Source organism: Pistacia vera, unplaced genomic scaffold, assembly GCF_008641045.1.
Source record: "Pistacia vera cultivar Batoury unplaced genomic scaffold, PisVer_v2 Contig394, whole genome shotgun sequence".
Lineage (NCBI taxonomy): Eukaryota > Viridiplantae > Streptophyta > Magnoliopsida > Sapindales > Anacardiaceae > Pistacia > Pistacia vera.
Genome location: NW_022196217.1, coordinates 310,303 through 371,250, shown reverse-complemented (window position 1 = coordinate 371,250; position 60,948 = coordinate 310,303). Strand labels below are relative to the sequence as shown.

Sequence of the window (60,948 nt, the reverse complement as noted above, 5' to 3'; positions counted from 1 at the left end):
GACGAAACCACGTATTCCAGCAGAAATTTTAGTCTTAATGAACATCACGCTAAGGCGATTAGGTCGCTCCCATCGTTTATAAAGCGTGATGTCTACTAGAGTGCTGATATCAGTGATAGCTAGTGGTTTGTCTTTCCTAATAGCATAGTCAATATCCATCCATCTTAAATGGAGGAGAATTCTCTCCTTCCATACCTTATAGTTATCACCTTTCAATTCAGGAATATCGCAACGAATATTAGAGAAATTAGCAGATTGTGAAGCTGCATTAATCAAAATTGCTTATGTCAAAACCTTGAGGTCTAATTAAATAAATTTCATATTTTACCAATGCAAAACATGTAAGAACTGAATCTAATGACATAAAATTTGCCTGTGGGCTAAAATTTTAATTCAAGTAGATTAATGTATAACTTATGATAGAATTATCAAATTATGTTCTTAATTCATAATTAATGGGTATATTATGAGAATAATTTGATATTCTATCCTAATCTTTATGATAAAACTATCAAATTATATAACCACAAAATGCAACCAATCACTTGGTCCGTTTGCACAGTACATTCAAGAGAAAGGTATTCAAGCACAATATACCATGCCGGATTGCCTAATCAAAATGATGTTGCTGAAAGAAGGAACCGTACTCTCATGGACATAGTCAGAAGTATGATATGTAACTTTGATTTGCCTTTAAACCTATGCATGAAGCTTTTAAAACAATTGTATACATTTTGAATAGTGTACCATCTAAAGCAGCTCCTAAAACTCCATTTGAGTTATGGAAAAGATGGAAACCTAGTTTGAGACACACTCGAGGGTGGGGTTGTCCGGTTGAATTAAGAATATATAATCCACATTTTCAAAAATTAGACTCAAGAACAATCAATGGATACTTCATTGGTTATTCTAAAAAATCGAAAGGTTACAAGTTCTATTGTCCCTCAAATTCCCTTACAATTATGGAATCAAAGGTTGCTAAGTTTCTAGAAAATGACAATAATAATGGGAGTGCTATACATCGAAATATTGATCTTAATGGTTCAGAGGCAACTAAAATTCTTCCTATAACTGAAGGTGAAGGATTAATCCTTCTACCTGTGGCCAGTGGAAAACAAATTCATGATATAATACCGCATCAAGAGCAAGTTGTTCTCGAACTGGTTGTTCAAATTCATAAAAATGAAAATATGGAACAAGGTCTAAGGAGATCTTCAAGAACTACAAAGTTAGCAACATCGTCAGATTATCATGTATATCTGTAAGAATCTAAAATAGATGTGAGTATTAATGAAGATCCAACATCTTTTTCGAAAGCAATGAAATGTAGAGATTTTTATTTCATGGTATAATGCCATGAAAGATTGAATAGAATCTATAATAGAGAACCAAGTTTGGGATTTTGTTGATCTACCTAAAAAAACTTTCACTTTGGGGTGTAAGTGAGTCTACAAAACAAAATAGGACTCACAAGGTAGAATCGATATATACAAAGCCTGACTTGTAGCGAAAGGTTATAACCAGAGAGTTGGAATTGATCACCACAAAACCTTCTTTTCAAATCTAGAAAAGACTTTTTGTGAATAATTTTGGCATTAGTATCTCATTATGTGTAGGGATTTCTATTGCAACAAGCGCGGAATTACAAAAAAAAAAAAAAAAAAACTGCTGCGATAAAGTCCCCTAACCCAAGATCACGATTCGATAACTATAACCACAATATAATTAAACCATACAAGGTTAGATTTTATACCTTCGTTGGCAGCTTCTTCTCTGTTTGTCTCCAAGGTATCGCTATCAACCCAAAGTAGGATCGAGCACAATGGTATCCACACAAAAGTAGGTCGGGATCACTCTTGGATTGATTGCTAGATCAAGCCAAGAGCTTAACAGGAGTGGCGGATTTTGAGAGAAAATTCTCTCTAAGGTTGTGGCTAGGGTTTTGTGTTTGGGAGGTTTAGTTTAAAACTTAAACTAAAACTTTGCTCTCAAAGTTGTAAAATCAACTTCTCAAAAATTAAAACCCAAGTCCCCTTTTTATAGTGCAATCCATAATAGGAATTTAATTAGGATTGTGAATCTCCAAATTCCTTTTTAATTTGGACTGCAACTCTAAAAGGAATTGGAATATCTCTAAAAGATATTCTCCCATTAAATATGTTTCCCAATTAAATAAATATTCCAATTTATTTAATTCCTATATAAATACATATTCCTAAATAAATAAATACTACTATTTATTTAATCCATATATATTTTTATATATACATATTTAATTAATGGGTTTTAATATATTTAATTAAATTAAATATATTCCTCCATATTAGTTAATCTTAATATAAATCCAATTTTGCTAAAGTTCCTTCAATATAAATATCGAATATTGGAGTCAACCCTAGCAAAATTACCCAAATAACCTTTTCGTCCAAAATGACGAAAATACCATTTTCCTCCCAAATTATAGAAATGCCCTTTTTGCCCAAAGGACAAAAATGCCCTTCCAATCCGTTTTCTCTCTTAACTACTTTCTATGTGTGTGACCTGAAGGCTCTTTATTTTGTTGGCAGTGTCCCAATACCTAATTAAGCATTGACCAATTAGTGTTTTGTACACAATCAGGATTGGCCTCTAAGCAAGGCAACATGATTACCTAGCAAATAAAGAATCAACGATTAGGCTTACCTTTTCTATAGTATGGTTACCGGGCAATTCAATCCATTCATCATCTTATATCTCATCAACGTTTGAAGTACATAAATAGTGTTTACTTCAAAGTATTGACCTTGACATGTTTATATTTGGTTGTCGAATCTATGACTATATAAAATCAGATTCGAGCACCAACTCGAATCCATTATGGCCACAGATTTGCAGTCGTAGTCCTTAACCAAATATATCGTCGAGATAAGATCTTCTGTAACCAAGAGTGATGAATCCTTTGTTGATCCATTATAGCTATAGTGTACTTCTCAATGTACTCAATCACCACCATTCTGGTAATCGCTAAGAGAGATGATGTTGGGCTACTTTCAAATCACATCGATATTTACACATGGCGCTTTGGTGATCTCAAGCCGAAGGATCACATGCACCACCATTTGTAAGAGGACATGTTCCATAGACATTAGGTTTACCATCTTGTATGGAATACTCTGATGGGTCGAGTGGACTTGCACAAGCAAACACCTATGTGTTGCACCAGGTTGATGCCCACAACCTTGACATGTGAGATCTTGCACTATCTTTTGGTAGGGTTGTTCAACGCAATGATAGTTTTTTCGTATAATTTGTGTCCTAGGTCAGAGTTATACTATGACTATGGACAGTTTTAGACTAGCCACCATATGTGCTCCTAGGGTTCTCACAATTTAGATTTATAACACTTAATTCCCTTGTCACAGGTTTTAGCATTTCTAAAGACATATACTATTTTCTTTATATGCAATAGATAAAGGCTATAGTATAGATGCTTGTAAACAAGCAATGCCTTTATTCATTATAAATAATGTTTACAAGAGATAAATTATTGGCTTTAGTGCACCTGCTCTAACACTATGATCTTGAGTTACATCAAATGGATGTCAAAACTGCATTTCTAAATGGTGATCTAGAAGAGGAGGTATACATGGATCAACCTGAAGGATTCACTTCGGACAAAGGAGATCATTTAGTTTGTAAGCTCAAGAGATCTATATATGGCTTGAAGCAAGCTTCAAGACAACGGTATCTAAAGTTTGATAAAACTATTTTGGCATTTGGCTTCATAGAAAATCGAGCTGATTAATGCATTTACATCAAGATAAAAGGAGGTAGTTTTTTTATACTTTTATTGTGCGTGCATGACATTCTCTTAGCTAGCAATGATCTTGGAATGCTACATGAAACAAAACAAATTCTAGCTCATAACTTTGATATGAAGGGTATAGGTGAAGCTTTTTATGTCTTAGGCATAAAGATTCACCGAGACATGTCATTAAAGACCTTAGGATTGTCTCAAATGGGCTATATTGCAAAGGTTTTGGAGCGTTTCAATATGAAACATTATTTATCAAGTGTAGCTTATTGTTAAAGGAGACAAGCTTTGTCTTGAACAATGTCCAAAGACTAATTTAAAGCATCAATCCATGAAGAATATTCCCTATGCTTTTGCAACAGAAAGTCTAAACAATGCACAAGTCTGCACAAGACCTGACATTTCATATGTAGTGGGAGTTTTGGGTAGGTTTCAACAAAATTCTGGCCTGACCCATTGGATAGTAGTAAAAAAGGTGTTGAGATATCTTCAAGGACAAAGATCACATGCTTATCTATAAGCATGTTAATGACTTGGAGTTAATCAGATATTTAGATTCAGATTATGCTGGATGTAAAGACACAAGAAAGTCTACCTCAGGCTTCATTCTTCTCCTTGTTGGAGGAGGAGTCTCTTGGCGTTGTGTAAAACAATCAAAGACACCTTCTTCCACAATGGAAGCTAAAGTAGTAGGGTGTTATGAAGCAGTTTCTCAGGCATCATGGGTAAGACCGTTTATCACAAATTTAAAGGTGGTCTCATAAGTAGAAAGACCAATAAAAATATTTTGTGATAATACAATAGCTATACGGTTCCCTAACAACACATGTTCAGTAAGTTGAAGTTGTCACATCGAAATAAAGTATTTTGTTGTTAAATAGGATGTTTGAGATTGTCATGTATTGATCGAACATATTAGCATAAATGATATCATTGCTAATCCCTTCACCAAAGGTTTTCCACCCAAGTGTATCTGGCTCATGTAAGCCATATGGGTTTATGTAAATCATTATATTAATAATTCCCTGTAAGACTTTGCAAATTTAAATTTGACGATTTTGATTAAAGTCTTCTATCATTAATTTTGTGTATACATATAGTTTTTATAATGACAGATGCCTATTCTATTTAAGGTAATAAAGTTGACCCAAGAATAAATTATTGAATTTGATTCTATAAAGTCTGGTTGTCATTCATTATAAAATGGACAATTCATGTAATACATGGAAGAGTGTGTTCTTGTAATAAAGCATATACCACCATGATTCATGACTTGTACTTTTATCCCTAGTTAGTAAATTTGCGCTTTATACGTGAATTTTCATATTTTATAAGGGCTGCTGAATTATTCACGTATAATATGACCATCTGTAATTCATGAATTATTCATGAATTTTTGCAAACAAAAAATTATTAATTGATGACCCCAAAACGACGTCGTTTTAGTGGGGTTTAACTTAAAATCAAATTAAACAAAATCTCTTTTCTCATCTTCCTTAGTTCTCTTTCTCTAACTCTCTTCGATGTCTTTGGCCTTTCTTCAAATCTTCAACAGTTCAATGGATTGCTCTCTTTAAAGTTGTTTTCTAGTTTTCTTCATCTCTTGAGTCTTGATCTCTTCTTCTCTTCTCTTTTTAACTCTCTTTTCCAAGCTTCAAGTACAAGACTTCAAGGTACACACTCTTCTATTCTCTTTGAATCTTGTATGTTGGTTGATTGCTTGTGTTTATGCTGGTGTGTGAGAAGTAGTAGTATGGGGGGCTGGTTGATTGATGGATTTGTTACGTTGGTGGATTGATGGATTTGTTTGAAACATGTTTGATGAAATGCTTGTGAAAGTTATATTTGTATTTGAGTGTGATTTTACACATGCAAACAAGGCCAGTAAGTAAAAGGGATCAAGCAAACCGAAAAAGGAAACTCAATCTGTTGCTTTGTAGTCCCTCAAAGAGGGTGTTGTCCCTGCCAGTGAGCCAAATCAGTTTGAGAAGACCGACAAAGTTCCTCTTGCCATCTCTTAGACCGAGATCTAGTCCACTCCTGCGATCCTGCGATCCTGCCATAGCTCCTCCATTGAGCACACCGTTGCTGGTGCTTCCTATCAGTAAGGTTCTTGTACTTTACTTCAATTCTTGTTAGACTTTTGTTTGTGTTGTTGAGCAGTAGAGGTGCCAGAAGCTACTACTTAGCTAGTTTTGCTTTTAAATGAATTTAAGGAAAAATGATGATTTAAAAGAAGAAATTAAACATGAAACAAAAGTTACTACTTAGCTAGTTGCCTAGTTTTGCTTTTTAATAAATTTAAGGAAAAGTAATGATTAAAAAGAAGAAATTAAAGAGTAGGTAATTCATTGGTTTAATGTCCTTATTTGGCTATTTAATTAGGAGTTGAAATGGGGTGTATTAATTGGGATGATGTGTTCTTTAGTTAACTTATACGTTTGAACACCGAAAGTGTTTTGAAAGACATTTTGATTACACACAATTTATATAAATTTAGTGTTCTCATGAAAATAATTTACAAAATTATATTTTATTCTTACGACACTAAGTAAGATGCAGAGATTGATAATAAGCAAATCGGAGAAATAATAGTATTAATTGTTAGCAATATTCCTTGTAAACTAAATGATCCCTTCGTATTATAGTAGCTAAATAATACATTTCATTAGAATCTGAAGCAAGGAAGGAAACACATGCATTAAATAGAGGTGTAGCTTTAATAGGAATATAAAACAACAAAATCTTCTATCAATTTTAATCTCATTAATTGATTGATTGATAATGATGAAATTCACATGTTCTTTTTTTTTTAATCAATCTTTTTTCCTTTGGTATTTGATGATGTTCTCTTTTATGTTCTTGTAAATGCAAGCTCAACCAATATGGTACGAAAAAAGATAAAATTTGAGAGCATGTTGAGGAGCTCCAGGGGAATGAATGGAAATGTAAATTCTGTCAAAAAGTATTTAGTGGTGGGGCTTATAGAATTAAAGCACACTTGTCGAGAATTACTGGCCATGATGTTCAGATTTGTAATAAAGTCAATCATGAGACACAAGCATGTGCGTTCTTAGCTATGTCTGGAAGTGGAAGTTACAAAAAATTAAAAAGTTCAACCGATTCTTCTATTGCTTTAAACTCTAATTATCATGAGGAGGAAACAGATTCACCATTTTAACCACTTTCTAAAGGTAGCCAAAGACGTCAAAGTGAAGCATCTTTACTAGAAATGAACAGGAAAAAAGACAAGGAGTTTGTTGATAAAATGCTTGCTAAGTGTTTTGTGGTCAACAATATCGCTTTTAATGTTGTTCAAACTAGTGCTTTTGGAGAATTTGTTAAGGCAGTGGTTGAATATGGTGTAGCATAAGAGCTTCCATGTTACTCAACTCTTCTAGCTAAGTTAATTCCAGAATCTAGAAAAGGTGTTGATGAGTATATTGCTATGGTGAAGCGTTCTTGGGATACATCTGGATCTGGTTGCACTATAATGTTTGATATATGGACTAATATACACGGATCTTTCATTAATCTTGTGGCATATTCACCTAGCAGTGTAGTGTTTATAAAATCATTGGATGTTTCCTAAGAAAGAAAAACTGGGATTTATTTGAAAGAAATTGTTGTTTTTGTGATTGAATCAATTGACAAGAACATGTTATGTAATTCATAACTGATAATGGTAGCAATTTCACATTTGCTGGTGACATGCTCATTGGATTTTATCCTTGAATGTATAAGATGAGGTGTGCTGCTCATGGAATTCAGCTTCTTTTGAAAGACATATATGAAGAAGTTAATTGGGTAAAAATTGCCATAGATGAAGCAAGAATAATAGTTATGTTCATGACATGGTACACAATTTTTCATGCAACAATGACAGAGTACACCAAAGATAGACATTTGAGACAACCTTGTGCCACAAGATTCGCTTTAAATTTTTTAATGCTTCAATCTGTGTTGGATTTGGAGAATGTGATCCAAATCCAACCAATTCAACAACACAACATGCCATAAATCCAAGTTAAAATTCGGCCAAACACAAAACAAGAAAATCTCACACTTACTTGCAATTTCGGACCAAGACAAGTAGAAACACTTCAAGCATAAAGGATTGTTCCACCAACTTGAATTGATTCACCACCAAATCCCCTTGCCAAGACTTGAATGAAGAATGCACAATCAAAGAACACAAAAGTTCTCTCAAATGGATAAACCAATTTTCATATATTTTAAGATTAATTGATACAATGGAACAATTACCCTTATATAGACAAATACAAGGATAAACAAGTAAATTATAAATACAAGAAAATGAAATAAAATTAGCTAAATATTACAAGCCATTCATTCTAAAAATAAGGCCATGCCTATTTAATGCAAAAGAGACACAATTCCCTAATTCTAGGATCTATGTCTTTAACCACCCCATTAGTTGTCTAAGTGTGCTTCCATTGGATCAAAAGCTAATCAATGGTCCTAATTAAGTATACTAATAAGGGTGTAAGAATTTGGGCCTTTAGAATCATGCAAATGGATCCAATAAGGGGTCATGTGGACTTTCCCCTTTGTAATGCAAATTGGGACGAATTTGACACTTTGAACATTTGGGCTTCTTTCTTGGTGGACTTGAGCTTCCCTTGTTATGCTTGGACTTGGAGTGACTTGGGTTGAAATGTTTAGAATCTTCTCTTTCTTTGAACTTGCTTGGGCCGATTGGTCTTCATAGCTCCCCACATTCCACAAACCAAGTGTTTTAGGACTTGGAGTGAATTTCTTCAATTCAACCGAATTAGCAAGTGTGTTAGGACTTGCAATTCCTTGTCCGCTCATGTTTACAAGTGTTTAAGACTTGTAAACGTATCATAATGAACTTTGACTTTTTATTGCTTTATCTGAATGGAGGGGTTTTGATTATTGTAAGACCGAGTCAGGTAAAAGGGTCATTGAAATTGTTCAGAGTGATTTTTGGGCTAGAAGAAGGGAGGTTATAAAAACTATTGAGCCATTGGTTCAAGTTCTTTGTTTGGTTGATGGTGATGGATCTACTGATGGTTACTTATATGAAGCAATGATGAGAGCAAAAGTTACAATCAAGGAAATATGTAATAGTGAGGCAAGCAAGTATGGGAGAGTTTGGGAATTGTTTGAGAATCGCCAGGTCAACAACATCATTCATCCGATACATGCTACAGCTGTCTTTCTCAATCCATCTTCTCACAAAATTTTAGAGAGGATAGGGAGATGAAAGATGGCATCAATTTCATTCATAAAAACCTGTTTCTAATAGAAGAAAATCATCCATTTATGAGGGAGGTTCAGTTGTATCGTAGTAGGCCAACTACCTTATTTACTGCAATGGCAAAAACAATGTTACAAACAAGTCATCCTCGTAAGTTTTTTAAAAATTTGTATATCTTTTTTGTACATTGCTTCTCTCTTTGTATTCAAGAAATTTGTTTATGTCATTTGCAGGAATATGGTGGGATTACAATGAGGATGATCTTCCTATGCTCAAGATGTATGCCATTCAAATTTTGAGTCAACCTTGTAGCGCTTCATCATGTGAGAGAAATTGGAGTGCCTTTGAAGCTAGTCAAAAAAAAAAAAAAAAAAAAAAAAAAAGGAATAGGTTGTCACATGAAATGCTAGACACACTTGTGTATGTGAGAATGAACACGATGATAATGGATAAGTTCACTTTCACGATGAGTCACGACTTGGAACCTATAGATCTTGAGAAATTGGGAGAGCTTCCAGACTATGAATATGAAGAAATTCATATGGATGAAGATGCTAATTCTGCACCTACGATTAAGGGTTACAAGGATGACTTGATGGATAATGATGACATTTCTTGGCTAGATGGTACCCTTTTTTGAGTTGTTATTGTTGTTTATGTACTTTGTGAGTTTTTTTAATAAACTATAATTTGAATTTTGGCTGTATTATTTGTGTATTTTATTTGTTTGGAGCTCTAATTCGACTTTGAATTTTGGTTTTGTTATGACTCATGTGTTTGGTTTGACACTATAATTGAATCTTGGCTATATATTATGTTGGAGTATGGAGACTATAATTTGAATCTCGGTTATATATTGTGTATTTGTGTTATATTGTTAGGTCTAATTGTTATTGGTTAATTGAATACTTTACATTTGAAATGCTATATTGATTTTAAGCCAGGTGGTCCATGAAAAATGTTAAAACCAAGATTGATATTGCCGTATTTTTTAAAATATATTATTGACAATGCGTCATACTAAACCCGTATATACCGGTACCGTATTTTTCCTGTATCCGAATTTTATGGCCAAACTTTTACAAACATATTTTTCATCATTTGCCGTATCATACCCGTAAAATTCTCGAACCCTTTTTTTGCCATAACCGTATTTACTAACTAGGCTTTTATCATGAATGTGGGCAGCCCATTAGGAGTGAATTAAAGTTCTATATAGGGACATACATCAAAGTCAATTCACTCTTTACATGACAAAAATGGCCAAGCAGGAGAATGTAAGTGGCCCATTAATTGCCACTTAATTATGGGCATTAACATCCACTTCCTTTAAATGAAGGAAGTGGATGTAACTTGAGGTAACCACCTTAGTAACCACTTGGGGTCCTGGGTGTGATTATAAATAGGGGTTGGTTTCTCTAGTTTGATAAGGATAGTCTAAGAAAAACACCCAGAAATCCTAGAAATGAATTAAGTCTCCTAAGTGAATAAGTCAATATCAAACCACATAAGTCGAACACCAATGACATGAATTAAACCAGGTCCAAATGGAGTATGTAAATGATTATTCCACATTTTACAGAATAATAGATGATACTCTATAAAATTAACATAATGCTCACACATTAATGCTTTGAGTTATAACTTAAATACATAATACAGATTGACATATCAATCACATAAACATTAAATGTACATTGAAGTTCTCCTTTGGGTGATACAACAGTATACAACAATAAAACATGATTGATGCTTAATTTTAATTTTACATAATTGGCAATTGTATATACTTCAATTAGGCATGCTTGTTATCTTTGGATATACAAAACATATTGAACCAAGTACATTAATGAACCATGATTATGTTCATGATTATAAAATTGATCGATCAACCTTTGGGCGATCCGTATATATTCTATAATCAATGAGCTTCAAATTACTCATGCCAAGTAAAAACATAGATCATCATGTCATCTCATTAGTGGCAACACATACTCATAATGTTTAAAAACCTAGCTCGGCCCGGCTGGTTGAACCGAGACCCGACCAGTGAGCTGGGCCGGGTGAGGCTAAAAACCGACGTTATGAGTCTGCCCAGTTACACTCGCGGTTCGACTGATGCATTTTAGCACCCGCTGGTCCAATCGTTATTTAAAAAAAAAAACTGGGTCAACTTTAAAAAATTAAAAATTAAATCCATATTCTATAAAAATTAAACAGTTAAACCCGCAGTCCCAAAGCAAATATCAAAGATATCCCTCCCATTTTCACGCCATTTCCCTCACTTTTGGTTTGAACCTAAAAATCTTCCGCCGGAGTCTCCCTTGCACCGTCGAATTTCGTCTCTTCAGCCTTTACCGTGAACTACTGTGTTCGTCGTTAGCAGGGGTACCGAGAATCTCCTCCCATTTTGTGATCTACCATATGCAGCGGAAAACAAAAATTCAATCGGTAAATCAATTACCTTTCTTTGCCTAGATCCGAGTATAGATTATATTGTTTACATGTTTATAAACAAAATCTGTATAAAGTAAATCCATTCAAGGATTAGAATACTTACGTACATTTAGAGGCTCCTTCGAATATCTCTATTTTCAGATAGGAACTCTATTCATGGTACTGTTCATGGTTACTGTTCACCGCCTACTGCTCACTGTTACTGTTCACCTCTACTGTTCATATGATTTTTCGTCAATCGATCCAAAGTAGGATCGCACTCAAGGAAGTCCACACGAAGATAATCCGCAGAACCCTTGATTATTTTGCTAGAACAATCAAGGGCTTCAAGAATCAAGAAAGAAGAACAAAAAATTTTTTCTTGAGAGAGAGAGATAGGGTGGCTAGGGTTTTAATTGAATGAATAATTCTCATGTTTTAATTTTAAGTTACACTTATATAGTGCAACAATTAAAACCCTATTCCACTTAGGAATAGCCATGGGCTCCAACCCTAGTTTACCCTTGCAACCAAACACACTCTTTATGGTGTTTTAATTAATTAATTATTATTATAATTAAAATCAATTAATATATAATAATATATTAATAGTTAATTAATAATAATAAATCATTTAAATATATACAGAGATATATTTAAATTTAATCTCACAAATTTAATTTTAATATTAAAATTTAATACAGGCAATAAACTCGGCGAATTTAATTGCAAAGTGAAATTACCAAAATACCCTTTCGTCCTAAAAGACGAAAATACCCTTCTCACAAATTGATTCTTAAATTATCTTCTAAGTGTGTGACCCGTAGGCTCCTCATCATATCAGTAGTGTTCAGTATCGCGATTAACACTAATTAATCGTCTCACTACACACAGACCAAGATTGGCCCCTAGCAAGGCATCATGGCCATCCAATAGATTTGGATTCAGCGAAACCGTAGCCTGTCAACGAAATGGTTACCGTGCAATCAAATCCTTTCATCAACTGTTATCTCATCGAGACTAAGGTACAGAAATAGTGTCAATCTCAGATATCCTCGACGTGTTTGTATTCAGTTACTAGACTAATGACAAGAATATTAAATTGGATTGAGCATCAACTCAATCCCACTGTGGCCACAAATTTAGTGTCATTGCCATTTACTAAATTACCCAATGAGCTGACTTCTCCCGTACCCAGGAGTGATGAATCTTTTGTTGATCCACCATAGTCTCGATACACTTCTCAATGTAGCCAATCACTACCGTATTAATAACTTTGAATAGAACTACATTGGGCTAGTGTCAAACTACACCAATTGGTGCACAAGGCGCTCTAGTGATCTCAAGTCTAAGGATCACATGCACCACCATCTGTTAGAGGATTTATTCCATAGACATTGAGGTTACCATCCATATGGAATCCTCTAGTGGGTCTGTCTAGTTAACTTACCTCTAGCAAGCACCCATGCGTTGCACCAGGTTATCAGCAAACAACCTTGACAAGTGAGATTAGTCACTGCCTTTTGACAGAGTCGTTCAACACTATGATAGCCTTATCGTATTATCGGTGTCCTTGGTCAGAATAATACTAGGGCTACGGACGTTTCTAGAATGGCCATCATATGTGATCATAAGGTTCTCACTATCAAGATTTGAAACATTTGATACCCTCATCATGGTTCTACCATCCTAAGGACATATATCATTATATACACGATATAGAAGAATATGCCTTTTATTGATAAATAAACATTTATTAAATAGTCAATTTTACAATAATTGATTGGTTGTAGGGCACCTACTCTAACATATTTTAGTGCGACATATTCCATTAGACATAGTTGGTTGATTGAGGTTAATTGCCACAATGATGTTGTGGCTTTATGTGGACATCTTGAAGTATTTGAATTTCTTATGTTTACACTTTACACAATACACACATATGCCATGCAAGAATTAATCAAACATATTGAATCTTTAATTTAATTTATGAAGATATTTTTTATTATGATCGATACTAACTTATTTGTTATTTGTGTCGCCAGGTTAGAGATCAAGATTAAAGACAAAGAATATGTCATCATCTGGGTCTTGTCAAAAATCTGCTTCCATGGATGTTTCACAATCTTTTTGAGGAAGGAATGACATAGCATGGGGACATGTTAATGAGGGCTTGGATGAAAATGGAAAGAAGATATTAACATATCTTTACTGTGGCAAGATAATCAGAGGTGGAGGAATTTATCAAGTGAAACTGCATCTAGCGGGTATAAAGGGAGAAGTTGGAAAGTGCTCTAAAGTTCCTTTCAATGTTAAGTTCAAGATTAAAGAAGCACTAAATGAAATTGGGGCTAAGAATAAACAAAAAGTTGAACTTTGTAAGAATGTCAATCCTTATGGAGCTAGTGTACAACAATTTGAGGGTGATATGTTAGATGAAGATCAAGAGTGTGAAGAGGTTTCTCCATGTTCAACTCCAACTTCAACTTCAAGCACTAAGAGAAAAAGATCTATTAGGATAGGTGACTATTTTGCTCCGAGGACTAAGCATGGGTCTTAGCCCTCAATTAAGAGTGTTTTAGCCGAAAAAGAAGCTAAGTGGGGAGCGGACATGGCTATTGCAAGGTTATTTTATGATTCTTGCATCCCAATTAATGTTATTAATTCAATTTATTTTCAACCTATGGTGGATGCTATAACTGCAATTGGTCATGGGTATAAAATCCCAACTTATCATAATTTGCGTGTAAATTTATTAAGAGATGCTAGGAAAGAAGTGCAATTACTTGTTGATGGTTACAAGAACATTTTGGAGGATGTTGGATGTACTTTAATGGTTGATGATTGGATAGATAATTCACATAGGTCGCTGATTAATTTTCTAGTGTACTGTCCTAAAGGAGTGTGTTTTGTGAAATCAGTGGATGCTTCACATGTTGTAAAGGATGCTACAACATTGTTCAGCTTGTTTGAGGAAATAACTTTATGGGTTGGACCAAACAATATTGTCCATCTTGTCACTTACAATGGAGCAAATTATAAAGCTGCTGGAAAAATGTTGTTTGAAAAATATAGCAGTATTACTTGGTCTCCTTGTGCAGCACATTGCATTGATTTGATGCTGAAAGACATAGCTGAGATGAGTCACATAGTTAACCTTTCGAGATGTGCATCTGAGGTTACAAAGTTTGTGTATAATCATTCATTTGTGCTAGCTTTGTTGAGGAAAAAATAGGTTATATACCTTTACCTCATATGTTTATAATTTACATTGTCAAGTCATATTATATATATACATTTTTTAATAATTTACTAAGTACTAACATCTATTGTCTATCACTTGAATAGGGTTGGACAGAAATTATACGCCTAGGTGCAACACTTTTTGCCACAACTTTCATTGCATTGAGTAGCCTACATCAGCACAAACATGACTTGAAATCTACGATGACATATATAACTTTTGTGGAGTCTCGATATGCAAAAACTAATAAAGGCTTTGCCTTTATTTCCATAGTTCTAGATAACCGATTCTGGGATGACATTGGTATAATTTCCAAAGTTGTGAGTCCATTGATGCTTATGCTCCGAATTGTAGACTCAGATGAGAGGCCTTCAATAGGATATGTGTATGAAGGCATGTACAGAACGAGGATGGGGATCAAGAAGCTGTTTAAGAATAAGAAAAATTTGTACAAGCCTTATACAATAATTATTAAGATGCTCTGGGATAGGATGTTGCACCATGATATTCATGCAGCAACATATTATTTGAATCCTGCTTTTAAATATGACGAAGATACTTTTCCCAAAAAACTTGAGGTCATGTATGGTTTCCTTGACACTATTGACAATAAATCAGGTACATTCAAAATGAGCAAGACAATGTTACTGGAGGAGAGTAGATTATATCGAGACCGTCTAGAAAACTTTTCTCGTGAGCTTGCTCTTCAAACTTGCAAAACTACACGGTTGGGTATGTAATAGTTATTAAATTTTTAAGTTATGAAATTGTGTTTATTTCTTATGTAATTTATACTTTTATTCTCAATTAGATGAATGGTGGAGGACATTTGGGTTTAGTGCTCCAAATTTGTAAAAGTTTGCAATCAAAATTCTAAGTCAAACTTCGGCCTCTTCCGGATGTGAGCAAAATTGGAGTGTTTTTGAACACATACATACTAAAAAAAGGAACAGATTGGAGCATCCATGGTTGAATGATTTGGTTTTCACTCATCATTACTTGCGTTTGCAAAATAGGTATAAAGCCTTCTTCATTTTGTTATTAATTATTATCTCTTCTTTTATTTTCATTGATGTCTTTATTGGTCATGATTTGAATATTTAATTTTGCTATTTCAGGAGTTGTTACAAGAAAATTACTTATGATCCTGTTGATTTTGAGAGTATTGATAAAACTGAATGGTGGATAGTTGATGAGGAAGAGGAGGTTGGTGAGCTTAATTATGATGAATTGGAACAATCATTATATGGAGAAGGAGCTATTCCTATAGATGGTGGTGATCACCCTTCTTATTATGACTCAATAGATGCTTCAGAAGGTTGTTTCCAATTTTTTAAGCAATTTCAATTTGGTCGTAGCTAGTTTATATTCAATTAGTTTAAATGGGAATACTTAACTTATGATTTTCCTTTTTTGATAGAATTTTTTGTAGATGATGTTGCCGATGTTAATAATGATGACGATCATCTATCAGATGGTGTGTGAATTGTGAATTTTAATTGAGGATGGAAGGATGGATTGAAGACCATTGGGTGAAGATCATTTTTTGTTAGAATGTTGAAGTGTTAAACAACTATTATGTGATTTCTTCCTTCATTTTGTTATTTTGATTTGTAATTTGTTGTATTATTGATGTAATGATGTTTGATGATGCTTTGCTAAAGACTTTTTATTCAGGAGTTTATAATTTGGATCCAAATTCTGGAATTTTGCATTCTGTGAACAGTAACATTGCTGACGTCAGCATGATGATGTCAACGGTCGAACCAGCTGGTTAAATCGGTCCACCCAGGACCCAGCCAGCTTGCCAGGTTTTGTCTCGAGTCGATTTTTAAAACATTGATAATGAGTAATTGAATTTTACTTAATTTGACATCTATGACGATTTCTAATTCAGCCACTTTAGTGATTAACAAATTACACATAATATAGATATCAAATTAAGTGATAGTAACAATAATTTCTTAATTTGTATGGAATATAATCAAGAAATTGCAGTGACATACATATAACTTCATACAACAATCATCAGTAATAGGAAGAATAAACAAATTTCAGAATAGGAATAGGAAGACCCACTCCTGGAACTGGAACAACCGTTCCTAGAACTGGAAAGTCATTCTTGGGATTGGAATAGGCGTTCTAGCATACCTAAGCCGTTTTAGAGGAACAGTCTCGTTCTAGTGATTGTTCCTTCCTTTGCAATTTATGTGCACCAAGTGGAACGACCATTCCTTTAAGAGGAACACCTATTCCTTAATCCATACAACCATTCAGCAAAAATAAACCAAAACAGTAGCTATTGTCATAACAATAAAGCTATGGATACCGGCATTTTTGCACCGAAAATGTGTACCGGCCTACGTGTCCCCTGACTCACACCAGCAAAGACGCGTTATTAAATATTTTTCTAGTGAACGGATGGACGGCCATTCAGTTACATGGACTCCCATCCATATTATATGGACGGGAGTCTATTTACTATGGACAGGCGTCCCCATTTAAAGGACGCCCGTCCATAAGTAAAATGGAATAAAATATTTTTATAAAAATTAGGGACGGCCATTCATAGGTTATGTCATATTTTAATGGACGCCCGTCCATTAAGAATTTTTTAAAAAAAATTAAAAAACATTTAGGGACGGTCGTTCATCCTTTATGGACAGCTGTCCATTAATTTTGGATGGACATCCGCAAATAAGGGACGCCCGTCCATAATATAAATATAAAAATTAAAAGAACTTTGGACGCCCTTCCATAACTTGTGGACGGGCGTCCTTAACTGATGAGCCAACTTTGCAGCTTCTTCTGGAAATGCATCTTTAAGCAATCCATCCAAACCTAATTTTTGCAACTGATCTTTGTATTTGTCAAATTTGGATAGACCATTCAGACGCTGCTCCTCCATCTCCTCCCACATCTGCATGCCCTTCTCCATGCCGTCCTCAGCCTTGTTATAAAGCTCTAGGACCTCCTGGGATGGCCCACTCTCTAAATCAATCTTGCTCCCAATTGCATGGTACCAGCAATGCTTTGCTTGCTCAAACTGTTGTTGCCCAAGTACAAGAAGACCATCATCGTCTGCCATGATCAACGGCAAGGATCCACGGACTAAGCCGCAAGATTTCACGGTTCCTCCGAAGTGGGTATCGTTTGATACTAGAGTTGCGTATCGGCTTTACGAGGTGAAAAATTTTTTTGGTCACTTTGAGATGAACGATTCGGAAGTCACAGATATCGTTCGTATAGGGACGGTAATGGCGGGTTATGATGTGATGGCTGTAAGAAGCTGCATGGAGATTGAATGAGAGTGGATATACCTCGTGGGAGAGCTTCATGGTAAACCAGTTATTCCTATAGGGCGGTTGCCACCCACAGCTCACGATAGCAGAGACGCTAATAAAGATAACACCTGGCTTACAATTAGCGAGTGGTTAGGAAAACGGAAGAGAAAGACATTTATTTATGTTGCCTTTGGAAGCGAGTTGAATTTGAGTCAAAATGAGTTGACTGAGTTGGCTTTGGGGCTCAAGTTATCCGGATTACCTTTCTTTTGGGCACTGAGAAATCAAGATGAAACGATAGTTCTTCCAGATGGGTTTGAGGAAAGAGTGAAGGGAAGAGGAGTGGTCTAGACGAGTTGGGCACCTCAGCTCAGGATATTAGCTCATGAATCGGTGGGAGCATTCTTGACTCATTGTGGATTTAGTTCAATTACAGGGTCGCTTTACTTTGGACATCCATTGGTTTTGCTACCTTTCTCCATGGACCAAGGGAAGATATTTTGTTTTGACTTCTTCCTGAAGATATTTTGTTTTGACTTCTTCCTGAAGTAGTGTTAGGTGGTAAGGATAAACAAGTTAAAAAGACATTTTTGGTCGAATATATATCTTGACAAAGATGTTTGTTAACTAATGCATTTAATTTGAGTATCTAATAAGGGTCTTATAACTACATTTTTCTTAATTTTAACTCATTGGATTATAGTATAACAAATCAATTTTTATGAATTAGTTTATATAAGAAATTTGCATATGTAACACAATAGTATTTTTTTTTTTGCTTTTAATTCAAAGTGTATTATATTTAAACCATCGGACGTTATAACTTGAAGCTTGGGAAGAATTACATTATAGTGCTTGTGTGAAATCCAAAAGTAAATTTGTGCGGATCTGGACAATTTTTATTTGGTTGAACCTAAGATATGACTACTTATGTGTTTTATTACTAGTGAAAATTTTTCTATTTTTAAAAAAGAATTAAAAGTTGAATTTATGAAATACAACTTGAGTAGGCAAAAGAAATCACAGATGAGGAAAATATAACAATGACATAGTGGGGAATTGAAAAGAGATAAAATGATGGGTAACCAACCATGATGTAACTCTAAAACGACAACGACCCCTTAAATCTGGGCACCAAAGTCACCTTATGCACAATTTTTTACCAGCAAAACTACACAACTTGTATTCTAGTGGTACGGTAGCAAATAAAGTCAAAACGCGGGGGTTTAACTGACAAATTCTTGTTGTAATTAACGAACGGACGTCACAGTCCCTTTCTCTTTTTTGTTTTTGGGAGACGTCGAACCCAACCCCACTGTGTCTGTTCGTGTTCTGTTCCTGCTGTGTTTGTGTTGAGTTTCAGCACACAGGGAGAGATAGAGAGAGAGAGGCAGAGGGGAGTCTTTTGACCCCCTATTTCAAACGCACGAACCTACAAATGAGAAGAGTTTGAACTGGTAAAAGCAAGCAAGGGCTAGTGTTTTTCACTCTGCCTTTTTCGCAAACATTTAGTATGCGTCACTAGTTCTGGAGAGCTTCTTGTTTACTTTGAATGTGAGTTTCCAAGCCCTAATTTTTACTGACTTTTGCTTTTTATGTGTGTGTTGATATGGGATTATCGTTGATTATGAGATTTGATTGTGGGTAGAATTTGGTTGGATCCCATATTTTGTCTTTCGTTGAAGTGGGATTTTCTGGGTTGCACGGATGGTTTTGTTTTAGCTGTTTGTTCCTTAGGGTTTTTCTTTATAAAGTAGGATGAGTTTTAATTAAACTGTGTCGTTTAGCAATGGTGTAGCTACTACTGTTTTGCATGGTTAGGGTTTTTTTATCGTTCAAGGTTTTATTTCAACTGGGTTTTGCCAATTTCTGGGTACAAGGATTGAATGAGTCGATAATAATTCTCAGTTGCTAAATAGTCGAGCTCTATATTATTTATTTTCTCCAAAAGTTTCAAACTTCGGTTTATTTCAGTTCAATTTGTTATTTTTGAGATATGGGATTATATATGGGACTAAATTTTAATTTTTTTGATTGTTTTTTGTTAGAGGAGTGAACTTTTAGATATACCCGGATGGCATGGACGGAAAAAGATGTCAGTAATGGCAGAAAGAGAGACCCAATTCAAGAAAATGGTTTTTTGAAGGGGCCACAATCTTCTCCTGGTACCAATGGCTCTCCCGTGGCTATTGCTTCAGCACAACAGGGGTTTGAAGGGAAGGATAATCTCTCTTATGCAAATATTCTCCGATCAAGGAACAAGTTTGTTGATGCTCTTGCACTCTATGACCTTGTTTTGGAGAAAGATAGTGGCAATGTTGAGGCTCACATTGGGAAAGGAATATGCCTGCAGATGCAGAACATGGGAAGGCCTGCTTTTGACAGTTTTGCAGAAGCCATCAAGTTGGACCCGCAAAATGCATGTGCCCACACACATTGTGGTATACTGTACAAAGACGAGGGACGCCTGGTAGAGGCTGCCGAGGTATGCTCATGGCAGTTAAGTCGATTTTACAATGATGACAATCTTGCATGATAGATAATTAGTTTGTCTTATGCTTGTGTACTTATAGAGCCTAGACCCTGGTGAAATTCGATAATGTTTGCACCCACTTTTTGTATTACTTGTAGTTGGTTGTACTACATTGATCTATATTTTTATGATTAATTCTGATGAACATATCAATTTTGCTTATAATTTTGATACAAAAAGGGTGAATTACCAAATATGATGTACAGTGAATTTGGTATTTCTGGTTGTTAACTTTGAACATAACGAAATTCAGTTATTATTGAGACCTCATCTTTTTGCATTCCTATTGCCTTTGAGCTAGCCCGCTAAGAAAATATGGGTTCAACCATGTTCAGTGTAGCTTAGGTTTAGCTTGATGTGACAAAGTAGAGTCTTGAAACCGTGCTGTACTGCTAGCATTTTAACAAGACTGGTTATTGATTACTTTAGTTGGGTCACAGTACAAAAGGTAGCTCAATATGGCGACTTTGCCTATAGAGAGATGCAGAATTTGGTGGTTCTGCCTGCACAGCATTGATCTATCATATGTTTGTACTGGTCTCAATTGGCATTGCTTTCTTGCTGTGGTCTCTTTGTGAATTGGCACTAGAAGTCCATGTCGCCACCTAAGGAATGCAGCATCTTTGCTTTCCTTGATCAACATAGACTAAAGGTGTGCTTGGGAACATATTTGGAACTCTTAAATGTGCTTTTGAAATCAATAATGTGGTGTATGGCTATAATAGTCGAAGTGCTTTTTGGAGTGAAAAAAGGCATTTGGAATGACTTATAGAAAAGCGCTAACTTTAGGTGCCTTCTGAATCTGGTACTTTTCTAGAAAATGCTCAAACACATTTCTCCGAAGTCAGCCTGCACACTTTTTGCCTTTGACACCATCTCTATTTTTTCATACCATTGCTCAAGGTTGTGGTGACTAATTGAATGTCTTGCTCTTATTTTGCCGTTAGTAAAGAGATCGTAATCTTCTTACAATTCCTTGTCCCACACTACCATTAAACTGCATTTTCTAAGCTATTACTGATAGCTATCTGTTGTGACTGCTGTGGTGCTTGTACATTGTTGCCAAACTGCTTGAGAGTTGTTCTTGTGGGTGGTTCATTCATGTTGATAGTAGGCAATTCTTTGATTTTGATAAATATATCTTGCTAAAGTGGAAAATAGCTTTCTTGCTATTGGTTTGTGGAGTTTGCTTAAACTTTTCTCTGTACCTATAACTGATAGCTTGCTCTTTCCCTAAGTGCTAAAATTCCTCACCATGCCTTTTGCAACCTCACCTAGTTCCATCTTTACTGTCTATTGTCCTACTGCCTTGGCCTTCCTAATAATATCCTTAGTATTGCTAATGTTTGCTTGAATTGCATGACTACTTCCATACCTTGCCGGTGCTGCTATCTTTAGAATGTTTGATTGTTAGGACCTGAGCATTTTTCATTTTTCATGCTCACCACCCAAGGATATAGATTTAACAACTACCACATGAGCAAACATGCTTAGAAGATTACTGATACCTTTTCTATTGGAAGGTTCAGTATTATCTAAGTTCTTTCCCACTGATGTGGATGAAAGGGGATAATTAGGGTCTTTAGTTATGCTAAGATAGTTATCTTTACTGCTTCGAGGGTCATTTGACCCATGAATGCTTTTTTGTTCCCCTAGTAGAAAAAAAGATTTTTTCTTTCATTGTTGCATATTTATTTTTTTCTCAATAAAGGTTTAATATCTTATAGTTTTAGCCTTCAGAATTGTTTTAGATTAAAAGAAAGTTCCCATCCTTCTAGTCATCTAAAGAAATTCTAGTTGATTGTCATGCTGATATATATAATTGCACATCTGCTTTATTTATTGTGCTTGCTTCTGTGTAGAGTATTAAATGTAATGCTCTTTCAAATTATATATTCCCGTTTGTGTACTGTGCTGAATAACTTGCACTAAATTTTGGCCTGTAATGAATGAATTATATATATAATTTTTTTTCCCTGCTAAAAAGTGATTTATGTCTGATTATTACTAAGGCTTGATCAATTTACTTGGACAGTCATACCAAAAGGCGTTGAGTGCGGACCCTTCTTACAAACCAGCTGCAGAGTGCCTAGCAATTGTTCTAACAGATCTTGGAACCAGCTTAAAGCTAGCTGGCAACACTCAAGAGGGAATTCAGAAGTATTATGAAGCCTTAAGAATAGATCCTCATTATGCTGTAATTTCATGTTTTCTCTTATCTCGAGTCTTCTTTTGTTGATATATTTTTTCGCTTTTGTGGGTATACTTCTTTTTTTAATTTTTTAACTTAAAATTTAAATGTGCAGCCAGCATATTACAACCTTGGTGTTGTCTACTCTGAAATGATGCAATATGATACGGCACTTAGTTGCTATGAGAAGGCTGCTTTGGAGAGGCCTCTGTATGCTGAAGCATACTGCAATATGGGTGTCATCTATAAAAATCGTGGTGACTTGGAGTCAGCCATTGCTTGTTATGAGAGGTATTCAGCTAAATTGTTTACAATTTTGTCTCTGTGCCTTGATTGTGCTTTGTACCCCTTGCTAAGGCTATGTGTTCTAAATGCTGCTGTCTCAGGTGTCTTGCCGTGTCACCAAATTTTGAGATTGCAAAGAACAATATGGCAATAGCCTTGACAGATTTAGGAACAAAGGTGGTTTCTTGTGGCCAGAGATCTTCTTGCAGTCATAAATGAAATACAGTATTCTATCTTTATGTCAGAATTTTGAAATTTCCGTTTTTAAGTTTTAGCTGACCAAGTATCCAAGGTTTTCATGAAATTGACATGAGCTTGAGCTTGTAGTTTTATCAAAAGATGAAATTAATACTAGATGTTTACGATGGAGTTAAGGTGCAGAACTGCTTGAAAATCTTTGCTCAATTGTATTAATCAGGGATTTATCTACTTAAAGAGATCTAAAATTAACAGGACGCTATAGATTCCAACTTCTTAATCTAACATAGTATTATAGAAATGATTTTTTCCAGATATGCTGGGAACGTAAAATGAACTTTTGGTAAAATTTCCAACCTTTACTTTGTTCAGGACAGTTTCAATCATTTTCATCCTCATATTTTTCTGGATAAACATTATTATACTGTTTAGTTTTCAGTTTTGGTTTATAATGTCAAATTATAGATTCCAGTTATTGGTGTTGATATTGTTAACTTTTATGTTATTTCTTTTTTAAAGTTATTCTTCTAGTTTCTTCTTTCTACATGTTTTCTTCTATGAAAAGTATACTGACTGCTTTCTTGTCTGTCAACTCAATCGCATTGTTCTCATGCCTATCATGATTAGCTTTCAATCTTCTCCTTGAATTTGGGCTCACTGGTTTGCTTTATTCAGGTTAAATTAGAGGGTGACATCAATCAAGGTGTGGCGTATTACAAGAAGGCTTTGTATTATAATTGGCACTATGCTGATGCTATGTATAATCTTGGGGTTGCTTATGGCGAAATGCTTAAATTTGACATGGTAGGGACATGTTTGTGCATGCATGTGCATTTGTTTATGTTATATTTGGGATAATGGTGAACAAATTTTTCCCTTTTGTCATATATGTAATATGGATTGTACTTTTTTCTTTCTTAATGGTTTTGTCAGTTAGAATCTAATAACCAAATTGTACAGGCAATTGTATTCTACGAGCTTGCTTTTCATTTCAATCCCCATTGTGCTGAAGCATGCAACAATTTGGGAGTGATATACAAAGATCGAGACAATCTTGATAAAGCTGTAGAGTGTTATCAGGCAATTTTCACTGCTTGTGTGGCATTTTAGTTTTATTAGTCAGATGCTTAGGGTTTATTGTTTTGGTTCTCATTATCATTATCATCATTTTCATTTGGCAGATGGCTTTATCAATTAAACCAAACTTCTCCCAGTCTCTGAACAACCTTGGTGTTGTCTACACTGTCCAGGTTTGCTTTTGAATAGTTTTTGGTTTTAGATATATGAAGATGGCATATGTGGTGAAAATTGCTGATTATCTATTGACCATTGGCAGGGTAAAATGGATGCTGCGGCAAGCATGATTGAAAAAGCTATTGTTGCTAATCCAACATATGCTGAAGCATATAATAACTTAGGTCTCTCTCTCTAGCTTTGTTTTGTGTCAATCTTACTATCTATGGCTAAATTGTCAAAATAATCCTGCAACTCAGACCTGAAGATGCAATTCATACAACTTTGAACTTGATTAACAAAAGTTTTAATAACAGTTGAAGAATCAGTTTCCACAGTTAGGCTTTTTGCTTCTCTTTGGTTCTCAGTGTCAATGGAAAATTTAAGACACCTTGTTAGTTTTTTCTATTGTAGCTGGGAATGTTTTGAGTTATTTTTGTGGATTGTTCGGGCTGAAGGGTCTTTGTTTTTGTCATAAGTATACAGATAGTTACACAAATATAGTTTTTAATATCGTAATCAGGATTTTTGTGTTTTCTCTCTCTTCTTTTTTGTGAGCATAAATTTCATACTTTGTATATAAAAAAGCACTTTCAGCAAGAGGAGATTTTTGAAGAAAGCCACAAGTAAAAGAAACAGTGATATGCATAAGTAGATTTTTGCTTTTGGGAGAGGAAAGAAAGCCAAGACCGTATGGAAAGTGTGGTGTTAATTCTTCTTTGGTTGATTTGACAATAAAGAAATGACCGTAGTTTTGAAGGGACAATGAAGAACTCAATATCTTATGGAACAACACTTGGTTTCTATCATCTTTATGGGCCTTAGTGTCTGTAGAATTTCAAGATTCTTCTTTCTTCTTTATTCAGCTTAATCGGGAAAGGGTTGTAATATAATTATTTTCATGGGCTGTTTTAGTAGTAAGGATTAGTAACATGTTTATGAGGGTTATTTAGATGTAGATTCACACATATAAGGATGTACAACTTTTTTCTTTTCAAGGGCTTTTTGTTATTTATGGACACATGGTCTACTTATGTAGTTCTTCTTTATTAATACAACTTTCAGTTGTTTCCTGTCCCAAAAAAAAAAAGAAGAAAAAATAAAAAACTACAGATTGTCCAGAATAGAGTAATTATTATGGTTTAGACTCCTTGTTGCTTTCTATTTGCTCTTAACTTTACATTTTCAAGTTGTCTTGGAGGACATAATGCTTGTTTTCATCTGTATCTGATGTTCCGTGAGTAAATGTGTTCTTTATTATCTTCATTTGTAGGGGTTCTCTATAGAGATGCTGGCAACATCTCTCTGGCTATCGAAGCTTATGAGCAATGTCTCAAGATAGACCCTGATTCTCGTAATGCAGGCCAGGTACCATAACTTCTAGGTCTTTCATGTGAAGTTTTAATGCTTGTAAAGTTCTGTTCCTTGTGATGGTTGCATGCCTTCAACAACACTGTTTTAAATGTGGCATTTGAAGTGTTATGTTGAAGGTTTAGCATGATTACCTTGAGGCATACTTGTTAATCATTTGACATGCAGATTGTGTGTAATGTGCAATTTGAATTGGTTATTTGATTTTTTACTATATTTAGATATTAACTGACCTCTCGTGAGGTTTCAAAAAACATCTACTTGACGCTTAAACTATGAGAAATCTTCAGTAACTCCCTTAGATTTGGCAAAATCATCACCTATCTCCTTTTGACCATGAAATTCAAAGGTTTAAATTAACATGGTCAGGGGAGGTAAGTGATGATTTTATGGAATGTGTGGGGAGGTAGATTGGTTTCTAATACTTGTGGGGTTTTGCTGATATTTCCTTAAACCTGAGTGGAGGTTAGAGATAAGAGGCCTATATACATATATAGTGATGATTTTATGGAATGTGAGGGGAGGTAGCATTGATTTCTAATATTTGTGGGGTTTTGCGGATATTTCCTTAAACCTGAGTGGAAGTTAGAGATAATAGGCTTCTGAAATCCTGATATCCTAATTTTAGCTTAAATCCAGATGGCGAAGGCTGGCCATGAGTGGAGGTTCGAGATAAGAGGCCTATATACATATAAGGCAACAGACAAGATAATTTGAAAAAAAAAACCATGTGTCAGGTGCATTAAATGAGGTGAGAGAATTTTCCCTTAAATATCACATTTTCTATATTGGAAAAGCTTTTCTTATACTCATCTTTGTTAGCTTCTTCAAAAACTTTTTTTATTCCTCTCGGGCCATAAAACCCAAAATACAGCAAGCACAACAATTCCACAGAAACTTATCCTTTTCTCTCTCACCGAAAGCACGATAAACTTCTACCTATAAAGATCCTCTAGATACCGAAACAATCCATGTCTTTAGTGCTTTAGAACAATGAAGAAAAAGATGACGAATACTTTCAGAATTTTTTTTTCCACAATAGACGCCAGTTAGGATATAAACAATTGTTAGTCCACCTCTTTTGCATGATATCTTAGGTTCAAATTCTTCCATGAGCTAATGACCAAACAAAATATTGAACCTAAGAAGGGACTTTATCTTTCCAAATCATTGACATTGGGAGGAATTGAGGATAAGAAAGATCATCAATAAGCCAATTGAAGAAAGATTTACAAGGAAATCCACCTGAAGACTCAGGCTTCCACACTCTTAACATCCTCTTCCGAACTATTCACACACTTTATCAAGAGCTGAAAAAATTTAAGACCATTAACTTATCTCCCAATCATGGAAATTCTTGTAAAAATTAAATTTTCCAACTCAACTCCAATGAAGAAGATAGAGAATCAACCACTCTACTATTAGTAGATATCAAATTGGAACCGGACATCTATAAAGACATGGAAACATCGTGCCTAGTAGATCTTCCTCCATCCTAATCCTCCCAAACCACTCCCCCCCACCCCCCCCAAAAAAAAAAAAAAAAAAAACACATGTCCTCCCCGAACAAGAAGCTTCAAGTTAACAAAGAAAAGAGGAAATTCTTGGGATATGGTATTCTAAGGACTTCAATAAGATCCTCATACTACATGGGAATCCCAACCGTTAACTCTGAGGCCATATGAACTTTTAACGACGTCACACCACAATGATTTAGTTTCCAAAGAAGATCTCCATAACCGCTTACTGAAAAGAGTCACATTCCTTTTAACTAGATTGCCTATCCCCAATCCTCCTTTATCCTACTGCTGAGAAATCATATCCTAATTGACCAAATGTACATTCTTCATTTATCATTAGATTCTCAATATTAACAACATTCAAGGTGATATTGAGAAGGGAGAAAAAAATAAATAGGCAGATAAGAGAGGACTGAGTTGATTAAAGTAAGTCTACCCCCTTACTATATTGTTGACTGCTTTGGCATATGTCTTTGTTTGATGCATCCAATAGCAAATACAATTTCTGAATTTGTAGGATATTTATATATGTTGGATGAGAAATCATGACAAGAAAGAATTGGCAATTTGATATGCTTTTTGCCAAAAGTGTTTTGACACTGATATTTTCATGAAGGAAAATGTCAATCACTCAGAAGTTAGAAATATATCTTGGAATGATCTGTTGATCAGAAATTAAACTGGTTATATTTTGACCAAACATGTACTTCATTATTAATTCAACTCCTTATCTTCTATCAGAAGTTAAGGCAGACTTTTTGTCTTCTGCATTGCTCTTTTTACATTTATCAAGATCTTTGTTTTGATGAAATCTGGAACTTGAGTTGTGGTGCTATCTGCTATGAAAATTTGAGCTTGAGATTTCTTGCTCATCAATAGCTTTTACTGTTTGAATGCATTTAGATTTTGAATATCTGCGACTGAAGATAGCTTGATTGAAGGAACAGATGCCTGTGCACCTTGATTCTTTGCTAAAATATTTCTGTTCTAATTTTGTTGATTTGTTTTCTAATAGTGTTGTTTTGTAATCTTCACAATGTTTGTTATTTTCTCTGTAGAATCGATTGCTTGCTATGAACTACATAAATGAGGGGCATGATGATAAGCTTTTTGAGGCACACAGGTTTCAGTTGGATCCTTTCTGCTTGGCATGCTATTACATTTTTTTTAAGTGGTGACATTACCAATATTATTAAACATATGATAAAAACCCTAAGTAGCTTGGATTAATGCTTAATTCATGAATGATTATTATAAATATCTTTCTGATTGATTTAGAAAAGATTGTTTCAACCAGTAGCAAGGTCTTACCGAAATACAACGAATATATAGTATGCGTTTGGTTTATTATTTTGGGGATAGTATTGGATAATTGAATATGGGAGTATTACGAGGTAAAATTTAAAAATTTATAGAAAAACCCCCTAAGTTTGCTAATTTCATAAATACCCCAACATGTAAATTGACAAAAATACCCCCACCACCTGTAGTGCCAGATTCTGGCCACCACCGTCGGAATCTGGCCGGAAAATCGAGTTACGACACAGACCGGTCGGATCTGTGTCGTAACGAGTCGTTATGGCCTTTTCCGGCCAGATCCACCACAAGATCTGGCCGAAAAGGCCAGATCTACGGTCTGCCGTGGCCGTCGACGGCCGAAAAAGGCCAAAACGACGGCCATCTTTGGCCGTCAGCCAAGGTATGGCCGTCGTTTTCGGTCAACGATGGCCAAGATTTGGCCGTCGTTGACCTCAACGACGGCCATTTCTTTGGCCGTCGTTCACGGCCAGATCGGCCTTTTCCGGCCAAATCCGTGGTGGATCTGGCCGGAAAAGGCCAGATTGGTGAACTTCCGGCCATTTATGGTTGGCCGTTGTATAGATTTCGGCTACCGCCGATGGTGGTTGCCGGAATCTGGCGAGTATGGGTGCGGGGGTGTTTTTGATAATTTTTAAACTTTTTTTTGGGTGTATTTGATGAAATTAATAACCTTATGGGGTCTAAAAGTAATTAAAAAAATAGGGTAATATTCTTGGAATACGTGCCAAACATTATTTGGAGAATAGGATCTAGAATCTGGATAAAAATAGTAAGCCAAACATAGTGATATATTTTTTTTTTCAAATTTTTTTAGGATATTGTAATTTTTATTTTTTTGATATTTGTGCAGTTCTTTTTAGGTTACATATTTGAAACCATGTAACCTGAACTGCTTTGGATTGCCAGTAATCTTACATGATAGTGATAATGCTTGATGTATTTTGTATTCCAAATACAAGCTAATCTAGTTCATGCATCCAAGCAGACAAAATGGTCATATGGGTAGTATCCCTTAATGGAAAATTTGGCAATTACTCCATACAACCACTATCCCACAAACAAAATGCAAATTAACCAACATTTGAAACTCTCTCCAAATTATTTTCTAACTTCGTAATTCTTATTATAAACATGCATATATAGACCTTAATCTACTTCATGTCACTCTTTTCTCACTTTTGGGTACAGCTCTTGCTCAAACTAGTAAAATCTGAACTAAATCCATTCATCTCCCAGTGGGGGAAGAAGAAGAGAGATGAGAAATTAGGTTTTTGTCAATGCAAAAATTAGGTTTCGAGAGATTTCAAATGTTGGTTAATTTGCAATTTGTTGTGTGAATACTGGCCAATGGCACTAATTTCCCTTGTAATTCTCCTTGAGAGCACAACCAAGTGCATATACACCATTCTGCACAACATCTTATTTCTACTTCTATCCTTTTTTTCCTTTCAAGCTCTATTTTAGAGTACGTATACTAGTAATTGTCTAATTTTTTTTTTTTTTTTTTTTTTTTTTGTTTTTGTAATCTGCTTTTCTTAGATCTGCATGTACTACTTTTATACTTTTATACTTATTATTAATTATCCATAAAAAAAAAGTTATGAAGTAACTACAGCCTTCATTTATTAACTACGATAAGGATAGGATAAATCTCTTTTTTAATACCCGAATGTCAACCTCATTCAGAAGTTTTAATTGTCTGTGCTAGTGGTGGTCCCTCGTCTTCTTGATTTAAAACTATAAAGAGCTTCCTTTTATTTCATGTAATCTTGAGCTATAGTCCTTCTCAAATTCACAACCCCAGAATAAATTTTCTGCTTGTTGTGATGGTTAGCAGACAACTCAACTAGGCATTAGAATTTTTTTCCATGGAGGTTTATCATTCACATTGCTGTAGCGTTCTTTTATTTATTTTTTTAATTCTTACTTTAATTTTTATTTTCACTTATTAATCTTAGTTGAGTTTCTTGAAGGCCTCTTCTAGTATATTTCTTAACCTTAATGTTACCGGTTCTTTCTTCTATCCAAATTGATATGGATTATTGTGTTTTACAAATTATGCTTTATTGTACACTTTACTGATGCATATGTTTGAATGTTGTTGTCACTTTTGTGAGTTGTGAAGCTTTGGCTTAAATGAGGTATCTAAACTGAAGTTAATGCTTTTAGGGATTGGGGAAGGCGCTTTATGAGGTTATTTCCTCAATACACTTCATGGGACAACTCAAAAGATCCAAAGAGGCCCCTTGTGATTGGATATGTATCTCCAGATTATTTTACTCACTCTGTATCATATTTCATTGAAGCACCCCTTGTCTATCATGACTATGAAAACTACAAGGTGGTCGTTTTTTCAGCGGTTGTAAAGGTATTCTGGATGTATCCTAGCACTGCCCTGTGTTACTCTATACTTTGTTTTGGTTGCATGTCTATTGCTTATCAGTTAATTTAAACCTAATTCACTTGCATTTTCTTTCACCAGATTTAGCAGAGTTTTAATGCCATTTATTCTAGTTAAAAATGCATTTCTTTTTGTTTGATCTACCAAGTGCGCTTGTTTATGTGAAGAAATTAGTATGGATTTTGTTAGAAAACCCAGTCTATGATAAGTATGTTTTTAATGGATTTTTCTTTTTCGTTTTTTATAATATATCTGCTTCCCCCTCTCAAAACCAAAGGAAGCCTTGCAGTAGAAACATATTCCCTTTTTTTTTGGTCTTTGTTTTCTGGATTTGTTTATAAAATAAATGACAAATGAAAATTCTCTGGGAATTGAAGAATGACTCAATTTAGTAGAATACTTGAAATTATTGTGTAGGGAAAAAAAAAAAAAAAAAAAGAGAAGCAAGAGATATTTGTGTTCTGAAAGTAGTTCACTTTGGGGCCTAATATGTTATACACTGTCTTTTTGGGATTGATTTTAGTATTATATTGCAGGCTGATGCAAAAACTGTTAGGTTTAGGGAGAAAGTCTTGAAAAAGGGTGGAATATGGAGAGATATATATGGGATTGACGAAAAGAAGGTTGCTAGCATGGTTAGAGAAGATAAAGTTGACATCTTGGTAGAACTTACTGGTCACACAGCTAATAATAAGTTGGGAATGATGGCATGCCGACCAGCGCCTGTTCAGGTACACTGGATTTTACCAGCAATCGATTTCTTTTTCAATTTTCTGCTGAAAACTTCTTTTCTATTTCTTTGGTGAAACTTTTGTCTCCCTTGTACTTGATTGCTGTATATTCTATCTAAGAATCTAGAAATCTGGAAATTGTTACATAGGTCAGTGGAGGATGAATTAATAATGTGAAGAGCAGTTTTTGTTCATATCATTATTTGACATATCATCTTGCTTCTCAAAGAAATAGTTTGCCTATTTTTAGTTTCATAAATAGATTGCCTTTGGTTTCTAGTGAGATACCTTTTTGTTTAGGTGTCATCTTTTTAGATTGGTACAAATAGCAGGTTATTATTAAGCAATTGTTAAACTGTTTGCACATTTATTGACTCAAGTTGTAATAAATTCACTTGGATTTTTTCAAGTGATAATGGGTAATTCAGAAAACTTGCATTACCAAGTAAAGCAAACAAATGTGGTGATAAGTTAATGCAGGATGCAGTGATAAGTTTTGCAAGAAACTATAACTTGTATTAAGTAAAAAAAGATAAGTAGATGCAATTGTGGACCAAGTGTCTACAAAGAACTAAAAGATCAAGTGTCCCATTATTAACCCGTATTTTTTTCTCTTTTCATTTTTATCTATATGTTCTGTTTTTCTTTCCACCCAAACTAAATTGTTTCGTCACACTCTTTCCTTCTCAATGTTGAAGAATATTTGTTTATGTAGCTGTCTGCTCAAGCGTAAAATTGTTTCTTTTGTTGTGGTCTTGTTTATTGAGAAATACTCAGAGAAGTTATGATTGATTGAGAAAGACGACTAAGCTAAATATCTGAGTTCTTAATGGTGTTAGACCCTTTCGTGATTATATTGTCTATGCCATCCATTGGTTGAGTTTTGCAAATTACAACTTATAGCCTAAAGGAATTTCTTTTGAATATGGAACATGTAAATAGAAAAGAGGAAGAAAACAGTAAAAAAGGTTAAGAAAATTTTTGAAGTCCAGTAAGAAGTGAAGTAAAATACGTAACTTATCATACAATCAATGACAAGAATTTCATCTCTTCATAAGTAGACGGATAAGTTTGTAATCTCAGAGCAGTCGCATTCATTTTCAAAATGTTGCATACAGGTTTTCTGTGTTTTCATGTTCTTATGCCTTTTTAGGTTGTCATCTAAGGTATTTCAATAATAAAATGTTACATAATGGGTGTTGAGTTTAAATTTTGAATGTAATAGCTCCACCTGAGAATAATCATCCCTCCCTTGAACCAGAACACAAAAATTCAAAGAATTCAACCTGAAACCCTTCTTAGTTGAGATGAATATAGAAAAATAAGTCTTAAATTTATTAGCAACTTAAGCCAAAGGGAAAAGGATGCTTAAAAATAGCTATATAAAAGGTAGATTCAATATAATATTATGGTCTAGTTTGGTACAAGGACATATTGAAGTTATGCTGTGATATTAGATATCTTTGTCTTTATCTTTGCCCTTGCTCTAGTTTCTTGTGTGTGCATCTGTTAATTATGCCAAAGTTATTTATTCAATTTATTTTAACTGTTATTGTGTTGTCCCTGATCTCGTTTTGCTTTGCCTTTATCTATTAGGTGACTTGGATTGGTTACCCAAACACAACTGGTCTGCCTGCAATTGATTATAGAATCACTGATTCACTGGCAGACCCTCCTGGTACAAAACAGAAGTAGGTCTACAATGTTACGCTTGTTGTTAAGCATTTTCAAGATAATCTTTTACCGAGTTGATCTTCTTGATACAATCTACTGTACCATCTCTTTATGATACTCTTTTTAACTTGGCAGGCATGTTGAGGAGCTAGTTAGATTACCTGATTGCTTCCTTTGTTATGCACCTTCACCAGAGGCTGGGCCTGTTTCCCCAACTCCTGCTCTTTCCAATGGCTTTGTTACATTTGGTAGCTTTAATAATCTGGCAAAGGTATATTTTAGGTCTTATTTAGACAAAATTTCTGCCTTTTAACTGGTTTCAATTTACTTATCTTTTTGATGTACCTTTACCAGATAACGCCTAAGGTTTTGCAAGTTTGGGCAAGGATACTTTGTGCTGTTCCCAACTCTCGCCTTGTAGTAAAATGTAAGCCTTTTTGTTGTGATAGTGTAAGGCAGAGATTTCTTTCAACATTGGAGCAACTGGGATTGGAATCACTACGTGTTGATCTTTTGCCTCTAATTCTTCTGAACCATGATCATATGCAAGCATATTCCCTTATGGACATCAGGTAAATTCTAAGTTTACTTATTAACATTTGATAGTCAGTGAAACTACAGATTTTTTCTTTCTTTTTACTTTTTGTTTCCTCAGTGTTATGTTCAGAGAGTCCAAACCCTATATGTTATGAATCATCTAATGCCTTTTATTTTTCACTATTAGTCATTATACGTCCATACAAAGGTCTCTTCCAGTGTATGTGTGTTGTTATTCCATTTTTATTTTTTATGTTCAAAATTCTCTCTTTTCAAATTTTTTGTGGACTTTGGCATTAAAACATCTCCTCTTTCTTGATTTTAAACTTCATTACAAAATATAGAAAAACTTTTTGGAGCATCTTGAAGGTTCTTAGGATTCAATGGATGAAGTTAGTGAACTATATTAAGTTCTTCTATGGATTTTTAACCTTCTATTTATAGTGTAAGTTGAACAATTTATTACATATTTACTTACCTTGGTTGTACATTTTGCATACTAGAAACAAATAAATCTCATGAATGGCTTACATGAACATTGGAATTGAAGCCATGTAGTTTTGGCTTTGAAACCAGACTAGTATCTAATCCAGTGTATTGATATTTGTGTGCTCTGTTAGGTTCTGAAACTTCACGTTTGCAGTTTTTTTGGAGTTTCTGACCTTTATGATCTCATATGTGTAGCTTGGATACATTCCCATATGCTGGAACAACAACGACTTGTGAATCTTTATTCATGGGAGTTCCATGTATTACTATGGCTGGTTCTGTACATGCTCACAATGTTGGTGTGAGTCTTCTCAGTAAAGTAGGTAAGGATTAAGTAACTTTTTTTTCTACCTTTTTTTTTTATGTCTACTTGATGTAATGTTATCCTTAGTTGCTTGAAGACCTCTGTTTGAGTTTTTTTGTTGCCAGACCAGGAATTCTTTATATAGACTCAAAGAATTCAGATATAGTTTGAAAAGGTCATTCTGAAGTTGAACCCTTGATCCGGAGGGCTCACCCTTATATACTGACAATGGGAGTGACTGAACTTGATTGTTAGCAAATTAAATTGTCAATCTAGAGTTTCAATTAACTTAAATACTATAAGCCTCCAATATAATCCCTAACTGAGAATCTGAGGAAGCTGTCTCCTGCTGACTTGTGTCGGGTGATGATACTAAAATCTTTAATTATTCAATTTGAATGTCTGAGTTCAAACTATAGGAATTTAGCAACATGAGTGCCTTAAACAAGGAATGGAACAATGCTTCAGTATCTAAAGGTAGAGTTGAAAATATATCTTGACCTTGTGAGTTTGCCATAACAATGATTTAACTGTCAGGAGTGATACTCTTGAGATTTGATGTGTTCGAGAGCTTCTTTGTGCATTCTTTTTGCTGTTGTCTGAAACCAAGGCAACCAAATTTTGTAGGGTAAATTTTAGGGATTGCCTCTTTCATCTTGTTACAATATTAGCTAACACAGGTGGTTTCTTAATTTGTTAGAAACCACTCATGAAATTCTGAAATTTAATTGAAAGCTTCTCTGAAATTTATCAGAACCACTCTCAGGAGGAGGTCATTGATTGAACATTAACCAGGTAGTACCACATATTGTTATACCAAACCTTAAGGGAAGTCTCAAAATTTATAAGTTTTTATATGACATGACATGTTGAGTTGGAGAGATGCTCCTTTTAAATAATTTCAATGATTTTGTCCTACAGTGGCTTTGAGTGTAATACTGTAATCCCAGAAGATGGCTTATATTTTCTGTCATATAATCCTAATTATTTCCTTAAAACAACGATAGGCTTTGGTTTTTTTTCTCCATACTGAAGTTGACTTATTCATGTATATCAGTTGAGAGTTACTGATTTATGAAAGTCAACTCGTTGATGATTGTTTATGTTGATGCTTTTGTATCTACCTTTCTTTTCCTTGTTGCAGTTCCTGTTAATTGCATTACTGTTATTTTTCAAATATCTACTTCTCTATTGTGTTAATCGTACTTTATATTTTATTAGACAATGTAGTTTTATGTTCTGTATGCTAACTTGAGCATAACTTTGAAACAGGCTTACCACATCTGATTGCCAAAAATGAAGATGAGTATGTCCAGTTGGCACTAAAATTGGCCTCTGACATTACAGCTCTGTCAAACTTGAGGATGAGCCTTCGGGAACTAATGTCCAAGTCCCCTGTATGTGATGGGCAAAACTACACACTTGGTCTGGAGTCAACATTCCGGAACATGTGGCACAGGTACTGTAAGGGCGATGTACCATCTTTAAGTCGCTTGGAAATGCTACAACAGCAAGTGGTATCTGAAGAGCCTGCTATCAAAAATCCTGAGCCAAGCGGGAGCACATTCTCAAGTGATGGAACTTCTGGATCTGTCAAGGCCAATGGATTTAATCAGGCAGCACCATCAATTTTAAACACCTCTAATTGTGAAGAAAACGGAGTTCAGATGAATCAATCTACTAACACAGGCAAGCTGAGTTGAACTATGGATTTCCTCTAACTGCCAACTATCTAAGACATTAGTGAGATGGGGATTGCATTCAGACAGATACAGCTTACTGATGTATAGTTATTGTGGGTTCTAGTGGAAATAGAGCCTGGTGGTAACGATGTGGTGACCAAGTTGTTACTTTGCATAGGATCAGATTTTTTGGGGAAAGAATGTTGCAATAGTACTCCACAATTTGACTTTTAGATGTGCAAGTAATATTGTGGTTTGGAAGAGCTGAGGCTATGTTCTGCTTTGAAAATTAGGTATACAAATGGCATTTTTTCCCCTTTTGAGTATAGAAATTAGTTGGCTTGTAAATTTTTAAAGGCAGTTTTTGTTTTGTCTAGCATGATTTGGTCCTTAGATTTTGTAATGAATGGTTAGCCAGAGCACCACCTGATGCGGGAGCTCTTTTGGCTTTGTTGGGTTGTCATAAAAAGAGGAAAAACAAATAGCAAAGAAGCTACATTGGTCGAAAATGATAATCAGATTATTGATACAATGATTTAGTTGATTGCATAAATTGCAGTTTTGATTTTGTGTAACCAACCCAATTCTAATCGGAACTCTTGCTCATTTCTCTGTTTGGATTTAAACTTAATAGTATGGTTGTCAAAAGTCTTGATGAATACTCTTTTAAGTATCATATACACTTGTTTCAAAATCATAATCCTCTAGCAAATTTAAATAATAGATGCATTTATTTTAATCATAAATTCCAAATTAAAAACAAGGATCTATCATCTATATTCTTCAAATGTCATACTTTTCCTTCCATAATATATTTGGTAAATCTGAAATCAGAGGTTACAGCATTTTGGAACCATTAAAAAAAGGATAACACGACACCTACAAGGCATCAATCTTTAACAGAGGTCCTAAGTATCTTCACATCATGGATGGGCCTGAAGAAGTTCAAAAATAAAAACAAATAAGCATGATTGTTAATAAACACCTACATATTCATAGATTAGAACAAACAGCATTTCTAATTTCATGAAAAGTAAACCAAATTTTTTTGTTAATAGCAGACTTGAAACACTGATCAAAATATATCACAAGCATTTGATTAACCATACTGAAGACCAAATATATACCCTGGCAAATATTATACCATATAAATTTGGAAGATGTTAGGGAGGATACAGCTGTTCTAATGAATTCTGAAACTCTTACAAGTAACATGCTAAGGTACAAAATATCTTTGATCGCTTTTAACATTATCCAGCAGATTTCGTTGACCTCCCTAACAATGTAGCCTGTGTTTACCGAGTTTATTTATATTTCAATGTTCAGCCGAGCCTTAATAGACATCATATGACCAAACAATTGTTTCCTATAAGATAACATTTAAGATAACGATATGACCATATTCGATTAAGTCCAACATTTTTAACTTCATACAAAGTTCTTAAGAGGGCACATCTATCAGGCTGGTATGAGTTGCCAGCTTACTCTCCAAATTTAGGTTTCCTGGCTTTGAGGATTTTGGATTATTTCACTATTTCAGGTAACTCAGCCACAGCCAGGAGTACCAAAATTGTATGGAGTTTCAGAAGAGTGAAACAACAAAGAAACTGGCAGTATTTAAATTCATTCTATTACGCATATGAAATCACTCCAACACAGAAATGTAATTCTATTAAGCACCCAAGTTATAAATAATTCCCACCCTGAAATCTAACAGGCATAGCTGGCTCATTAGTACTAAATCAAGGACCCAATACAAAAAGAAAAAGAAATAATTATATGAAAGGCACACCTATCATCTTTATCAGTCTGGACACTGCCGAGTCTTTTGATCACTTCCATTCCCCTACATACTCTTCCAAATATAGTGTGCTTTCCTGGCAAAATAAGAAAGAAAAGTAGCATAATGTTAAATTAATTCATTAAGGAATATTATTATTGAAGTACCATAAAGATTAAAATCCTATAAAACAAGTCTACTAATGACATTCAAATTCATCTGGGAAAGGTTCACTTATAATGAAGTGAAAGATAGGAAGCAGTTCTTGCATTCAAGGCACAGGTAGTACTGGGAGAACCTACCGCTTCAAAACACATTTCTAAAATGGGAAAAATAATAATCAAGACAAAAAGGCTCTGCTGTCCTATCCTTGGTGAATTAACCTATGAAAACTCTAGTTTTCTGTCTCACAATATACTGGAGCAAGGAACAGAAACTGGGTGGTCTTGCACTGGGCGATCCTGCCTCTTCTCTACCCACCAACATAAGGAACAACCCAACCCTACAACAGCCTTATGCCCTCAGTGCAGGCACTGAATCGTAAGCCTCCACCCACTTTGTCCCTGAACTTCATTTTGACCTCACCCCCTTCACTACATTCCCAGAACCTAACTAACCAAACCAAAATTTACAATTTTCTCTCTCTTCTACACCATCACCAACACTTAATTCTTAACACAAGCAACCCTCCCAAAAAGACCGCTCTTTAAAAAGGCAAAATTCATCATTAGATGAACCCACAACAGCACAAAAATCCTTAATTAGAATCAAGAAATGAACAATGATAAGGCAATGATAAGTTTCATTCTTTTGCTCCTAACCCAAGGCTTGTCCTGAGGTAGGTTGGCCGTTTCCTAGACCTCTTGTACATTCTTTCTCCCTTTCTATAAAAAGTTTACTTACCCAAAAAAAAAACATTGATAATGCAACACAAATCAAATATATATGAAAGAAGAAAACAGATTTAATAATATTCACTATATCACACATTCCCAGTCAAGGAAGAAAAAAAAATCTCAAGTTTGTAGGCACTTATAGACTTTGCTTTGTATTTGCAAGATTGCGCGGTTACTGAACATAATGTTAACAATTGTAGACAACAAAAACTCAGACATCAAAGCTTTGATGTAATGGAGCATATAGCATATAAAAGAAATGTTAAGTAAAATAGGATTGCTAAATATACTGTGTTCTGGTGGCTTGAGGTGAAGAATCTATATCCAACTGCCCTAAAACCTGATTGGGAGATGATTATTAATATGAATTTGGCACAAAAAAAAACCCACGCTGATCAGCTCAGTTCAGCCTAGGACACTGACAGGGTGTGTAAAATTGCCACCTCTACTTAATGTAATTGAAAAAAAATCTGCAGGTAAGGTCACAATAAATAGCTCCAGCTTTCAAATTGAATAAGATATCATGTTAACTTTCAACTACACAAGACGCAATTAAATCCACATGTTTCAAAAATTCCTCAATAGATGCTGAAAATAATTCTTACGGCAGCTACAAAATATGCAAGAAGGTTGATCTTACCATCAAGATGTGCAGCCGGTGCCAAAGTTATAAAGAACTGGCTTCCGTTGGTATTCGGACCAGCATTTGCCATGGATAAAATACCAGCTCCTGTATGCTTTAACTCTGGTTTTATTTCATCTTCAAACTTACGGCTGAAATGCAGAACAATGAAATGATGCATACAACATAAGGACCATTAAATATCAGAAAAAAAAAATAAATAAATAAAACATTCACAATAATCCAAAAATTAACCAGCCAAACTAAACCTAAGGTCGATGGAATATTTCCCTTATGCTTTAGAAAGGAACATATTGTAGTTTATTTTTAAGAAAAAAGAGAGAAAAAAAAGAAAAAACATACCCGTATATGGACTCTCCTCCTCTTCCAGTCCCAGTTGGATCTCCACCTTGCACGATAAAATCCTAAACCATACCAAAATATAAAATTATAAATCTCTTTAAGAAAAATTAATTTAAAATTTAAACCCAATTAAGCAGAAAACTACCTTGATAATTCTGTGAAATTTGGTGTTATCGTAATAGCCTCTACGAGATAGTTCAATGAAGTTCCTGCAAGTTCTTGGTGCATGTTTGTAGTATAGCTGCCATTTTTTTAATTTTTTTCATGTTATAAAAAATTATCAAATTCACCAGGAAAAATGTAAATAAATAGCATTAAAATAAAAATCAGAAGGAAGAAGAGCGAGAGGTACCTCAACAGTGAAAGAACCCGTGGAGGTCTCTAGAGTGACCTCCGGTGTGTCACCTTCGGCATTTCCCCACATCTTCTTGCTTCAAAATTAAGTTGAGAATGCAGTTGAGTCAAAAGACGAGTGACTGAGTGAGGGAAAATTTATTCTGAGCTCCGGTCGGGTTGAGAAAGTTCGGGTATTGGTCTCGTCTTGTTGTTTCGACTAAATTACCTATAAAGCCTATTAGTTTTAACACTATTTATTTTTTTAAGCAATATTTCCGATTTTTATATTTCATATAATATACATTTATAATTTCAACAAGTAATCCATATTCCATACATTAATGTTTAATTAAATTAAAAAAAAAAAAAAAGACAAACTTTTGTTAAGAATTAATAAGAGAAATTTTTATAAATTTTAACATAAGCATATTATTGGAGATATTGTGTTATATGTTTATAGTTGATTTTATGTGTTTACCAATTTTAAATATTACATATAAAATGTGTATACAAGGTATTTCATGTTAACCATCATTGGGTAATCGAGCGGTCAACTAAGACTCTTAAATGTATTATTTAAGAGGTCTTGAATTCCATCTATCTCCCCAACTAATAGGGGTGGCCATTGAAGGCTAATAAAGATGACTATTGGAAGTTTACTCAGGTTGTTAACTTCAGTGCCTATGGAATTAATTGAAGTGCACACAAGCTGACTCGAATACCCTCGGTCATAAAAAAAAAATATATTTCGTATAAAATAATATAGTATTACTCTTTAATTGACACGCCATTTAACCTAATTTGTTGACTTTATATTATTTTATCCATTTATTCATCTTGTACCCATTGTTTTAAAACCCAACACATTATGAGACCTGGAAAGGTGACTGGGTCACAGGTCGATCGGTCCAATCGGTTGACCGGTGACGTCAGCAACAAAAGTATTTTAAAAAAAATCATAAATTAGTCTCTTAAATTTTAGTATATTATAAAATACCCCTGAAAATTTTAATTAGTCCATGAAATTTTAATTTATTTTTAAAATACCCCAAAAAATTCAATTAGTCCCTAAATTTTTTAAATATATCAAAAATACTCCTAAAAATTCAATTAGTCCCTATAAATTTGAAATATAGCAAACCCCCCCCTAAAACTTGAACTTGTCCATTGGACCGGTGACGTCAGCAACAAAAGTATTTTAAAAAAATCATAAATTAGTCTCTTAAATTTTAGTATATTATAAAATACCCTTGAAAATTTTAATTAGTTCATGAAATTTTAATTTATTTTTAAAATACCCCAAAAAATTCAATTAGTCCCTAATTTTTTTAAATGTATCAAAAATACCCCTAAAAATTCAATTAGTCCCTATATATTTTAAATATAGCAAAACCCCCCCTAGAACTTGAACCGAACAGGAGAGGCTAGCTGGTCTTGGTCCGGCTGGTCCGGTCCGAGTTTTAAAACAAAGCTTGTACCGCATCACCGAGTTTTAAAACAAGGCTTGTACCGCATCACTTTGTATAATTTTTTTTTATTTTTTATTTTTTGTGTAATTAGTATTATTCTTTGTTTCAGTTGGTAAATAATAATAAAAAAAGGTTAATGTTATTATTCATCTCAAATCTATTAAACAATAGGAAATTACAGTATAACCCATATGTTATTTTTTACCATGGATGCCAAAAATTGAATGAATTAACTATTTTGCTTACATATTTTAGGTGTGATTTTGTATTAAGATATATTGAACCATAATGTTGAGATGATCCTTATTCTCCTTAGTGATGGTTTGTCAAGTAGTTTTGCTCCACAATATTTGATCTACAATCTCGCTGATTGCCAACTTTTATCTAATCATTTCTTGAGGCGGCTGAAATAGTTGTTGAATCTTCTGATGACTGTAAAATGTAAAAACCTCACAAGCTATTGTTAGTTTGCACTCCTTTATGCAATCGTTTGCGTGGAGGTGCATGGTACTCAAATTAAAATGTGATCAAAGACGTTAAACAAATGTGTAGTGGCCAAAATTTGCGGTTAATAATTTGGCATGTATTGGTAAGTGGTAATCGTAACATATATAATAGAAGGAAAGAAACTATCCACATTGAATAAAGATAAGCTGAAAAACACTTCTCATAAACTTCTCTCACTAACGCTGATGTGACAGCTCGTAATTGATCAGTTCGCATTTGGTCAAGCATGATCCATTGTTGGACAGACATGATCTATTGCGAACTAAACAATTACGAACTGACATGTCGCGTTTATGAGAAAAAGTTAATAAGAAGGGTTTGTGAGTGTAGTATTCATTAAGGTAGAAGAAACTTTTTGAAGCAATATATATATATAAAGCTGAATACCCATGTGGGTTGTTCGCCATGTGGCATGTTTTAGAACTCATAGAATTGTTCCATTTTGACACGTAGGATTTGTGGTTGCTATGTGGTTGAATTTTATTGGTGATGTTGTAAAGAGATATTAATTGCTGAATTGGTATTCCAAATCAAAAGGTAAAATCATATGTATTCGAGTGACACGTAGGACACTTTTTTTTTTTTAGCTCCAAAATTGGTCAATTTTGGAGCTCTAGAATTGCTCTCTCTTGCCATGTTGGATGTGTGGTTTAATGAGATATTTTTAACTCTAAGATTCATGAATACCCATGCTATTTGTTCGTCATGAATACCCATGCGGGTTGTTTGCCATGTGGCACATTTTAGAATATTTAGAATTGCTCAATTTTGACACATTGGATTGACAAGCTAGTCAAATTTCTTTATTTTGATACATTGGATTGATATTTATTGATGCATCTATAATTATTAATTAATTAAAAAAATGGGATTTGTATTAATATTTCGTCATGAATACCCATGCAGGTTGTTCACCATGTGGCACTTATTGATGCTTCTATAATTATTAATTAATTAAAAAAATGGGATTTGTATTAATATTTAATAATGATAATAATGATACAAGTGCATTGCATTGGCATTCCAAAGTTGTGCATTAATAACAAGTATACAGGTGCATTGCATTGGCATTTCAAAGATGTGCATTAATAACAAGTATACAGGTGTATTAGACTGCTATTACTAGTTGTGGTTTAATGACATTTGTCTAGAATTGCTATCTATAATTATGTAGGTGCATTGTATTGACATTAATTGCGTTGGTATTCGAAAGGTCTAAATAAGGGGTTATAAAAGGGGCTCATGTTCAGTTGTATATCATTGCAATTTGTTAGTTGGCGTAAACAATACGTCTGGTCTTTTGTTAGTTGTTTATATGTTATTTTATTTTGTGAGAATAATATGCATGTTCTTCACGTGCATCTTGATCGATGGTTTTTTTATTTATGTATGTTTCGAATTGGCATGGGATAAAGGTAGGATGTCGGATTGATACTGTTAGATGAGTTGTTATTTTGATTTTTTCTTCTGAACTAAAAGTATATGTTCTAATATTTTAATGCAAAACTGTAAGTATGTCTCCCAACTATTTTAACGTTTTTTGTTAGATTGAATGATTGTTTTTGTTCGGCCAATTTATTTGAATGATTGATTGTATGGTAAGTGTGTTCCTTGATATTTTTAACATGAATATTAATTAACTTTTGTTGTTTCTGTTTTTTAGGTACTGGTTTTTATACGGATAGATAATTTTTCCTTAACCATGTTAATATGTAGATAGATTACATTTTGTTATGTTTGTTTTTAGGGAAATGAGGATTCGTGTTTATTATTTTTTTGGTAGAGTAATTGATTCGGTGCGTTTCTTCTGCCGATCGATCAGTGTAAAATGTAAATTCGTTGATTTTGTTGATTTCATTTTACAGTTTGCAGGGAAAAAAGTTGACGTGTTTATACAATGTCCAACGTGTTTCGTACAAAGTTATGTTTATTAAGTCTTCGGTAAGTTCATTGATTTGGTATGTCTGTGGTTGTAATCGATTAGCATGAATTATATGCTCACTGATGTTTGCTGATTTTATTTTTCAGCTTACAATTCCAGCCTAGCAGTGAGTATTCGTTGTTGGTATGCTCATGTGATGGGCAATTAGTTTTTCCTGTGTTGTTGACGTTGAGTAACATTAAATGTTCATGGTCTGTACTTTGTCTAAAGATTAAGCATTGTTTTTTCAGCCATGCTATGTGTTTGTTCCGGCCGATATGTAACCATTTGTTTTGGGATTGGGCTACATGAAATATTTGTGGATTGGTTTATGTTAACAAGATTCGTGTAGGTGTTGTTTTTGCTAGCTCTGTTCTTAGGTTATACAATCAGACCTCAACTATCATCGAATTGTGATGCTCGGTGCACTGTTGTCACAGGGTGGCAAAATCCAATAGTAGTTGAGGTTCGATTTTGTGATTTATGAATGGAATGTTATTGTATCGGGTTTACTGATTGTGGACTTGAACGTTTCGTGCTGTCGGAGTGTCATGGTTGGTATCACAACATGGTGGTGATGGTGATTCAGAGCTTTGGTTATTCCGGGTTCCTTGTTGCTAGATTGTGATGGTTGTTATTGTGCAAGTTATCTTGCCTGCATGAACATTTGCGGTTTGGCGTTTGATGAAGTAAAGCTTTGTTGGTTGTAGTGAATATACGGTGATTCTGATGTATTCAACTGCACGTGTCCGAATCATCTATGTATTTATTAATATAGAGGCAATATATCAAAGGTGTGTTTTCTGGATTGTGATATCTTATGCAATGAATTACAACAAACAAGTTGCCAAGCAAATCATGCTGCCCAATTATGGATGACAATTTTTTACTCTTTTTGTCAGTATGTGTGCATTACATTGGAATCGGAAGGTCTAATCATCTTGACGTTCTTATATTGTTTTCTAAGTTGTAGGTTTAACAAAATCCATGGTTTGGCAGTGTTCCTAGAAAAGTTATAACAATTTATAAACGCAACCAATCATATCCTAATAATGGTTCGGCAATGGAATGTAGATCTCAATAATACCTTATGGATAAATTGTGGATCGATATTCGCTCTATTACCATTCTATAGCCAAATTGATGGTTTGATGGTGAAGTTATCAACATAGCAGAATTTGAAGAATCATAATTATGAATAATGGTTAGGCAACTTATTCTAGACTATTTGTTAGACAATTTTTTAAAGATTCCGAACTACATTATCAATAAAACATTAAGTGGCTTTATGTTTCTCTAAGTTGGTATCAGGCAAGCTGCATAATACTTGTATAGGAATAGATGGAATTGTTTATGTTTCTGATATATAAAGCTATCCAAATTTTTGTGTTTCTTAGATCATGGATAAGTATTCAAATTTATGGTTTAGCAGTGTTCATAGAAAGTTATAACAAATTATAAACGCAATTAATTACATCCTTGGTATTGGCCTTATATTTATAAAGTTGAATACTCATCGGGTTGTTCGCATGTGGCAGATTTGACAAGCCAATCAAATTGCTCTATCTTGACACATTGGATTGATATTTATTGCTCCATCTATAATTATTAATTAGTTAAAAAAATTGGATATGTATTAATAATTAATAATAATAATAATAATACAGGTTCATTGCATTGGTATTCCAAAGATGTGCATTAATAAGTTGAATACCCATGCGGGTTGTTCGCCATTTGACACATTTTGGAAGCTCTAGAATTACTCCATTTTGACACATTGGATTAACAAGCCAATCAATTTGCTTTATCTTGACACGTTGGATTGGTATTTATTGCTCCATCTATAAATATTAATTAGTTAAAAAAATGGGATTTGTATTAATAATTAATAATAATAATAATATTGGTGCATTGTATTGGCATTCCAAAGATGTGCATTAATAACAAGTATACAGGTGTATTGGATTGCTATTACTAATTGTGGTTTAATGGTATTTGTCTAGGATTGCTATTTATAATTATATAGGTGCATTGTATTGACATTGGAAAACTTTCTTCATATTGAATTCTATTTAGTTGCGTTGGTATTCAAAATATCTAAATAAGGTGGAATAAAAGGGGCGCATGTTCAGTTGTGTATCATCGCAATTTGTTAGTATAATTTTTTAAATATGCCGAACTATAATATTAATACAAAATGAAGTGGCTTAATTTCTTTTTGAGTTTATATCAGCAAATCTGCCGAACTATAATATTAATAAAAACATTGAAGCAGTCAATGTGTTTCTTGATTGAAAATTTCAGTATCAGTTTATAAATGATAAAGTTTATGATTTCTATTGTAATAAACCATTTACTGTGCTGTAACTGTACTGTTATGTGATACTTTCAATGTGATATTACTATTAATGGTCAGGATAACAGAATCTTAGTTTAATTATGGGTTAATGCACTTCCTTTTTGATTGATGTGTTCAGTATTATGATGATTTTTGGTATTCTGATGTTTAATGTTGTTCTTAATGTAGTGTTTTTGTTAAAGTGTTGATGAAATAAATGAAACTGTCTATGTCACATAATAATACAAGTTTGTATCAAATACAATTTAAATAAGAATTACACGTCTACATAACAAAATTATAAAAATAAAAAAATCCTAGTATTTATCTGAATCTGGCTAATTAGGGACAGATGGAATTGTGTCAAGGTATTCAAATTCCGATCAAATTCATGGTTTACGAGTGTTTCTAAAAAGTTATAATAGAATATATCGTGATAATAGTTCGGCAATGGAATGTAGACCTCAATGATACCTTATGGATAAATTTTGGATCATATATTGACTACAATCAATAAATCACTGTACATTGACTACAACCAATTCGATCTGATATATTGATCATTTGATGGTGTAAAGATTTGGATAGCTTGAACAATCATAGTTATGGACAATGGTTAGGCAACAGATTCCATACTCTTTGCCAAACATCAATATCAATAACAAATTAAGTGGCTTAATGTATGTCTTAGTTGGTATCAGGCGAGCTGCCTAATATTTGGTCTGACTTTAAAAAATAACATGAGAATGACTAACATGGGAACAGATGGAATTGTTTATCTTTTTGATATATCAAGCTACCCAAATTTTGGGCATCCTTAAATCATGGATAAGTATTCAAATTCATGGTTTAGTAGTGTTCCGAGAAAAGTTGTAACAAATTATAAATACAATTAGTTACATCCTAGTTATGGTTCGGCAATGGAATGTAGACCTCGATGACACTTTGATATGTTGAATTTCCAAGCATTTTTAAATCATGATATCACAGTTGGTATTTTCCCTATCAACATTTTATATCTAAATTATAGACAAAGGTTAGGCAACGAATTCCATACAATTTATTAGACAATTTTTTAAAAATGTCAGAACTATAATGTTAATAAAAAATAAAGTGGCTTGATTTCTCTTTGAGTTTATATCAGCCAAAGTGTCGAACAATAATATTGTTAAAAAAATTGAAGCGACTCAATGTCTGTATTAGTTGAAAATTTCAGTATCAATCTATAAACGATAAAGGTTATGATTTCCATTGTAATAAACCTTTTGCTGTGTTGTAATTTATTCAATATATCGGATGTGTGGTTTCTGAATGATGGTATTTTATGCAGATAAATTGTAATAAATAAAGTGCCAAACTAATCATGCAGCCCGATGGGTTAATACACTTATTTTTTCATTGATATGTTCGGTATTTTGATGATGTTTGGTGTTCTCATATTTTATGTTGTTGTTAATGGTATTAGTCCCTTGATATCGTGTTTTGTAGCTTTACATTGCTCCTTTTTGATGCGTTGGATTTGTGTTATTAATCCAAAATGGATGGGTGCCTTGTACTGTTATGTGATACTTTCAATGTGATATTACTATTAATGACCACAATATCAGGATTTTGGTTTTGATTGACGTGTTCGGTATTACGATGATGTTTAGTATTCTGATATTTAATGTCGTTCTTAATGTAGTGTTTGGGTTAGATTGTTGAAGAAATTTATGGTACTGTTTATGTCACATAATAGTGCAAGTTTGTATCGAATGCAACTTAAATAAGAATTACACCTGTCTACGTAAAAAAATTACAAAAATAAAAAAATCCCAATCGTTATTTAATTTTTTTTATTATTCTTATGCTGTTTATTAAGTGTTATTGAAGTTGATGCAGTTTTGTGGATAGATGTTTATCTGAAAGAAATCAATGCATTGTCTTTGCTATGTATTATGTATAATGCGAAATTAATGTGAAATGTGAGGAGTATTTGCATGGATATTAGAGGTTTTATACATAACTCTTGCAATTAATGTGTTTGTTATATATACGTAGTTGTTTATTTGTTATACACGATTAAGAGAAATAACTAAAGGTACTTGAAAGTATATCATTAGATCATTGTTTCCCCCCACTTCCCCCCGCCCAAACAAAAAAAAAAAAAAAAAAAAAAAAAAAAGAAAACAAACAAATTGCTGGTATAATTGAGATATAGTTGTTGTTACAGGTAATGTGATACAATCACTTGTTTTTATCTTTCTATTGTAATGTTGTTTATGTTGGATTATGAATTGGTCTGTAAAAGCTATTAATTTGAGTATAATAATATGGAGTTTAAAATTTCAGCGCCGAACAAAAAATTTAGCATTCTATTAAATTGTGATAAGAAATATTTATAGTATGAATTAGATTATAAAATCGAAACATTATGATATTTGTTTATAATTGTGGTACAACGACATTTGCTTTAGTTGTAAACTCTCGGTTGGGAATCTTTATTGCATTTACTGAATTGTATTAAGAATGAATTTCTTTTTGCAAGCAGGTCATAACAGTGTCTAATACTTTCCTTAAAGATGTTAATTAATCAAGGGATGATTGGATAGTCACTATCAGAGTGTCTAGATTGTGGGAATGCAAGAATTTTAGAATGGATGACGAACTCATGAGCCTTGACATGATTTTGATTGATAAACAGGTACAAAATATAGTCTGAAAATAATTATTTCCGATTTATACAGATTTGCTTAAATTTGTGATTTTCACTAGTTTTTTAGAATCAAGTTATTCATGCCTCGATACCAAAGAATAGGTTTGCAAAGTTTAAAAATCAGCTTCATGAAGGGTCAATATATTTGATCAAACATATAAAAGTCATACCATCTGCTCCCTCTTCAGACCCGTTGACGGTATACACCGTATACAATTTCTTATGATCACGACTGTACAAGAAATAAAAGAACGGAGAGTTGTTATTTCAAGATATAAATTTGAATTTGCTGGTCTTCATGATCTTTAGAATAGAACGAATGACACAAGGCTATTATCAGGTATAGTTAATTTGAATATTTGTGTTTTGAATGTGTGAGAAATATATTTGTACATCAAATGTGATAAATTATATGCAAATGTCATTGGAGTTTTGAATGCAATAGGAGAAATCTAAGAGATCAAATCGACAAAGACTAAAAAAGAGACATCAGATTGCAGATGGCGGAGTAAATTCCATTGTTAATGTTTTTATGTTCTTCTTCAACTTTAAATAATTTACACTAATATTGATTTCAAAAAGCAGTTGACATTGCGTTATGGGGGAAATTTTCCAAAGAAATAGGTGAAGATTTGCAATCAGAAAGTACTAACCCAATTGTCATAATAGTTACTTCAACAAATGTTAAAGATTTTCAAGGAAATAAAAATATATAACATGAAGATAATATATTTTCAATTACTAACTTATGTTCTTTTCCATACAGGAAGATTATATCTCAATACAACTTTGGCATCTAGAATTTATATAAATTTAAATATTGGGGAGGTGCATTCTATACAGAAAGAGTATGTGTTTGAGAAATAGTTTTTTAAAGTAATTTCACGGATAGAATTGTATTTAAAATTTTATCTACTCTTTGTTATTTTAGAATGGGAATTTTGCTAATAATTCAACTACAGAAAAAGGTTCTGAATCAAGTTCCAATTGAGGAGGAAATGTTTGAGAATAGAACATCACTCAAACATGTTACCAATCTTGTGCGGCATGATGTTGATGAGATATTATGGTATTCAGTAAAATGTTAAACTGATTATTGTAACATAGTTTGTGAATAGAAATTACAATTGTATAGGTGATGAAGTATAAAATTAAGGCCAAGATAATTGAAGTTGATGACAGATATGGTTGGTTTTACAATTCTACACCTATTGCAAGAAGAAAATCCCTGATATTAATACCTATTTATATTGTGAGAAATGCAACAAAGAATCGAAATCTCCTCATATGAGGTATATCATTGTTTATAATTATGTATTGTCAATGCAATAAGAAGTATATTCAATTTCAGACATTTATTTGTAACAATGTTTTGTTAATGTTATAACAGATACAAGGTGGAAATGGCAGTGTGTGATGGAACTACCGAAGCAACTTTTATATTGTTTGATACTGTAACCTAGAGATTGGTCGGGTTATCATGTTCTCAACTGTTGAACAAACAAGGTAATGATCAGAAGAATATCCCAAAAGTTTTGAATGACCTGTGTGGACAGATGTTCGTTTTCAAAATCAAGTTGAGAACTATGGATCTGAAGGAAGGATATGAATCTTATACTGTCACAAAACTTTTTCCGATTGATGAGAATCTTGAGGATGAATATAACTTACACGAATTGCAAGAGGTCAGTATAATATTTATTCTTAGATAGTTAATTTTCATAATATTGAAGTGGTATCAATGTTTTGTAAAAAACAACAGGCAAGTAATGGAGAACATGGATCACAATCGTCAATGTTAGATGTGAGTGAATACAAAATACTGACACCAAAAATCAAAGATATGTCTGGAAAAATGGTGGCAAGAGTTGAACCTGATGATGTTGAAAACAGGATAGACAATTCTTGTATAGACATGTTAGACCAATTGAAAGAGAGGGAACGAGGAAATGAGCAGAAGAAAGTGACGATGAGAATTTTAAAAGCAGCAGTAGGACTTACAAAAGCAATCCAAGAAAAAAGTTGAGGTCTTGATAAAGCAATCATGTCACATTTGATAGATTAAGTATATAATGTAATTGAGACTTCTTTTGTGAAAATGCTTTATCTTTATTGATGAATGCCAACACAAATAAATATAATATTAAACCACGATTAGTAAAAAGCAGTGAACAAACTATTTGTGAAAAAAAAAAATATCGCACCATTAACTCAGGAACAAAACAAAATTGAACCTTTGAGTCTATGAACAGTCAAGTTGAATGTTGGCATATGAAATATGATGAAATTATATAACGTGTAACATTAATAGTTCAATATACTTTTATATCTGAAAATCTTTATTTAAAAAAAATAATAATGAAACTATGAAATTTCGAATCAATTATAGTTTTCAAACTATTAGATTTTTTATTACTATTTTAAGTGAATAAAATGAGTATAACATATGTTTATGTTTGGTCCGGTAAGAGGACTATTCTCCATTATTAAACAAACAAAGTTTTTGAATGGACTGTGTGAACAGATGTTTGTTTTGAGAAGTGAACTAGAGGTTACTAATTTTAAAGAACTATATGAATCCTATATTGTGAGAAAAGTTTTAGTTGACAATGTGAAACTTGAAAATTATTATAAGTTACAGAAATTACGGAAGGTTGGAATAAATTTTAAGTTTAAATGGTTGGTCTCAATATTATTCATGTACAAGTCAAAAACATGTATGCAAATATAGTATTAATTGTACAAGTGGATGATGCTGAAAATATAATTAGACCATTTTTATACAAACATATTAGGGGCATCACAAAAGAGGAAAGGAACTATAAAAGCGATCCAATAGAAACAATGTAACATTGCAATATTCATGTGAAAAAGCTAACCAAACATTTTTTAAGTTCACATAAAAACTATAAAATACAATCCAAAGAAACAATATAGAGATTTTCATAAAGTGTTCCTTTCATATTGAATAGAGGGTCTTCATTTTTGGATATTTTTTATGTTGCTCAATGGGGGTCTACCCCTGCGATGAGGTTGATGCTCATGCGCTAGTTGAGAGGATACATTGACTTTATCTTGGACTTTTGTTGAATTTGCTTGAAAGACCGTGTTCTTTCATTTGTTCATCAATTCCATACATAATCCAATGTACTTCTCTGCCTGCAAGCAAACAAAATAAACACAATTTTTCTTATCTTCTCAAGTATTCAAATTCATTTCACCAATTTCATATATAAAATATAGTTTGTGGAAAAGACATTATTTTGCTATAAAAATATTGTGAGTTTATAAAAGTCTGTAGAAATCATACTGCTTCAAGTTTTCCATATGCATTTTGTAACTTCAAAGCGAATTGATGATTTTCTTCTATTAAGGTTTCAACCTGAGTTGGAGTGAAAAGAAAATTATTAGAATCATTAACAGTACTTAAATAGATATAAGATTTGAAATCATCTAAAGAAGCAAATCATATTCTACCAGAGTCTCTTTACCTTCTTTTGGCATTCGAAGTATAAGTCTCTATATCTAGATTGCTGATTGTTGATTACATGTATTAAATGGTCAACATTTCCTTTCAAATTTTCAATCGTATTACTTGGTTCAGCTTGTTTCATCTGTAGAGGTGATTGCAGTTCGACTTCTTGGTTGCTGTTAGTGAAAACCACCGATTCTATCACACGTTGAACATTGTCATTGTGAGTATGCACAATTGTTCCTTGGAGTCTTGCAGAGTGTCTACTAGGACCCCTACCAACTTTCTTCCGTTTAGTTCTCGCAGATGAATTCTCTACATTTTCTTTCCTCTCAGTTTGTGATTCTACCATGTTTGCTGATTGTTTCATCTTTTCCATTGTACCAAGATTACATAGCAAAGCAGATCAAATATGAAATTGAAATATATTAACAAGAAAAACAAACAGAAAAAAAATCATTATCTCAAACATGTAAATTCTGAAATAAGAAATTTCTCGATAAAAGTAGTTATAACAAATTTTGTTAGTGTTTTTGTCATCTTATGATCCATTATGCATACACTTCTAAAAGTAACCACCTTCACAAGTGTGAGAACTTTTGCCTCTATGTGTTCACAATGTTTTTGGCAGATATTTTTCCTCAAATCACACTTCACATATTTCTTTTTCTCTTCTGGACAGAATTATTCCTTGATTGATTTTTTGTCTTATTCTTTACACTTGTCTCCTGTTTATTCACTGTGTAAGAAAAGGAATATTTCTCTTGTCTGTAGTCCCAAAATGTCTTGTGCAAAAAGAAAGACATAAAAGTTAAAGTTTAACTTTTTTGTCCCCCAACCTTTAACGCATTGATCACTTTATATTCTCCCGTTTTGTTTTTATTTGATGGGAAACCTGATTACATCATTTTGGCTCTTTGAATATTCTCTATGGTTCTTGTTTTTGTTAAGGTTTTTTATTATGCTTTGGTAGGCTTAAAATTACCCTCTTCACTTAGTCTTGTGTGATGACTTTGGAACTTGGTTCCATGTTGCTCCTTGGATGTGTGCAAGCTACTGTCCCGAAGTTGATCCTTCGTTGTTGAAACTTTGAGAGGAGCTCAAGTGCGACCTGGTGGTCTCGTGTGTAAAGCTTGCTATGGTGGCTTGAAGTTCAACCAAAGAAGATAGAGTTGTTGTGTTGAAAACAGGGAGTGTTTTTGCAACTTTGGTTATCTTGCTTTGTAATTAAACTCATAAGTTTTTCATAGTGAATTTGCTTCCTCTGGATGTGGTCCCATGGATGTAGGCTTGATGCTGAACCATGTAAAAATGAGCGTGTTCTTTACTTGGTTTTATGTATGTTTTAATTCAATTATTTTGAAATCATTTGCACTAAATTGAACAAGCAATCCATTCCGCTTAAGTTTTAATCACTTGGTAACCCCTTTAAAACTTTCAAATTTTTTTATGTTTCTTCCCTTTTTGTGACCCTTTAACTATTAATTTCTTATCAATAGTAAACCTAGGTTTTCTTTTTTAATAATGCTTCATCCAAAATTTTTTACAAGTGTTATAATTGCATGGAAATGACTTCAATTCGAAGGAATGCCCATCAAATATAACTGTTTACTATAATATTAAACAAATTTTAATGATATAATACATAAACAAACATATGAAACTACTACCAAAAATAAAGAACAAAATTGAAAAAAGGGATGAGATATACAATAACTAATCGGCAATGTAGAAGATGTTGACATGAAAACTTCAAACTCTTCGGAAGAAAATCGACACCGACCCAATAGAAAGCCGAAACGATTACACTGACAGCGTGTTGGACAGAGAATGGGTGTGAACACAGGTTAAAGAAATAGAATATGTGTTAAATAAAAAAACCCAGATAAATGAATATATTAATGAAACATAAATGATTGTTAATCCGTCGACTGTAGAAAACCGGTTGGACCAATGTTTTTGAAATAGTAGTTGTATTTTTTAATAAAATAATAATTAATTTTTTAGGAATACCTGGAACAACACAACATTATTGTTAAATATTGCAAAAATTTGGTGAAATATATTTAATTCAAATAATATTTAATTAAAAAAATGGGATTTGTATTAATAATAATAATAATAATAATAATAATAATAATAATAATAATAATAATAATAATAATAATAATACAGGTGCATTGCATTGACATTCCAAAGATATGTATAAATAACAAGTATACAGGTGCATTGTATTGGCATTCCAAAGATGTGCATTAATAACAAGCATACAGGTGCATTGTATTGGTATTCCAAAGATGTGCATTAATAACAAGTATACAGGTGTATTGGATTGCTATTACTAATTGTGGTTTAATCACATTTGTCCAAGATTGCTATCTATAATTATGTAGGTGCATTGTAACATAAATGGAACACAAAACTAAAATGTCATTAGTAATTTAACAAACTATTTACCTGGTTAGTATAAAACCATCAACTAGATTAAAATGACAAATTAATTTGACATACGATTTCGTATTGGTTAAGTTTGATAATGTTTATAAACATTATATCATTCATTGAACTATAACATGCTTACCATTGGTCTACTGAACAAATTGTTATGCTAATATCAAGCTGTAACCATTGTATGAAACATTGGACTTTAACAAATATATATTATTGTTTCTTTTGAAACTATCCGAACAATTTTTTATTTTTTATTTATGATTATACTTATTTATTACTATTTCTTTGTTGGTTTTCCAGATGTAATTATTTATTAAATCAACGAAGCGTTTAAAGTTATTCCATATCACCTCGGTTCGGTTTTTTATATTTTCGGATTCTTCAATCGTTGCATTCATTTAATACATGTTTATTTGCTTTCCATATGTTTGTTTTGGGTTCTTATTTAAACTCTTCTCGAAACTGTATGTATATATAACTATCAATCTTAACTTTTTTTTCATATAACTTTTATACATTTGTGGACCTTCTTTATCTCTTTTACCTTTAATTGGTTCCCTAATGGCTGGAGAAAGAGGAGACCTGAAACAGATTGTGAGTGACATCGACCACAATGTTACATATATAAATACTGCGAAAACAAAAATCAAAGATGTAACGCCCAGTATGGAGGTATATGATTTAATTTATGTTTTTATAGCCCTTAGTTAATTTTTATTAAAGTTATTTTGAGAAAATGTGAAGAAAATGCCTTAAACTTGCACTAAGGGTAAAATAGTCTTTTCACTCAAAATTAGTTGAAAAAGTGGGGAGTGGAAAGAGATAGAATTTCATAGAGAATGCATTAAAAATGAGGGACATAGATGGAATTTATAAGAAAGAGTAAGGGCAAAATAGGAAAGTGTGTTTATAAACTAAAGTGTTAAGGGTTTGAAACCTTTATTTTCTTCATTCCACCGCCACACTCCTCCCCCATTTTCTCTCATATTTTCATTCAATCCTCCAAGGATTTTGAGGGCTTTTGAGTGGTTTTTCATAGGGTTTTAATTTTAGGCTTCAAAAGGTAAGAATTCATGCTCTGTATCTATGATCTATTTGTGTAAAAGTTTGAGTTCTTATGAAGTTTATGCTTAGGTTAAGAGAAGATTTGAATCCAACAAGAGTAGATAGCTTAGGAGAGACTAATCAAGTATAAGGTAAGTAAATTCCTCTCAAAATCCAACTCAAGTTAAAGTTTAAGAAAATCAAGTGAGTAGAGATTTCTTTTGAATATGCATATGTTATGATTATTGAGAAATTGAGATGAGATGGATGATTATTTATGCTTATTGTTGGATATATTTGAATATGACGAGTGTATGTGATCGTTTGATGTGGGTTGAAATTGGAAGAATTGGAGAAACTTTGGGAGTGTTTTTGCCGTGTAGGTATGGTGATGTTACAAGAGTTTTTCTCTCAATTTGGATGGTTTAAGAAACAAATAGAATGATAATTACATTAGGGTTTGTTTATGCACAAGTATTGTTTGATAAAATACATAAGAGAAGTATGAGTTGAGTAGAAACCTTAATTTTATGCAACATTGCATATGTGCATTTCATAAGTGTATTTAAGTAAGAAATTTTAAGCATGAGCCATCCATATGCATATAATTGTGTATGACATTCTAAGAATAAAGAGAAAGAAAGAATAAGCATTAAAGAATTAAGAAGAAAAAGTGTTAAAGAAGAGAAAAGAATAGGTTGGTGTGATGGGGAACGTGAGTGTTAATAAGGTGTGATGGGGAACTGTGAGTGTTAAGAAGAAATTCCCACATACACGTCACCTTAATTGAATGGCATAAGAAGAAGAAGAATTGTACGACCCGTAAGAGTGTATGTGGATGAGGGTTGTACTAAGAAGAATTCCTACATGTACGCCACCTTAATTGAGTGGCCTAAGAAGAAAGAAAGAAAAAAAAAAAAGAATTGGTACGGTCCGCAAGAGTGCATGTAGATGAGGACTGTACTCACTCATACAGCCAAGGTTCTGAATCCATACATCAACCGAGTCCGATTGGCAAAGAATAAGAAAAGAAAGAATGAGAAAGCTTGAACAAGCAAAGAAAAGAAAAGAAACAAGAAAGAAAAGAGAAGCTTGGGCAAGCAAGACAAGAAGAGAAAAAAAAAAGCATAGAAAGAAAAAGAAAAGAATAAAAAAGAAATAGAAAGAAGAAATAAAATGCATTTTTATGCATTATTGCATATGCATTTCATTTATGCATATTCCCATGAATTTTATTATGGTTAGAAAGAATAGAAAGAGTAGCAAGAATAGAAAGAATAGAAAGAAAGAAAGAAAGAACTGTGAGAATTAGAAACAGAGAAAGAAAGGAGAAGAGAATTAAGTAAGGAAAGAATCAAAGAAGAAGAAAAGTTAAGGGATTTACTTACTGAGCATTTTTATACTCACCCCATTGTTTTTCCATGTTTTTGCAGAAAATAGGTGAGCAGCGGTCGGAAGGACGTCGACAAGTGGAGAGAATTGGCATTACTATCCACCGTTGCTAAGTTTTTGTACTTGTTATTTTGAAATATGTAAAGAATTATATTTTGTATGTAAAGAAAAATTTGGGGCCAACTATTTTCATATGCTAATTATATATGTTTTCATAGTATATGTTATAAAATATATTATTAGAAAGAAGTCATTACATTTTGGTATCAGAGCAAAGATTTTGGGATTTGACAGTGTGCCATTCTCACCACCGCGACGTTCCATAGCCGATTGTTGTAAGTTAAATTCATTCCTTACTTAAAGTGTGGCATGAATTAATTAAATGTGGTTGTTTTGTAGATGAGAGGTAGAGGTAGAACATGAGCAAGTAGTAAGAAAACAATGAGTACGGGAAAACCTTCCAACCCACCAAAACCTACTCCCCCTACCCTTCATGAAGCTAGAATTCAGGGGATTGTACAGCAAGTCTTAGGAGAAAGACTGGGGAGAGTAGAACTAGAAAGAATTGAAAACCTCGTTCAAGTACCGCCTACTAGAGAAGAAAGAGAAAGGTCGGTACCTCAGACATTACAGAATCAGATTGAGCTGATTTGTAGGCTTCCAAGTCAACATTAGTCATCAGAATTCAAAGGTACAACAGACCCTTTAGTGGCAGAAGAATGGCTTAGGTCAGTTGAGCATACGACGACATTGTTTCCTATAACGATAGGGAGAGGATCTGGTATGCCAGTTTCTTGTTTCGGGGTGATGCTCGAATTTGGTGGGAATTGATGGAAGACACTCATGATGTTTCTGTGATGACCTGAGGTGAGTTCAGAAGAGAATTTGAAGCTAAGTATAGAATGGAAGACCGAATTCATGAGAAGGTCCAAGAATTTATCAATCTACAGCAGGGTTCTAGTACAATGAAAGAGTATTCAGTGAGATTTAATTCCCTTTCCAGGCTTGCACCTGGAATAGTTAGTACTCCAGAATTGAGAAGAGATAAGTTTGTCCATGGGTTGAAGCCGGAGATAGCTCGTGATATAATGATTGGTGCCGATCCCCCTCAAACCTATAGTGAGGCCTTAAGGCGAGCATTGAGGGCGGAAATATTTGAGAACAAAATCACCCTAGCAGGTCGCTCGATAGGAGGATCAAGTGAACCACCTCCCGCCCCGCAGAGAGAAAGATTTGAAAGTGCAAGAAACAGAGAAGTGAAGAATAAGAAGAAGTTTTAGCCGAAGAAGAATAACAAAGACTGGCAGAATAAACGGCCAAGAACAGTGGAGTTTCCCCCATGTCCTAAATGTGGGAAGACTCATCCAGGAGAGTGTCTGAGAGAGTTGGGTCGTAAAGTATGTTATCGATGCCGGTAGCCAGGGCATTTGATGAAAGATTGTAAAGCTCCTCTTCCACCGACAGCACAGAGTTCTAGAGGCACTAATGCCAGGGTATTTACAGTAGCACAAGGTGAAGCAGAGGCCAGTCCATCAGCTATTACGGGTCAGTTATTATTTCATGCAGTTCCTCTTTATGCTTTAATTGATTCTAGAGCCACTCATTCATTTATATCTTATGGGATGATAGAAAGATTATGTTTGAAACCTACTAGAGTGAGCCAACCCATTAAGATAGAGTTACGTGATGGGGTTAGTGTTGTGACCCATGAGATGCTGTCAGGAGAGTCCGTGGTGATCCATGGTCGGGAGTTAGCAATTGATTTAATAGTGTTTGATATGCCCGACTTTGATGTGATTTTGGGTATGGATTTCCTAGGGAGTTATGGAGTAGAAATTGACTGTTGGAAGAAGAAAGCCAGATTTAACCTTAATAGTGGAGATTAGTTTAGTTTCAGAGAGGGCCATCAGCTGAGTATGTTGATTAGTAGCATGAAGGCTAGAAAGATGCTAAGAAAATGGTGTTTTGGATATATAGCCCATGTGGTGTAAAGTAGAGATGTCCCACAACCAGAATTGCAGAGCGTGCCAATAGTTTGGGAATTGGAAGTTTAAGAAAATCAAGTGAGTAGAGATTTCTTTTAAATATGCATATGTTATGATTATTGAGAATAGAGACTACTCAAGCATAAGGTAAGTAAATTCCACTCAAAATCCAACTCAAGTTAAAGTTAAGAAAATCAAGTGAGTAGAGATTTCTTTTAAATATGCATATGTTATGATTATTGAGAAATTGAGATGAGATGGATGATTATTTATGCTTGTTGTTGGATATATTTGAATATGAGGAGTGTATGTGATGGTTTGATGATGGGTTGAAATTGGAAGAATTGGAGAAACTTTTGGGAGTATTTTTGCCGTGTAGGTATGGTGATGTTNAATCAAATCATTAAATATATGTTGAATTATTGGTGCATATCATTTCATGGAAGCTTCATTATTAATTACAAATCCGGGTGAGATCTAATGCTATGACCACATACATGCCCACAATTGATCGTAACTCCAATTTAATCTAAAGATTGGTTTGAATTAAGAGACCACACTGACCTGACTGTTGCCCTGCTGCTATCGTGCTGGTGCTGTCGTGAGAGAAGATCTGCTATTGCTGTGTTGGTCCTGCCATGAGAGGAGATCTGCTGCTGCTGTGTTGGTGCTGCCGTGAGAGGAGATTTGCTGCTACCGTGAGAGAATGCGCTGCCGTGACCTGCTGCTACTGGCGCCTGCTACTGCCGTGAGAGAAGTCAGAGAATGAGGGAGAGTGGAGCTGCTCTGAGAGTGAGAGAGTGAGGGAGTGGAGTTGCTGTGAAAGGACTGAGGAGTGGTCGTGGAGCTGCTGTGGCATGTGAGAGAAGAGAATGAGCTGCTGCGTTTTTTGTTTTTTCACTGATAAGTTTTGCTGTTTTGGTTTAGATTAGGGTTTGAGTTGAGAGTGAGACTTTGAGAGTGAGATGAGTGATAAGTTTTTTTTTTTTTTTAATTTAAAATTTACGGGTCCGCGGGTAGTACCCGGTCCATCCGCAAAAGTCACAGGCGGGCCGGGTACGGGTCAGATTCTCACGGGTCAAAATATGTGTTACCCGTACCCGCCCGTTGGGTACGGGTACCCGTTGACCCGCGGGTACACCTGCCCGTTTGCCAGGTCTAATGGAACTTATTAAAAATAGACATAAAAATTTTAAAAATCATATT

At 33.8% G+C, this 60,948-nt stretch overlaps 3 protein-coding genes across 5 annotated transcripts; 2 read left to right on the top strand and 1 right to left on the bottom strand.

The window, feature by feature from the left end:
- The first annotated feature begins 14,085 nt into the window (after nucleotides 1-14,085).
- On the top strand, nucleotides 14,086-16,496 carry LOC116141174. The gene is made up of 5 exons (XM_031426705.1): nucleotides 14,086-14,652; nucleotides 14,823-15,450; nucleotides 15,974-16,036; nucleotides 16,139-16,195; nucleotides 16,396-16,496. The coding sequence occupies exons 1-5, from the start codon at nucleotides 14,086-14,088 to the stop codon at nucleotides 16,494-16,496; spliced, it is 1,416 nt and encodes a 471-aa protein (XP_031282565.1).
- Nucleotides 16,497-19,287: 2,791 nt separating this feature from the next.
- On the top strand, nucleotides 19,288-37,046 carry LOC116141171 (probable UDP-N-acetylglucosamine--peptide N-acetylglucosaminyltransferase SPINDLY). Of its 3 annotated transcripts, XM_031426700.1 has the most exons (18): nucleotides 19,288-19,556; nucleotides 20,051-20,487; nucleotides 22,571-22,732; nucleotides 22,842-23,017; nucleotides 23,113-23,188; nucleotides 23,885-24,013; nucleotides 24,170-24,289; nucleotides 24,391-24,459; nucleotides 24,546-24,627; nucleotides 25,716-25,810; nucleotides 28,392-28,456; nucleotides 30,823-31,021; nucleotides 31,591-31,785; nucleotides 33,382-33,476; nucleotides 33,595-33,730; nucleotides 33,814-34,031; nucleotides 34,681-34,808; nucleotides 36,062-36,492. In XM_031426700.1, the coding sequence occupies exons 2-18, from the start codon at nucleotides 20,077-20,079 to the stop codon at nucleotides 36,490-36,492; spliced, it is 2,787 nt and encodes a 928-aa protein (XP_031282560.1). In that variant the 5' UTR covers nucleotides 19,288-19,556; nucleotides 20,051-20,076. The 3 variants fall into 3 exon arrangements, with proteins under 3 accessions (XP_031282560.1, XP_031282561.1, XP_031282562.1); XM_031426701.1 differs by lacking the exon at nucleotides 19,288-19,556 and having other exon boundaries at nucleotides 20,077-20,487; nucleotides 36,062-37,046; XM_031426702.1 differs by lacking the exon at nucleotides 19,288-19,556 and having other exon boundaries at nucleotides 20,374-20,501; nucleotides 36,062-37,046.
- A 178-nt stretch (nucleotides 37,047-37,224) lies between these two features.
- On the bottom strand, nucleotides 37,225-40,632 carry LOC116141179 (peptidyl-prolyl cis-trans isomerase CYP18-2). Its single transcript, XM_031426707.1, has 6 exons — nucleotides 40,485-40,632; nucleotides 40,278-40,373; nucleotides 40,133-40,194; nucleotides 39,788-39,921; nucleotides 38,264-38,348; nucleotides 37,225-37,406 (listed from the first exon to the last, which is right to left on the bottom strand). The coding sequence occupies exons 1-6, from the start codon at nucleotides 40,554-40,556 to the stop codon at nucleotides 37,361-37,363; spliced, it is 495 nt and encodes a 164-aa protein (XP_031282567.1). The 5' UTR covers nucleotides 40,557-40,632; the 3' UTR covers nucleotides 37,225-37,360.
- Between the last annotated feature and the right edge of the window lie 20,316 nt (nucleotides 40,633-60,948).

Coding starts and splice junctions, on each gene's coding strand:
- LOC116141179 (XM_031426707.1), bottom strand. CDS start 40,556: ATGTGGGGAAATGCCGAAGGTGACACACCGGAGGTCACTCTAGAGACC. Junction 40,195..40,277: donor AATTTCACAGAATTATCAAG/GTAGTTTTCTGC, acceptor GGTATGGTTTAG/GATTTTATCGTGCAAGGTGG. Junction 37,407..38,263: donor CAGACTGATAAAGATGATAG/GTGTGCCTTTCA, acceptor GAACTTCTTCAG/GCCCATCCATGATGTGAAGA.
- LOC116141171 (XM_031426701.1), top strand. CDS start 20,077: ATGGCATGGACGGAAAAAGATGTCAGTAATGGCAGAAAGAGAGACCCA. Junction 24,290..24,390: donor AAGCTGTAGAGTGTTATCAG/GCAATTTTCACT, acceptor TTCATTTGGCAG/ATGGCTTTATCAATTAAACC. Junction 24,628..25,715: donor TGAAGCATATAATAACTTAG/GTCTCTCTCTCT, acceptor CTTCATTTGTAG/GGGTTCTCTATAGAGATGCT.
- LOC116141174 (XM_031426705.1), top strand. CDS start 14,086: ATGGCTATTGCAAGGTTATTTTATGATTCTTGCATCCCAATTAATGTT. Junction 15,451..15,973: donor TTGCAAAACTACACGGTTGG/GTATGTAATAGT, acceptor TATATGGAGAAG/GAGCTATTCCTATAGATGGT. Junction 16,037..16,138: donor CTCAATAGATGCTTCAGAAG/GTTGTTTCCAAT, acceptor CTTTTTTGATAG/AATTTTTTGTAGATGATGTT.